The sequence below is a fragment of the Neltuma alba genome, unplaced genomic scaffold (assembly GCF_004799145.2).
Source record: "Neltuma alba isolate B1F8T4 unplaced genomic scaffold, ASM479914v2 tig00012083_pilon, whole genome shotgun sequence".
In the NCBI taxonomy this organism is placed as follows: domain Eukaryota; kingdom Viridiplantae; phylum Streptophyta; class Magnoliopsida; order Fabales; family Fabaceae; genus Neltuma; species Neltuma alba.
In genome coordinates this window covers 239484-309479 of record NW_021636642.1, presented here as the reverse complement: position 1 = coordinate 309479, position 69996 = coordinate 239484, and the positions used below count along the sequence as shown (strand labels likewise).

The 69996-nt window shown below is 34.6% G+C and overlaps 9 protein-coding genes across 12 annotated transcripts in view; 4 read left to right on the top strand and 5 right to left on the bottom strand.

Moving 5' to 3' along the window:
• Positions 1-12639: 12639 nt before the first annotated feature.
• LOC114722161 (uncharacterized) lies at positions 12640-21076 on the bottom strand. Of its 2 annotated transcripts, none has more exons than XM_028908117.1 (13): positions 20921-21076; positions 20119-20606; positions 18914-19239; positions 18679-18771; positions 18486-18576; positions 17722-17812; positions 17392-17498; positions 16631-16700; positions 15380-15483; positions 14503-14619; positions 13814-13890; positions 13494-13538; positions 12640-13392 (listed from the first exon to the last, which is right to left on the bottom strand). In XM_028908117.1, exons 2-13 carry the CDS (start codon positions 20461-20463, stop codon positions 12906-12908), a joined length of 1953 nt encoding a protein of 650 aa, XP_028763950.1. In that variant the 5' UTR covers positions 20464-20606; positions 20921-21076; the 3' UTR covers positions 12640-12905. The 2 variants fall into 2 exon arrangements, with proteins under 2 accessions (XP_028763950.1, XP_028763951.1); XM_028908118.1 differs by having other exon boundaries at positions 17392-17489.
• Positions 21077-23667: 2591 nt separating this feature from the next.
• On the top strand, positions 23668-26627 carry LOC114722133 (uncharacterized). Its single transcript, XM_028908072.1, has 2 exons — positions 23668-23852; positions 26088-26627. The coding sequence occupies exon 2, from the start codon at positions 26134-26136 to the stop codon at positions 26449-26451; it is 318 nt and encodes a 105-aa protein (XP_028763905.1). The 5' UTR covers positions 23668-23852; positions 26088-26133; the 3' UTR covers positions 26452-26627.
• A 1488-nt stretch (positions 26628-28115) lies between these two features.
• LOC114722131 (probable arabinosyltransferase ARAD1) lies at positions 28116-31456 on the top strand. Its single transcript, XM_028908069.1, has 3 exons — positions 28116-28933; positions 30140-30393; positions 30595-31456. The coding sequence occupies exons 1-3, from the start codon at positions 28297-28299 to the stop codon at positions 31144-31146; spliced, it is 1443 nt and encodes a 480-aa protein (XP_028763902.1). The 5' UTR covers positions 28116-28296; the 3' UTR covers positions 31147-31456.
• An 822-nt stretch (positions 31457-32278) lies between these two features.
• On the top strand, positions 32279-37139 carry LOC114722129 (BUD13 homolog). Of its 2 annotated transcripts, none has more exons than XM_028908066.1 (10): positions 32279-32398; positions 32911-33133; positions 33234-33701; positions 33959-34319; positions 35012-35079; positions 35179-35240; positions 36074-36177; positions 36465-36537; positions 36645-36825; positions 36945-37139. In XM_028908066.1, exons 2-10 carry the CDS (start codon positions 32935-32937, stop codon positions 37028-37030), a joined length of 1602 nt encoding a protein of 533 aa, XP_028763899.1. In that variant the 5' UTR covers positions 32279-32398; positions 32911-32934; the 3' UTR covers positions 37031-37139. The 2 variants fall into 2 exon arrangements, with proteins under 2 accessions (XP_028763899.1, XP_028763898.1); XM_028908065.1 differs by having other exon boundaries at positions 32281-32398; positions 33956-34319.
• Positions 37140-38697: 1558 nt separating this feature from the next.
• LOC114722154 (S-protein homolog 5-like) lies at positions 38698-39147 on the bottom strand. The gene has a single exon (XM_028908110.1). It carries the CDS (start codon positions 39145-39147, stop codon positions 38698-38700), a length of 450 nt encoding a protein of 149 aa, XP_028763943.1.
• Positions 39148-42672: 3525 nt separating this feature from the next.
• Positions 42673-43152, bottom strand: LOC114722153 (S-protein homolog 5-like). Its single transcript, XM_028908109.1, has one exon. It carries the CDS (start codon positions 43150-43152, stop codon positions 42673-42675), a length of 480 nt encoding a protein of 159 aa, XP_028763942.1.
• Positions 43153-44646: 1494 nt separating this feature from the next.
• Positions 44647-48090, top strand: LOC114722132 (uncharacterized). Of its 2 annotated transcripts, XM_028908071.1 has the most exons (7): positions 44647-44865; positions 45441-45573; positions 45696-45799; positions 46025-46196; positions 46285-46425; positions 46521-46741; positions 46784-48090. In XM_028908071.1, the coding sequence occupies exons 1-7, from the start codon at positions 44816-44818 to the stop codon at positions 47652-47654; spliced, it is 1692 nt and encodes a 563-aa protein (XP_028763904.1). In that variant the 5' UTR covers positions 44647-44815; the 3' UTR covers positions 47655-48090. The 2 variants fall into 2 exon arrangements, with proteins under 2 accessions (XP_028763904.1, XP_028763903.1); XM_028908070.1 differs by having other exon boundaries at positions 46521-48090.
• A 4062-nt stretch (positions 48091-52152) lies between these two features.
• On the bottom strand, positions 52153-58705 carry LOC114722169 (somatic embryogenesis receptor kinase 2). Its single transcript, XM_028908124.1, has 11 exons — positions 58225-58705; positions 57187-57319; positions 56975-57046; positions 55797-55940; positions 55116-55187; positions 54937-55008; positions 54740-54852; positions 54499-54630; positions 54076-54417; positions 53184-53578; positions 52153-52750 (listed from the first exon to the last, which is right to left on the bottom strand). The coding sequence occupies exons 1-11, from the start codon at positions 58307-58309 to the stop codon at positions 52436-52438; spliced, it is 1875 nt and encodes a 624-aa protein (XP_028763957.1). The 5' UTR covers positions 58310-58705; the 3' UTR covers positions 52153-52435.
• Positions 58706-65564: 6859 nt separating this feature from the next.
• Positions 65565-69996, bottom strand: part of LOC114722163 (exocyst complex component SEC6) — a 15565-nt gene continuing 11133 nt past the window's right edge. Inside the window, exons 18-26 of the mRNA XM_028908120.1 lie at positions 69607-69651; positions 69254-69332; positions 68687-68756; positions 67788-67875; positions 67586-67675; positions 67351-67467; positions 66701-66763; positions 66096-66241; positions 65565-65907 (exon numbers count right to left, since the gene is read on the bottom strand). Coding sequence (XP_028763953.1) covers positions 66110-66241; positions 66701-66763; positions 67351-67467; positions 67586-67675; positions 67788-67875; positions 68687-68756; positions 69254-69332; positions 69607-69651 — 684 coding nt within the window. The 3' untranslated portion in view covers positions 65565-65907; positions 66096-66109. The remainder of the gene's footprint in view (positions 65908-66095; positions 66242-66700; positions 66764-67350; positions 67468-67585; positions 67676-67787; positions 67876-68686; positions 68757-69253; positions 69333-69606; positions 69652-69996) is intronic.

Sequence of the window (69996 nt, the reverse complement as noted above, 5' to 3'; positions counted from 1 at the left end):
TACGAAAATGATTCAATGAACCTTGGAAAAATGAAATATGTTTATATTAAAGGAGGACAAAAATTAATGTGAAGGATTAATAGTTGAATAATTTGGAAGTTTGACTATAATTAACCAAAATAGCCAGAAAGCGATGATGAAGACGACAAAGAATATGGCTCATTATTAGTGGGGATTGCAGTATGCCATATGATCAGTCAGAATTAGTATAATATTAATTTTGGTGGAATCATGACCTGGTCGCACACTAATATAACCATTTAAGTTAATGACTTTAACACACTCTATTACATATATATAGTTGATTATAAGGCGCATGGTCAATTGAAATTTAATTTTTAAAATTACATAAAATTTAAAATAATCTATTTACGTAAGTGATTAACTTAAACCCGGACCGTTTTTTACAAGTAGCTTCCCAAAATAATCAGAAAACGGCTTCTTCTTCTTCTTTTCATATTCTGATTATCTTTAAAAGGACACAACTCCACAACATATATTTTTTTCAAAAAACAAGTGATTTTTCTCGACGAAAACAACCCAAATAAAAGAGCCCTTAAACACTGCTTAGGTAGTAGCCAGTGAGAAAGAAATTCAGTAACTCTATAATATTTAGATGGTGATCATGTGTGTGTGTATTTATAAGACTAGAAGTTAAGCCATCACATCTTATCGAAAAAAGAAATTAAGCCATCACATTTCCTCCAGGTTATTTATAAGGTAATAAAGCAGGAGAATATTTGACTCTCCATTCATCATAAAACTTCAACTAATTTTACTTCCCCCCCCCCTCTCAAACTTAAAATATATATTTTGGGTATATTTGTGGGTATGAAACAAAGACAAAAAACAGGGTAGAGAAATTATAAAAAAAAAAAAAAGACAAATGGAGAGAGAAATCAAAACAAGAAGTAATTGGGGGCGGGGGGCCAAGGCAAGCCATGAGAGGTTTGAAGCTTAGTATTGAGGAAAAGAGCATGTGGCTTTTGTCGTGCCCTTCATTTCTTTTTGTGAATTGTGAGGCCATATATGTCAATGATAATTATTCTAAAATGTCACTTGTGTTGACTAACAAGTCTCTCTCACTGTTCCATTTCTCCTCATTTATTATTGTGATCACTACTTGAAAATATCATATTGATTTTCCATCTCCATTTTCACACGCCATACAACTTATTGATAATAATATATCATAGGACCACGAAGAAGTAAAAAGTTCTTTAGGGAAAAAAAAGGGGTAACAATTAAGGTAGTGGAAGAGGAATATCGATTTTTAAACTAACACAGAATCTAACATTACCTTTATGTGCTGATTGCTTATTGATAAGGTTCTGGACATATATCGGAAAATAAAAGGAAGGGGGGTGTCATAGAAAAAGATCGAAAGAGAAAGATCAAACATGAGGAATAATAACTGAAATATTCCCAATCCTTTTCTTTGTCCTCCACAACCCTTTTCTTGTTCCATCTATCCATTAATTCCCTCACAAAACTTATCCAGGAACTTACTATTTAATTTCTTCCTTCTAATGGACATAGAGACTTCACTCATAAGAGTAAGCTTCGAATTTCCCCGGCAAAGCTAATCCAATTCGTAAAAAAATATAATATGCATGGTCGGTGTCTTTTTTATCCAAACAGCCATTTTTTTAAATGTTTAATGTTAGTATTAACTAATATATATTTGTGTTTGGATAAGACAATATAGCTTTTAATGATTCCCGATATTAAAAACTGTATGTAAATCTTCTCTCTCAAGAAAGTTTTCTTCCCATTCTAGATTATAGTTAACTTTTAACGACAAGAGTAAAGAGAGTTTTATATTCTCTAATTTATACCTTTCTTAACGTCGTCGGTTGTAACTTTTTTTCTTTTCTCAGTAAAGATCTTTCAACTTTATTTTTCCATCTCACACAGTATACTAGTACCTAATTCAAATCTCACGAAGACAAAAAATTATTCCCCTTGCTTTCTTTTCACTGGAAAAGTACACTTGTCGCTCGATAATGCAATAAAATCATTTGAAATTTGAACATTAACTTGTCTATATATGTAGCAATAGACTCTCATAATTTAAAGTTACACACATATATAATATCTCTTTATATATTTGTGTATATTCTCTTAAATCTTTAGGTAACAAGCTGAAAACCCTAATAATTTTCTCATTATCTTCGTCATTTAATTTTCTCAATCATATATATGCATCACGAACCATAATAGGGTAGGCAATATGCTTCCCTATCATGTGATATCACAGAGGAATCAGAAACATTCTGGTTTTGAATAATTGTGGTGGACACCACCAGTTTTTAGGGCGGTCCAAGATAATGGCCACAGTAGTACGCTTCACACTAAATACTTTTCCACCTTCAAACCGCAATGACACTGTACTGTCTCCGAACCTAATTAATCAGGAAGCATTCGTTCGTACCATTTTCATACTTACAAATAAAATGACGAGATACAAACAATTCATTGATCAATTATATCTGGATTTGATTAAAAATAACACCACTGATTTTAAATTAAAGTGCCAGTAATTCATATACTCCTCCGGTCCTTAATATAGGACCCATTTAACTAATTCGATTAGATTAAGGAAGTTAGGTAAGTTAGTTAATTATAAAAAAATCATTTTTCTTAATACCCCCTCTTTATCTTCTACTTGATTATGGTTGAGGGAGTATCTATAAGGGTAATTTAGAGAAAATTGATAAATATGAGAAATTGGTCTTATATTTAGGACCAAAACCAACTTAACAATTGGGTCCTATATTAAGGATCGGAGGAGTATATAGCTTAATATAATGAAGACATGAAGAAACTGGTGGATATTTTAGGCCAGCTTTTTGAAGCCGACATACGTGTGTGTGTGTGTGTGTGTGTTGGCTTTATATATTCATGTCTAGCCCGTAATTAGTTGTATCTTCGTGGCTTTATTCTTTATTAGGTTTTATCCCTGCATGATTGAACATGATTCTCCAGTTTAATATTCTTCCACACGTGCCAAATGAGGTTAGCTGAGCTCTGCTACTGATGGAAGTAACTCACGGTTTCCCATTCTGCTGAATCCACGTATTACAAGATCTTTTTTTAATTTCAATTTTTAATATACATTTTTAAGTTTTCATTCTATTTTATAAAAATATCTTTGAAGGAAAATAACATTATTAAGCTTCATCAGATCATTCAGATTAATTTGACAGGTCATATCGCAACTGACAAATTAAAATTGGAAGGATCTGATTTTTCTCCCCCACAAAGAGCTAAGACGTCATTTGGGATGATATAGACATGAGAAATTAAATGCAAGTTGATAGATTATTACAATCGAATCTAAAGATGTTAATTCGTTGAATAAGACATCAATAATAATATAACACTTACTTATGCCTTCTCTAGTTTCATTGTCTTAATAAATTCACAAATATAGATGAAAGATCAAATATACCCATGATCATCACAAGGGCTCATGGATTCACAGTTTGTCAGATAATAATAACACTATTTTATGCTTAAAACAATCTCATTATCACTACTTGAATGGCAGGAGTCCGTACTCCAACATATTTTACTACAAATAAGATACGAGACACACACACACACACATATATAGAGGGAGTACTTAATTTATAGGGTGTCTGTATACAAATATAGATAGCTTTTTAAGCAGGAAGACAAGATTTGGCATAGAAGATGAGAGAAGTATATGAAAGGCAAACCACACATGTCTTTTCAACAAGCAATTTGGCATTTGCATCCAAGTTCGGTTTCTGTAGCTTTATGTATGGTGGCCCCTACGATGAAATATATATTTCAACAAGTTCCAACTTCCGTACAGTGATATTCAGGTCCCCCAAAAAAAAAATTCCATACAGTGATATATGACTTGCTTGAAGCCATCTCTCCACACACAATAATTATACTTCCAGCGGTTATATATATAAATATAATTGGGTCATATTAGTGTTGGTGTGGTTGTTGCTACTAAAATTAATTAACTTGATGATGATATGTCAAGTTAAAAAGGTAAATAAAGCATATGTAATGTATACACACTTCTAGACATTCGTTATACTAAATTAATAGAAATCATTCAATTCATTTGGTAAATATATGATATAACATTGATTTGATTTTTCATCAGTTACTTCGAGGCTTTTTTTCTCTTGAATATAAATATTGATGTGTGGGCATATGTTTTTATTTTGCTTTTCGAAATTACCATAATATAGAATCTATATATTAGTATTCAGAAGATGCAGATCATATTGCAGTAGAAGATATATGCTTACAATTCACAAACTTTGAAGTTTCAAATGATCACAATCCAACTTGATTTCTTTTCACTCGCACTTGTTGAGTTGCCAACAAATAAGTCAACAAGTGACAAAAAAACCAGGAGACAAGTGCTTATACATATATGGATACACGCATACACATGTGTGTGTGTGTGTAAAAGAGAAAGAAATGCAAAAAGTAGCTTATATGACTCGGAAGTGAATCAGATCATGTCAATCCCAAGACTATTGGGGTTTGCATTATATTTTGCCCTCCACTAATTTATTAGTGGATTAGATGGTTTAACCCACTAGGATGAATCTGACGCCTTTGATTAATTAGCATATCTTTATTTGAACAACACATAACAAATACCAAAAAATTATTGGTAATTCAACATAATGATTATAGAGTTGGGGTTGGCGGACACTTCATTTGCAGCAGACTGAGAAAGCTATCTAGACTCAACTAAATAAGAGTAGTAACGTGTTGGTTCTCCATAGTAAAATATGAATACACAATAGAGAAAGCACTGCCGCGGATTTTAAAAAAAAAAATGTAATTGCTAAAAAGACTTGTATAAGAAGTGAGTAATATAGATTTTGTTATCACTTCTCATATTAAAACTTATTATTTGCATGCTGCTCTTTTTGGTAATTGTATTCTTTTTTATTGAAACCTCGTAAAAAAAACTACCCAGTTAAAAATGGATGTCAGCCAATTAGATGACGTCAATAGTCATTAAAAAGAGAAACTTAAATGGATACCAATGACTTGAAATTGGATTACATATTTTAAATTGTATTGGTCAATAGTAGTACTTCTTTTGGGGGAATTAAAATATGAAGACATGGTTGATTTCTGACTGGATTCATAATCGTCACAATGATGACCCCAATTAGCAGCTAAAACGCGTGGGCACACTTCCCTGGCAAACTTGTGACAAAATCATCATTAGTATACCACTAACCACAGCCGAAGCAAATAAAAATTATTCCTCAATCCTTAATATATATATTCTAATTATTGAGTCGATTTTGATTTTAAATATAAGATTTATTTTTCATATTTATAATTTTTTAAAATTATTCCTATAGATACTTTTTCAATTATAATCAAATAAAAAAAGGAGGAAGGGTATTAAAAAAAATGATTATGATATTTTAAAAAAACATGTCATATTTTTTAGTTTACCTAATTTTTTAATCTAATTAAATTAATTAAATAGAACTTATAATAAGGGTCGGAATATTAGAAAAAGAAAAAGGTAGAAAAGGGCGTCGAAAAGCAAATCTTTGTAAACTGTGGCGCGTGAGTATTAAGATTGATCGGGACCCACACGAGGAGCAAAGTCTTGGTAGGCCTGAGCGTTGCTTCTGAAGGGCCCGCCTCGGAAGAACTGTGGTTTGTCGGCTATGCACGTGTCACGATATCAGTGGTTGAGATTCTCCTAATAATTGAGAATGGACTTTTCCTCCCCTTCTTCCACGTCATTTTCGTATAATTTTCTCCGTTTTGACAGTTGACAAATAAATAATGGGGACCAAGTAGTGACTGATCTTCCACAGCTAGAGGTTTTATATGTGTTGCTATTGTAATGGACAAATGAATCTGCGAATTATGAGAATGACTTTCTAATTTTGTGTCATCCTCTATCCCCAGCAATATATGATACTCCTCCGATTCTAATTATAAGACCCAATTGATTTATTTGAGGAGATTAAGGAAGTAAGTTAAGTTAGTTATTTATAATAAATAAGTGTTGTCATTCCTAAAATATCCTTGCTAATTAAGTATATTGGCTAAAACTATCATTATTAGAAGGATTATCTTGGAAAAAAATGCATAAATATAAGAGACAAAATGGATTAGGTCTTATAATTAGGACCAAATAAAAAGTCAAATTGGGTCTTATAATAAGGACCGGAGGAGTATATTACTATATTATAGAAAAATTCATATACTTTTTTTTGCCCATAATTCATGTATTTACTTCAAAGTTATGAACATAAACATTCCTTTCTTAAGACATATTTTTAAATGCATGTGAGACTCACTACCTAACTAATAATGCAAATTACAATACTTTGTTGCCTAGTATAAAATCTAATTAGTTAGTTTTGGCAGATTAAAAATTTAAATAAATTTGTTAACATGACAAATGTGACTTGATCTTTTTAAGGTATTTTTACGTAACATTAGACTATATATCCATTTATAAGTTAGGTAAGTTAATTTTTAAAAAAAATTGAAAAATAACTTTCATAAAGTAAATTGAGATACTTAGAATTAAATTTAACTCCTAACAAACCTTTATATTAAATATTAACTAATTATGGTTGTGTTATGTCAGCATATAGGAGGCACGGAGTAATATTTGATGCACAACTAACAATGTCAGGATCCATAATATCTTGGCCTTCAACCAACTTTGATGCCTCTTAAATAAGATTAATATTTTGAAATTCTTTTTGGCAAAAAAATGGTTTGGATCTTATAAATAACATAAGGATATACAGCAAGAGGCATCTCCTAGATGAGGAATATTAAAATTTAAGTAAATCAATAGTATTAAATATTAAATAGTCATGAAAAAAAAGAAATCCTTTTTCTCTGAGGTATGAGATACAATGAGACGGTGAAATGAGGTGAAAACGGTTGGATGTTTTGAGAAAGAAAGGCCCCGCAATCGGAGCCTTTGATTCCCCCCACCCCACCCCCACGTGAATTTCTCTTTTTAATTCACATTTTTCCAATTTTATTCATTAAATTAATTAACCCTCACTTACCTGTCTTCTCTATATTTTTCCTTTCTCCCTTCCCATGTTCTTACAATATTTTCGTAAAAAAGAAAAAAAAGAAAAACTTGCACCAATATTGGGTTGTAGTGCATATATATATATATGTTCACCTAAAAGATCAACACCTAATATATCTTGTCTTTCTTTTTCTTCAACATATAATAATTAGTCATGTTCACCCCAATTGATACACATATCTATATGTATTTCCATGCTAGCATCATTAGGCTTCTATGTCCAAGAACATGTATTTTCTAGGGTCACATTTTTATTCTATATGTTTCCATCAATAAAGGTTTTCCTCTGCATATAGATATAGATATAGATATAGGTATAGGTAACTTTTATGATGGAGCATATCATATCAACTTGATGCTAGAGAACATGCCCTTATTAACTCTTTAATGTTCAATTCATGTGATCCCAAATTAATAGACAAGAAACACACCGTCTCTTCTACATTTATCCAAACACACACATTCGGATTCATATTATTACAAAAACTCGCAAACATTCTTAATTACAATGTTTTGCAAAATAATGGTTATTAAACTTTTATATATATACGCCGTTCTAATTTTATATCGTTCATTGGCCGCGAATATCTAAATTTATTCCCGAATTGGCAGTACGTAATATCAACTCGCAAAATTAACTTTAACTATATATAAGATTTTCGCTAGCTATATTTAATGTCATATTTGTTTCAATATCAAAACAGAAAATAGATTGAGATAAAAGAGAGACGTAAAGCAGACATGGCAAGAAAAGTATCTTTTATACAGTGGAAAATATGTGAATGAATCACCTTTACTGAAACAAAAAGTAGAATAACTCACAACCACAAAAGTAAAGATATTTTCTTTATTACGCTTCGAGTACAAAGTAACTATTTCTGTTCTCATAGAAATTTTGAACTCATTGATTTTGTTAAATTTATATTAGATTTATTAGTTCATTTCTGTTCGAGTTCCTCCGCTAGGACATTGTAAACAAATAATTGATACATCAAACTAAAAAAAAAAAAAAGGATTATGTACAGAAATTCACATGAATGAGAAGTACTTTAATTGGCATGTCCATTTCAATAATAAAATATCTTGCCGAATCAGTAGATGTTGAAGTGCTGATTATTGATTGTCTCATAGTATATCTTATAATTCCAATTTCCAAAAGCACTACCTCTCTTTTCAAACCCCCATTTTAAAAATCAAAGGATTTTGCCAAATGAGAAGCTACTAAAGTGTTAATTTATAATGATTTCGGCATCCACCGAAATAAAAAGCACCATCGCCTCTTGTCAAAAGGAAACTTGTTCAACAAATACAAAGTGGTTATCCACGTAATTGCAACATCAAAATGCATTTTCCCTCAAATTAAAAATCAAAGTCATTCGGGGTTATTTGCTCTCTCTTTAGACTTTGAAAGATATGTAAATTACAATTAAGGTCGACCTCTCATTTGTTCTGTACAGATCCCTTTCAATGTATTTCTACTTTATCATGAGTAGTCACTGTGATTTCAGAATTTGTAAGTCACAAAATTAATATGAAACTTTTAGGTATAAAACGCGTTTGCATGAGTCATACATATATATTCTTATCCGGTTTGGATTGATCGCTCCAACTTCTGGAAGACAGGAATAAGACATGAAGATCCATGACCGACCTCTAATTCACATTCATTTATTGTTTTCCGTTGCCACGCCAACATGCCCTAAAAAGCGGAAAAAAGAAACAACGGAAAAGACAGTTACCTAAGATTAAGGTCTCTCACTAAAACTCTCTCGAGAAAGCTCATGATGTAAGGGCAGCTTCATTGAATGCAGCATTGTTTTTGGGTGTTGATGACGGTTAGGGTTTGTACTGTTTCAAGATGATTCCCCAATCCACAAGTCATGGATTTCACCTTTTGCTTTATTAATTTGGATAAGTGGGATGGTTCGAACAGTGTTTCCTCTTTGGCCAACACTTCACTGGTCTCATTCTTCATGAGAAGATTTTTGACGATTTTAGAGATGTCCGGTTGGGACTGGATAATGTGGCCATTATCAATCTTTTCAAAGTCTGTGAATTCTGGTGGCACGTAATTAAGCTTAGGCATCAACAGTTACATCATGCACGGTCCTACATACTCCCAACGTTGCATTCTGTTCATACGTGGAACTATTATACCCTTTTCTTTTGAACCGTTCAATGATCTTATCAGGTGGCCTAGCTAGAATGTAATATTTGTCAAAGCTCATATCATTTTCTTTTGGCATATTTCCATGGTGCTCGCTTTGAGTTGATTAATTATTTAATCCCGTTAATTATGTGTCGATTAAATTATGCAAACTTTTCTCAAATTTTGTTAAAATCATTAAGACTTCATTTCTATTTTCAAAAGTTACCCTGACCTTCTTTAAGTCGTGCTGAAATTACGCGAGCACCCCATGTATTTTTTAAGGTGAGCTAAGCACCCTTTTGATTTTTAAAATATGCAGTGCGTAGTGTCTCTCTGAAAATAGAAGAGAAGTCTACATGATTTCGGAGAAATTAATTCACCGGAAGTATGTATTATATTACCTCTGGTTCTTAATATAAGATCTTATTTGACTTTTATTTTGGTTTTAAATATAAGACCTCAATCCACTTTATTTTTAATATTTATTCATTTTTTTCCTAAGATAGTCCTTCTAATAATAATAGTTCAAGTTAACACACTTGATTAGCAAGGATATTTTAGGAAAGACAACACTTATTTATTATAAATAACTAACTCAACTTATTTTTTTATTCTCTTCAAATTAGTCAACTAGCTCTTATAATTAGGATCGGGGGTAGTATTACATTTGATATCTCTGATCATCAAGGAGGTCAATGCAGGTAATTCAGGTTTAATTTCTATGAGAGATCCGCACAGTCTTAACAAAATACTAGAGTATTTCAAAGCAAGTTAATGTGCTTGTCAATTCCTCATATTAAGTGATTTAACAAGAGGCTCAACATACTTTTTTACAATTAAGTAGTACATCATTGAAAGTGGTGGAGCTCTAGCTTCAATCCGCGGGGTTCAAGTGTACGTTCGACTGTTAATGATCTTTTTTGGGGTCTGGAACTGATAATTCTTTTGGACTTTTCAATAGTTTGTTCTTTTGAAAAGTAGGGAGATAAATGATTGTGAAAATTATTGCTGGCCTGGAACAAAACAATTTCTTCAACTTCGAAAGGAAAAAAAAGAAGGACAAAGAGGTCTCAAGGAGGGTTTTTATTGAGATATTCATGTAATGCCAGCAGAATGGAAAAGTCATTTTCTTTTCGGATGGAAAACACTTTTTTCTGATGCGCCAAACGTACTGGAAAACCTTTGTATACTCGCAGCTCTGCGGATCTAATTAAACCTAAGATAATTAATAGCTGTCTCTGACTAATTACAAAGTCACAATCCCTCCGTCAATTTACGCTGTCTTTATATCTATCTATTTAGAAAAATTTGTATACCATATACTGAACATAAGTTAATTAATCATTAATGTCATGTGGAAGTGTGGAACATAATATATGGATACGAGACTGAAAAGATATTTTGCACGTACGTCAATCTCCAGCAATAAGGTTTTAATCAATGAGTCGCAATATTAAGTTGCTTAAAGTTAAAAGTTTTGAACTTTTGATAATAAATCTCGTAAAACATGGTAATAACTTTGGTTCTTGAAAATAGTAATAATTTTTGAGATCCTTGAATCCAAATTTAATGACACTTGAGTCCTCGACTATACTTGCCTCTGTAAAAAAAAATGCATGATGAAGATGTTACGTTGTGAATGATGATGTCCACACGCACAGGGGATACCTAATTGATCCACAGAGTTCTGATATGCTCTTATTCAATGACGTACAGGAGTTTGTTATTGACTCCTTTTCAAGCCGTAAGAAGGGCAGCTTTTTGTGAATCACGTTATGGAACTATCAGTAATGCTAATCTACTATTTGTTCCATTACTTTCTAGATCATCTTATTCAGTTTACTTGGTGATGACCTCTCCTTTTTATTCATTGTATTTAGGGTATTGATGACACTTCTTTAGTTGTCAACTTCACTTTGAAAATCATATAATTAAAAAGGGCACTATAAGAAGCAACCACACATGACAAAAAGTTATGATGTGTTGAAGATCCACCAAAGCCAAAACTGCAATTGGCAAATTATTAATTGCTAAGTACTTGGCAGATAACTACAACTGACTTTTGCTAGCTAGACCTCCCAGGAAATAAGCAATATGTGTGTGTGTGTGTGTACTTGGCAGATAACTACAATTGACTTTTGCTAGCTAGACCTCCCAGGAAATAAGCAGTGTGTGTGTGTGTGTAAAGCTACTTCATGAGAAAGAATCTTATTTTGATTGATGACATATCTTATTCTGCATATACGTTACAATAGAGAGTTCATTCTTCTCAAGCGTAAGGACCATAAAAAACACCGTAAATCTTTTGAGTTGTTTCGCAGGTACAAACAGTAAATTATCATTGGGTGAAAGTTGATCACGAGGCGCTTAAATAATTAGCTTATTCGTAGACGTTACTCATTGGGCTCTCAGAACGTAGAATTATGATATTACATGCAAATCTTGAACACATTTGCCAAAGATGAATGAAGGGTTTAAGTCAGCTGAGCTAGCAAACACATAAGTTTTGATTTGAGTTGATCTGATATATAATCAGTATATCGGCCTATATTGGACTCCACAGATAACATAAAAGTATAAAACCATATATGCCGGTTACTCAAATCTATGATGTATCTATTTCATCTCAATGCTCACCCTTTGGCCAGCCTTTGCTGGCAAATGCTCTTTAATTTGCCCATTGAAGAGGAATCTTTCTATTTATGAGAATGAATTGGTGGCCCCCTCCGTGTTTGCAGCCAAACAGTCGTTTTTATGTGTGCAAGGACAGACATACTGTGTATTAGAATGATCACTGGGCTTTATATAGTATCCTTTTTTTTTTTTGGGGGGGGGTACAATTTTCAGAGTATCCTCAAGTCAATTTAATTGTTCCGCAAAAATAAGTTTGAGGTTTGAATTATGAAACATTGCATTAAACGAGTAAACAAAACAAGTTGTGAACGCTCTTTCTCGATGGTTGACTCGAGATTAGTTGAAGGGTGATGGAAAGATGATGTGTCCTGCATTAGGCATAACAAAAGTTAAGAAGCTAATTACTCAAGAATTTTCTTCGGGATGCTCTTGGTTTAAACTCCTCTCTTGTGTTTTCTATTGGGAATGACTAATAGAAGGATGTACAAAATTTTGCGAGAAATTGGCTGATTTGGCCAGGCCTTATTTCAGCACCTCAAGTTCTTCAAACTTATGGACAAATCTCTCCATGGATTTTATTGGGCTTGGTTTGCCCAATATTACAGTCAGTCTGCTATTTTGGCAGCGAAGTTGCCCAGTTCATGGCCCTTAAACATCCATATTCAATAGTAAATATAAAGCTCATATGCTTCGCTACTGGAATACTCACTTAATGCCATTAAACTCACAATACTTTGGAGGCTACACAAATTAGTTCTATCTACGTATTAACAAAATTATTTTAGTAAGGAGAAACTTAGAACTATTATTACAGGATGATCACAAAATCTGCACAGATAAAGCCAAATAAGACTGAGTCACCTCAAAACAATCATTTAAACAACAATGTCAAAAGACTTGGGAGCATTCAACATTTCTCATAGCCTATATGAAAAGCATAGGGAAGCCCTCAGCTTGAAGAAGGCAGCATATTAATCAACATATGCCTCTTCAAAGGGGATCTCATACATACAATGAACTTCAAATAGTATCAACCCGATCGATCATATCCAGTGCCTTGAGACGGTCAATATCAAAGTTGATGACAGGAATAGAAGATAGCCTTCGTGTGAAGAATGTATTGTTCTTACTTTCACTGGTTGGGGAATGACTCCTACTCTTGCTTAGCCTGTGGTTTTTCCTCAGCCTAGTCTTGGCAGTGTCAAATTCCTGGCTCTTGCTAAGTCCTGGCGTTAGTTTCCTCTTGCTAACATCTCGAAGCATTTGTTGATCTTCAACTGTTAGCGGGGAAGTAGAGTAGGCTTCCTGCGAAATTAATTGCTCCCTCTTCTGACTAGGAGAATGAATTGGGGGTTTCATGGGAGACTTTATTCCTCCATTGCTAATTGCTGCTTGGCTGACTAGAAGATGAAGCCAGACAACAAGTTCAAGCATATAAGCTTCAGTTTTCGCCTTATTAGCGTGATGTAGTGTTTCAATTCGCAACAAGTAAGTCTGGCCTCCAGGTCTGAGGTTTGATTCTCACATATATAAAGTTTATTAGAAATCATAAGTACATAATGAATATAGCAGAAGATGAAGGACTTCAATCTATAGTTCTAAACTCACCCAGTATTTGCCCATTCTCCAACCCATCCAAAGCCATGATGAGCCCTGAAATAATCCAATATAAAGATAATTGAAAGATAGAACAGAGAATATAGCAGCCAGTGACATATGTCTAAAGCAGATCAAGCTTGCATCTAAGTATTAGAGTGTCCGCAAACACAGCAGTCTAATTCTGAATTTCTGTATTCATGGAATAATGAACTTAACTATTTACCAGCATAACAGGGAAGGAATTTTAAGTCTAGACAAACATACAAGTACAGTATCAAATGCAATGTTAGACAATCTAATAAATGCTGGTGAAGGGCTGGCAAGCTTACTTCGTTGTGTTGGTTGCAATAGGAACAAGCCATTGCAGGGTCTTTTCCATCTCAGCTTTAATTTGAGGAACTGTAAGCTGCAATAATGCTCCAATTATTTTAGATACGGATTTAAGATGTTGGCTAGCCAATAAATAGACTACAATGGATCCTAAGTTCAGTGTTACTGCTGGAGAAACTAATTCTAATAAACGAATTGAAATGTTTGCATGAATTTATAATAAGATATCTCATGATGGATCGTATGAATTCAAAAGATTATGATAAAAGGAAAGTCGATTATTTTGAAGAATTCATGACATGAAATTTCCAATGTGAATGTTAAAAATAAGTAATGTTTTGATACACTCCTTAATACATGATAATTCTTTTATGCATCTTGTTCAAGTAAAGTCAAAGTAGATAAATATATCAATTCTATTAGAGGTGCAGATGTAAGGGATCACTTAGTGATTACATTGGTTTCAAATAAAATGTTTGTGCGAATTTAATAGGGGCGTTGTGCGTGTGCCCAGCCGGATACATAATCTCTACTGATAAGAAATGGAACCTTCACAAAATGTATGTTAGATTTGATCTTTCGTTTTAAATATATAAAGGCAGCTATTAACTATTCTTGTATTTATAGCAAATATAACCGATTTTAACATACAGAATAAAAGAAAGTATGAAAGACAAGGGATATGCACCTCTTCTTTAGCCTGAAATGACTTTAACCTTGGGCGCAGTGCTGACTTTACATGAGGAGGCAGCCCTTGATACAAGGCATCCCTTAAATTAGGAGGCACAGAACTTGAACGAGAAGCCTGATCAATTCAAATGTCATCTCATGACTATCTTTAGAAAAGTTTCGCAATCATACTCTTAGGTGCAGCCCCACGTAAATCGGGACCATTTGCGCGCAAATAGCATCACATGTTCAATATGTGTGTGTGTGCGCGCGCCAACCAAAGAGAGATACATATTGCAATACCACTGTTGAGCATGCGTAGCATATTGTATGAGGGATCGAGGTTTAAACGAAAACTACTGAAGACTGATTGTATTGGATCAACTTCCGAAACTAATTGTTAACTCAAACAAACAAACAATCAGGAACTATAATCTCAAAGACATATTTTCTTTGATAAGAGAGAATTGTGACCAAGTCCTAAAGCTCACTTCTCTAATCTCACACTTGCATATGGATCTTTTAAAGGGAGCAGAACTCAGCAGTCAGCACTGAGGAATTGTCAGCTTACGCGAGAATCCCTCTCTTTCTTGCAAGATCTTGAAAAAGTTATATGGCACGCCATTGGTTGCAGAATGCAGATGGGGTTTAATCTTATGAAGGCTTCACTCTGACACTAGGAATTTAATTTAAAGCAAGGATTTTAACTTGAGCACTTATAATTTTCTCAAGAATTTTATCATTCGTTAGGAAGCAAGTATTACCACTCTAGTTCATTGCATGTTTGGTTGCTACTCTATTATCCAGAGAAATTGTAAGGATTTGGCTTTAAGAAGAGCCCCAAAAAAACGGAGAAAGAGAGAACTTGCAAGGCAAAAACACTATTTGGAACTCACAAGAATATCAATTTGAGAAATAATATTTGCATAATGCAATGAAAGACCAGCAGATCCCAACTTCTTGTGGTTGTCTTGAGAATCTTTCAGCTGCCCTTCAGTATCTGCAAAGTTAAACGGGGAAACAAATTTAAAGATATGTTCCGCTGAACATGGAATCTTATAGGGAAATAGAAGGCCTGAGGTTTATACAATAGCTCTAGGCTATAGGAAATTCAAGAGAATTTTTATTCAGAAAATGATTCAACACTCTCCTATACTCTCTGGCCAAGTAGCATTGTCAAAGGCAAAGCTAGTGTTCCTCCATTGCAGTGAGTAATCAGAATTTGCCCTCTCTCAACAACTTCCGCTGTCAAAGTTTTCTCCAGCTCTATAGAAAGCTCTATAGAAACAGTGCTGATATCATCCTTATATTGCTTTAACGTTGACACATGAAAGGGCAAATTCTAATATTATAGTATTCTGTTGGAGCTCAAAATTGCGAGCCACTCTTGCAAATCTCTTAATTTTCTTACGAAGGATCATAAAACCTTTCTTCCAGACTTCGGAAATGCTTAAAGACCTCCCAAGACTCCAGCAAATAGGCAATTCAAGAATAACAAATTGAGTGACAACAAACTCATCTCTTACTAATATTATCATTACTTGTAACGTGCGTCTTGCAAGGAATGAGAATTGACGAATTGTGTTGTGCATTAAAGTTAAAAAAGTTGGTCTTTATGACAAGGTTGGAGAGAGAGAAAATTCTGCAAACAAAAATCTATGATAATTTCGATAAATTTGACCAGATGCCAATCTAGTTTGCAGCATTGAAGCTCAAACAATATCACGGTAACACCAAAAATTTGAAACTTGTTGATGTTTGCTTTTACTAATAAACCAAAGGGTCCCAGCAGCCATTTAGTTGAACTTTATGTCCAGAATGTTCTTCACGACAGCAAAAACTTTCCTACCTCAATGAATAATATAATTTTTCTAAGAATGCACGCCAGGTGCTAAAGAGCTTATGATAAATAAAAGCCAGGGTGGCAACTAGATGTTTCTTCTGTCCCTCATTCATGGAACTGAAGAAAACGGAGAAACGGGCACACACATATCCCTGTAAGATTTGACGATTTTTTTTTATTGGTTTTCAAGGGGCTAACACAACTCTCCTTCCTTCTCCAAGCTTGGAATCGGCTATAAAATATAGGCAGAGAAATAGGCACACACATAGGCATAATTAATATTTTGCAAATCTTGAAAGCATACCAGCAATACCAAATGCTTCATGTATCCTCAAACGTAGAAAATGAACTATGTCGACAAGATTCTCCATCACCTGTACGTACAACAATCAGAGTATATGCTTCATATCATGTAAAACATGCAAAAGATTTTGTAGCTGGAAAGTATATAATATTAATGATACCAAAGAAATCCATGCCATTAAGATTTGATGGCTTTTACATTGACTGTTTGAGGGCCTAGTACAACCCTCCTCCTTTATTTAGGCTTGGGACCAACTATAAAACACATTAATGACACTAAAGAAAAACAGAGGAATAATAATTCCAAGAGCTCAGGGAGGACATCAATTATGTTGAGGAGCTAGCTTGTAGTGAAACAAGCTGATGTACCTCTGGTGGAAAAGAATAGAGAAAAAGGGAAGACAGGAGGAAGACATAGAAGAAAAGGTTGAAAACGGGAAGGGGGAAAAGTAGACGGAGAAGGAGATGGGGGCGGGGGCGCCAGTCTGAAACTTCATTGATGATCCATCCAAGTGCTAACCCTATTGCAACTGCTAGGGGCTTTATGAAGAGTCAAAGAGATAAGGAGATAAACTAGGCCAAAACAAAACAAAAGGATAACTGAATACATAGAAAACCACAGGATAGTTAAAGATTTATTTGAATGAAAAATAGTAATTAGAATATTATTTCCTTGGGGTAAATTGGGTCTCCCACAATTTACCCTCACTAACACTCAAAAGATTGATCCATAAATAGCCCCAAAAAAAAATATCTTCTTACCTCTTCCAAAATCTTGGACCATAGTGATTTCTTCTTCAAATTTCTGACATGCTTCTTTTGACTCTGCAGTTCTGCACTTAAAATTGCAAGGCTCTTTCCTACACAGCCTAAAAACAAGAGTACTTGTAGGAGGTAGAAAAGTGATGTTGGACCAATAGCAAGAATAATGAAAAGAAGAGAGAAGGAGGAGGGAGATTTAGAAGAACAGAAAGTGATAGACGTATGACAAGGCATGTTAATTTTATTCATAATCAATAAAAAAAGGCTTGGCCAATTTATAATGACATAATGGAATAAACACCTTATGAGGAAACCTGGGCATGTATTTACCTTTTTGTGCGGCACTAGAATTGTCCTCTTCTTGAAGCTTGTGCTGATAATGATCAAACCTGTCTAAGGCATGCAATTCGTGATACAATTCCTGCATCTCAAGAAAAGGTTTGAATTCTTTAAATCAGAGAAACAAAATTCTCAGTGTAAAGATGGAATAGGAATCCTCAAGCTATTTTATGCGTGGTAAATAATATTTTATAGGATTAGGATAGAACTAAAATTTTTTGTTCTTTAGTTTTATTTTAAATAGTATTGACTAAATGATCTTCATTAGAATCAGATTTTTTCTCTTTTCCTTTAAAATTATTCGGAATTATCTTCAGCCTAGTTGTAATAGGGTTAGCTTAGCCTATGTTTTAATAATTTAGTTTTCAAATTCTCTGCATGTTTCCTTCTCTTGCTTTATTTCTTCTTCTGCCTCCCCCTCCTTCCTGAGTGGAATTTACTCAACTTATTGCTCGCCTAGAGAATATGAAAATATAGAGGTGCCCCGGTATTCAAAATATGCAGATTTTGAGACTTATGCAGAAGCTTTCTGGTAAAATCAGAAACTAAATTGAATGAGAAAAACAGAAAATTTCTAACTAATCACCAAAGGGGGAAAAAAACTCCCAATTTTGCACAATGATAAAAAGTAATTGCTTGCCCTACCATATGCACCATATATAAAATTCAAATAAAAAATATTTAGAATTATGAGATCACACCCAAATTTAAGACAGACAGGCACATGGACTGCCCTTGATGATCAGTATACTCACAGCTGTATGCTGAACCAACGTCATAAGTTGTTGCATCACTATCTCAGCATCCTCTTTTGATAGTCTCTGTGGTGCAAGCTCTGAACGTAACCTATACATCCATAGAGTTGGAGCATATCATGACTCTGAAGTTCATATTCGATGTCACCAGAAAAAGTTCCAAGATTAGACAATATTGATTCAACACAATTACTTCTCAAAATAGCGATCCAGGTTGTGCCACTGGCGATCTTTACAATGATTTCCAAAACGCACCACTTCATCGGAAAATATTTTCAACTCTTCTCTGCCACAACAGCACAAGATAGCAGCATGTGGTAACACTAATTAGGTCCATGAGATGTTTCAAGATATAAGACCCCAGTCATGGGCAGAATGCTGGCAAGAGCAAGACAACGAAACTTCATGAAAATATTGATGATAATCACCTCTTGTCTTCTGCGGCAATTCTCAGCAGTTCATTCTTATCCCTGGATATTAAATTTTGTACTGCGACAGATGGTAGTACGACATCTTTTAAATGCGCAATGCTCTCTTTTGAAAGAGATTGCATCAGGTTGGCCCCCCTGACAATTGTGTTTGCAACTTCAAAGGCCAAAATTGAAATTTTATTTTTTTTCGTTTTCACTCCCGATGTAAAACCATTGTTCAGGTTTAAATTTGTCACACTACTACCTAGTGTGTCTAAAACATCTACTGCCTTGCCAAGCCCAGCAGTACTAGCTCTGCCCAAAAGTGAACTCACTTCTGAGACCTGTAAAACAAAAAATAAAAGGTAGACAAAGACAATGAAGTTGAGCTGCTAAAAGCACAACAGATAAAAACTATAATACAAAATTATAGGACATTAGAATGATGGGTAAAAGGGAATTAGAGGAGGTGAACTGAATCAACGGTCATAACTGTCCAACGTCAATTGCGAAGGCTGTTATATCTGTTACTGATAGATTCTTAACTACCCTTGGCTAATTCCCGCCTTCCTAAAATGGTATTAACCCACAAGGCTTTCGGGGATATCAAACTGTCTCATAAAAATTGGGACGTTAAATATTTCTGTCAAATATATCTAGCATTGCATTATCATTCTGTCCATGTACACTGAACATCAAGAGAAATTGCACATCGCCACAAAGTCATGACTGACTATCCTTACTCCTCCTTCGAGGCAGCGGAGCATACCCAGTGCTTGCATAAAGGCAAAGAGCTTATTCCAAAGCTTCCAAGCCACATAACAGCATAAAAACAAATAAATGCTGGCCTCCAAAGATCAAAGCACATCGCATAATCGTCTAGATGTAAAGTCTTTTCTGGCCATGCACTAAGACTGCTACCTTAGAGTGAGCCTTCACCTTCGAAATCAGCTATAGAAATCCAATTTTTGACTGAAGGTATTATAAATCAAATAAAATGATAGAGGATCTAAAGGCGACTTACCAGAAGAATCCAAATACCAGAGTGTCCAAGTCGAACAATCCAAAAACGGGCACTTTATTAAGGAATAACAAGTTGACTTCGTAAATAATGGTTAGTTACCAGTTAATCTCATATTCAAAATTTGGCCATATAACGGTCGTGTCTATTAAGCAGGTCTTTTCCATATGAACTGACAAATTGGTTTCATGTTTTTATTTACCTTAGTGACAGCAGCAACCTGCCTGGACTTGGTTGATTTAGACTTGTGTGACGAGACTCTAGAGAGATGAGGAATTCCAGCATTGATGTCTTCTGCACTTGGTCCCTCCAAAATTTTCTGCCCAGGATACGAAAATGATTGCCGGACCTGCTTCTCTATGTCATCATCAACGGGAGGCAGAGTTGAATGGCTATTTAATTTTCCCGGAACTCCATGACAATGATCGGCCATTTCAGACTCACTATTGGAATGACCATCGGCATGTCTCGAGCTTTCACTCGGAGCGTCATCTAATGCAACACAGTCTATCGTGAACTTCCTCGACGTTGTGCAAAAACCACCCATATTATTTATGTAGTACTCTCTACGCAATGTCCATGAACTACTCCGACATGTAAACTTTACTTTCTTTTAAGTCGGAAGTTTAGAAGACGAGCGATTTCGAGTGTCCCGATCCTGATCAACTTTGCAGCTCCGGTCCATCTACTCTGTTAAAGGTCCAAAATTCTAGATTTTAAAAAACAGAAGTCCCCACATATTATGTGATCAAACACGACAAGCATGAGAAAGGGAAGAAACAAGCCAAACCACGTTCAAAATAATGATAAAAGCATCGGTGAAGTAGAGAAATAAAAATTCCCAAGAGCTTATTTCACTAACAAATAAAGAACCACGTCAGTTCCTTTTAGCTACAAACCGAGAAAAAGGGAAGAGGGGGGGGGGGAAAGGAACCAAGCGAACACTAAGAACCACATATAATAAGTAAAGAGGAGCACATCGACTTTATCAGATAAACAGTTACCGGAAGCGTGGAGCGTGCGCCATTCTTACAGCTCCAAGAGAGAAGCAGCAACTGATGACAGGGTATAGGAATGAGTGATAGTGGCTGGGTCAAGGGACCGACAAGAAGTAATTGCAGTGAAGGAGCATAATAGAAAGACAGAAATCCACGCGAAAGCACAGTGAAGAAAGATTGAAGAAGAAGGTGCACTGGAGTCAGCAGTGCTAGGAAGACTCGTGGTCAAAAGTCAAGGGCCGCCTTTTAGCAACGCGCTTGTTTGTTTGATCATCCTAAAAATTGAATTTCGCTTTTTTTTTTTCCATTTTTGTACAAGCAAGTAATAGCCTCGCTGGTCAACAAAAAACAAGTAATAGCCTCCAGTAGTTAATTTCGTTATTTCCGCGTTCCCGCACGACTTGGAAAACGCCCGCACGATAGTCGCAAAAATCTTCATGCAAAACCTCTTCGCTCGGTTAGGCGCATTCAATAATGTTGGACCCACACAGAGGCATCCTAGAGCCCAAATTGTCTCAGTAGCTAAAAGCCTAAACCAAAGCCCAATGAAGCCAGCCTGGTAAAAGAAAGCCCAATATCGGCGGGAATGTTACGTCACCCCTTCATATTATTTTACCTCACATTTAATGTCCTACACACTAACAAGAGTTAGTTCAGTCAGTAAAAATTCGGCTTATAACTTACAAGACTGTGAGTTTGAATCCCGCTACTAATGTGACGACTTTGTTAGTGGGTAATGTATAAGTATTTCTGTAAGCGCTAACTCGCATAAACCTTTTCTTTAAAAAAAAAAATGATCAAGGATTAGGGGGTACACGTACGTCCTCCGTCTCCCTTCTTTCTCCGGCCAGCTCATGGGGCCAACAAATCCACTTTCGCTGACTGCTCGTTTCGTGTGTCCTGGGACTTCTTGCCTAATCCTCTTAAAATTTATATAAAAAATGAAAAAGTTATTTTCCCCTTAAAATTTTTCCCCATCTAGTTCCCCCTCCCACACGCATATAATGTTAATTTACAAATATTTACCGTAACACATGAAATGAGAATATTACGACAACGCACCTCTGGTGGAGACATGCGTGAAAGCCGGCAACTGCAGCTTTAAGTTATTCTTCCATATTATTTCTTGTTATGGAATAACAATTAGTATAAGTTTTTGGGGCACAGGTTGTTATATTTCCTTTCGTATTCTTGTATTCTTTTCACTCCGGAAAATATCAGAATAAAACGTTATTTTTACTTCCTTTTCACGTGTCATGTAATAAGAGTTAATTGGGTAAATCTCACCCATTTATGTATATAAAACTTGAAAGCATGCACTGCTATGGATTTTACAAAAAATGCAGAGAGCAAAGTACATATAGAACTGTGTGTGGCAATTTTTGGTTCCATTAAAAGGTGCTTAGCTTATAATTGGACAATTTTTGGGACCTCGTGGTTTTCTTCTGACCTTTTTCCTGTGATTTCCAGTACTGCTTGCGTTGTTTGAGACTGTGTTTATTGGGATATTTTGGCAGTGCGACCTCGGAACATTCTATATTTCTAAATCTATCTATGCAGAGTATTATATTCAGACTATGTTTTAGCATTGTCTGTGTTTACTGTCCATCTGTTTGTGAGATCAGAACACAAACTTCCGTGGCAGTTCATTAGTAACCTGCCACAAAAGTTCTGCTCTTGGTGCGGAGTTGAAAGTCTGATGACTCTTTTTAGACATTTGAGGTGTTTAATAGCTCACAGATGTGCGGATTCTTCTCATTCACAAACTCTTCTCTTTCTCTCTCACACGCACAAAGATATGAAAAACATGATAAATGATGGTAGAAAAGAATCAAGACGCCGGAAGAAACATTATCTTGAGCTGTTGTTTTTCAGGGCAAATATATTTCTTAAGCTGTGTGTAAAAAATTGATCATAAATTTAATTGGCTTGAAGAAACTGAAGACCACCCGTTACGTTTATGCGCAGCCTCTTTGTCTGCTGCCTGGTGAAGCACTGTGTTGCCAGGCCGGGTTGCTTGGCTCAAAATTTCGAAGGAAAACCTCCACTTCATCTTTGTTATTTTGCTCTGCGTTTCTTCGTTTCCTCATCTTCTTTCAGTTTATTCAATCTGCAAGACGTTCCACTTCTCGGCAGAGAAAGAAACCAGTAGCTCTGCACTTCTGCTTGTTCAAGCAATGTCAGCTCCCTGGAGAGAACGGATATGTCATATGAAAAATAATATAAATGGGACTCGAATCAAGCGGCCCAAATTATTAATTTGCACAAAAAAAAAAGAGAGTAAATATGCAGTTTTTGAACAACCGTAAAAGAGATATTGGACAGTTAAATCAACGTGGATGCTCCCATAACCTTTTTTTTTTTTTTACCAGAAGATTATTGAGTGTTTAATGTGATGTGAATCAAATTTATACTTCCAAACTTCAACCTTGACCGCTCGACATCTTCAAAATTTACCTTTTAATAGTAATTGTTTATTTTTTCAAAGTAAAGATTAAAACAGATTTTGAATTTGAGATAGCCAAAAACAAAAGGAAAAATAATTTTTGTAACACGGGATCCTAAAAAATATTTGTTTTTTATCATTGAGTTCTCTTTTTCAAGGGGACAAAAAAGGTATGGACTTCTCTTTCATGTCACTGTTTAACACTCCCTAATTAACATTCTCCGTGTATTTGACCTTTTATCGGCAGTATTTTTCCACTTCAATCATAATCAATATCATATTATCACTTCCATTTTTTTGGTAAACACGAATCCGGATATTCATTATTGGAGAACGCAAGGTCCACGCAAATTCCCACTTCGGTTCCTCGTTTCTCTTCCCCTTCCGAGCTCATCAAATCGCGCAGCGTGACTTGACCTTCTCTTTTTGCTCTGAGTCTGAGATTCTTCTTCGGGCTCAGTGCGCCGCTCACAAGCTAAATAGAGTATCCCGGTTTGTATATCTTTCTTTCTTTGCTATGCTTTGTTTTTTTGGAATTTTACTCTTTTCGATTTTTCTGTTTAATTCTTTTTCGTCCGTGCATGTAGAAATATGCCTGAGTCAATGGAAACCCATCTGCAAATTTCTTTTTAATCGAACGAATTTAGCTTAGATCCGTAATGAATGACGATTCTATAATCCTGGGTTTGTCGATTTTGTGTTTCTTTCCGAAGTATTTGGATTTTGAGACCTGAATTTTGTTAGAACTTTTTTTTTTCCTTTGGGAATTCAGTTCCCGGGGATTCGAATTGAACTGTCCCCCAGTTTTTAGTTTAGGTATTAAGATGGAAGCAAATGTGATGCTAATGTAGACTTAAGAGCTGATGTAGTTTTGCGTATTTTCCATTTTGTTTGAGAAGCGAAAGGCAGTTGTCAGCGTTTTGTTTTGGATGGATTCCAAACCGCTGGAGTTTAATTTGATATGGCTTTAAATTGACCATTTGCTTGCTACTGAACCTGGTTGGAAACTTTTAGATTTTGTTATTCTTCCGTTAATTTTCATCCATATTCCTCATTCTTTCTCTGTTAGAAGGTCCTATGTTTTGAATACAATGTCAACCTGATATCTTCAAGACAAAACAACAGTTATGTTATATGATGTCAATAAAGATCGTCCTCTTATCCAGATTAGATGATCCTCTGTTAGCTATCCACTTGCCATGGTCCAAACCCATATAAACCAGTCTGCAAACTGTTGTGCAGATTGGGTTCAAAACTGAACTGACCTGTGCACGCCCTTAAACTTCTCTGGTTGGGAGAAATTGATAGGGCAGATTAACGACTTATGTTTTAGTTTGACAAGTCTGCCTTTCGTTGTTTCACTGTCTCTAAATATTCTTCTAGGAAGACCAAGCCCGAGGGCCCAACTTTGTTACGCTTTTTGACTTAACATAATCAAATACGCCATTATATGAGGGCAAATATTGATGATAATATTAGGCATTTTATTCAGTGCTTCCTTTTTCAGTAGCAAGTTGTTATGATCTGTGCTTTTGTCTAGGGCAAGGGAATCGCTTATCTTGCTCATCAGGCCTGAAACAAATAGGGTCTCATTACTGATCTACTGAAAAAGAACAGGGGGAAACATACGGGGAGGACTTTTTTCACTTCAAAATAAGCTCAGAAGTTGCATTGTTTTTTATTGTTGCAAGTTACAAAATGTCTTTTTAGAAACTAGAAGCGTGTGGTTTTGATGTGATGCTAATAAAAAAACCTGGTAAGGTTGAGATCCTCTCCTTCCAGTATTTCATGCACGGCTGTGTTGCTGTGGGTACGAAGAATGGAATGAGATTAATAAAAAAGTGGAATTTAAAATGACATTCGTACCCCTGGATGAAAAAGTAATAATAAAGATGAATAATGATTACAAAAGTATTATAGATTGCGTATTTGCAGAATTATAAATTGCTTTTCAAGAGGGATCCCAAATGAGACATGGATCAGCTTATTTGCATTGTCCTTGTGTACCTTTTTCCCCATAAAAGAAGAGATGATAAAAGAGTGGAGGATATTACATTATATGATGCCAATGAGAATGGAGGATATTACATTATATGATGCCAATGAAGGACAAAGTGCATAACATGATTTGTCAGGGTTTGATTATTATGGTTTCTTGTAATGAAGGGTATATAACTAAGGATGCCAATACTCAATGCACATGAAAGGAGTTTTGGGTATTCACTGCTATGAGCGTTGAGTTACATATTGCTCAGGGTTGGCTGCTTCAGTTATTCTTCATACTTATTTATCTGATAATAAACCCTAGACAATCAGCTGAAGCTATGAGAATAGTGTTGGATTTTGGTATAGAAGTATGCCTTATATATACAGCTAGATGTTGTGTCCATGTTTTATATTGAGTTTAAAGTGAGTCACATTATTCATAGAATGATATGGCTTCCTATGGATTTTACATATGTTGATATTTATTATTCTCCTTTGATTTCTGATATTTATAGTTCAGAAATTTCACTGCTTTAAATTTCTGATATTTATTTCGACCAATTGAATCGCTTAAATTCATAATTGATCTTATAATTGATTGTGTGAGGGATCTATAATTGATTTTTGCATTCATATACTTTTTCTCTATGCTTTACCAAATGCACTATAAGCATTCATTTTTATCAATGTTGAGGACTGGGATTACTATTTTGATTTCATTGTTCTTCTATGAACATGCAGTAATATATTTAACACGAATTGCAGCCGGAGAGTGTGAGAGCCGAAGATGAGTCTGGCATGCCTTGTGTGCCAGAGTGTGGAAAGTCCATCACCATCACACTCTTTCAGGAGTTACTCCGTCTCAAGTGCAGAAAATGAAGGAAGATGTTATGCTATTTCCAACTGCTTAACCAGGAAATCATCTTTTCCATCTCATACAATGAACACATTTATTGCATCATCATCATCATCTAAAGTTGCCCCGCATCCTGGTGTTTTAAGTAATGAAGAGATGCCGGGCACTCCCCGGCTTGTACGAAGTCGTGCAGTGAGGAGGGACCTTGTCAGGGACTGGAATTTCGATCAAGTTTTATTAGAAGGCTAGACTGTTAATATTGGATAGAAGAAACCTTAAAGGACTCTTCTTGTGGGATAGAGTAAGTAGAGCATGATATTTGCTACCTTGCCTCTGATTATGTTATGTTGCAGTTGAACTCTCTTGGATTTCCTGCACTTGTAACTTTCAAGAAATTAATGCAACATTTTGTTCCTGTTTGTTCATCTGGCACTTTTTGTAGTTCACAATTTTATTTCGAGGTTTAAATTTCTTTTCTGCAAAGTTAATAAGTTATATTACTTCATTTTATTTTCTTCCCTTTTTGTAAAGCATGTTTGATATGTTATTCTTTTTTAAAGAAATATATTAAACGAGGATAATTCGATTTCAAGGATTAAATAACCTTAACTCTGTGTTCAATGAATAAAAACTCTCCTCAATTATTTTCTTCAATAGAATTAATAAGAAATATGGGGGATTTTAGACTTTTATGCTTTTTCTGTTTGAGCTGAATCAAAGACTTTTCTGCCTACAACAATTTACCAATAGAAAGTCGACTCGTTGGCCAATGACCACAAAAGTTTGCAATTCAAACTTCTTTAAATTATTAGATTTTTTTAATGACAACTGAAGTTATACATTATTATATTTTTGTTATAATTCAGAGTATTATTAAGTCATTTTGGATATGAGATAATTTTTATCTGACCGAGAGTGTTAAGGTTAAAACTGTCTCAATAAGCATGTTTCTCAAAATTTGAACTTGTATTTCCTTTTTACAAGGTGAGATTACTTATCATCCTAATCAACAGTTTTTTGATACTTGTACATTATTATTAATTAAGAATCAATGAGATTCCAGGAGGAAAAAACTAAAAAGAGACTAAACACAAAAAAAAACCCATTTTCCCTAAACCAATTATGAAGAAATTTGATGGTTATCTTAAATATAACAACCTAACTTCACTTTGTTTTTTATATTTATCTATTTTTTAATGTATTTTTTGTAATAGTTGTACATGTTAAATATTTCATCACATAAAATTTCTAACTAATACACATTATTAATAAGGATATTTTAAAAAAGACAATATTTATATAAATAACTAACTTAACTAATTTTTTAAATTACTCAAATTAGTTAATTAGTTCTTATACTACCTTCGGTTTTTAATATAAGATCTTATTTTAGTCCTAAATATAAACCTAATCCACTTTGTCTCTCATATTTATATATTTTTTCCTAATGTAGTCCTTCTAATAATGGTAATTCTAGCCAATATACTTGATTAGTAAGGATATTTTAGGAAAGACAACACCTATTTATTACAAATAACTAAATTAACTTCTTTCTTTAATCTCCTCAAATTAGTCAACTAGCTTTTATAATTAGGACGGAGGTAATATTAAGTAAAGAAGAAGTATCATTTATCTTCCTTAAATTGCAAAGAACTTTTTAGTTCTACCGTAAGATTTCAAGTATTTTTATAATCTTCAAAAGTTCAAATATTAGAAAGTTATAAACCAATGTTCAAGTGACGAGCATTTTTGGAGTTATAATTACTAAATTTTATATTTCCTAAAGTAAATTTTTTTTCCTCGTACTACAGTTTTTGGCCTTTACTCGAATTAATATGAAGTGAACTCTTCTGTCAATAAGAAAATATAATAAAAAGAAAATAACCCATCCAAACAGATCCTAAGCGTTTGTCGTGAAGGGAAAAGTGGCCAAAGGCACGGAAGGCCGTATCGGGTTCACGCTGCCAGTGTTATCGTGTTCCGAGAGCTGAGCGCCCAAGTAAACTTGCCTGTAGATTAAATTTCGGAAACTGCAGTTTCTTGATTTGAACTTTGAAACTACTGTTAGAGGTAGGATTGGGGAAGGAAAAAGCGATGCCTCCAAAGAACAGCGCCACCACCTCCTCCTCCTCTATTTCTACGCTCTTCCTAGTATTCGTCGTCCTTTGCATTCTTTCACTGACCCTCTTCATCTTCAGCACATCAAACCATTCCGATTCCTCTGTTTCTTCACTTTCTTGCATGAACGCGCTTCAATCTACAGCTGGTTTCATCAACGTCTATGTTGCAGACCTTCCCAGATCCCTGAATTATGGCCTTCTTGACAAATATTGGGTCTTCGATGCAGATTCTAGGCTCGGCAGCGACGCAGACCGTGAGATTCGGTCAAACAATTTGGCACAAGGCCAAAAATTTCCACCATATCCAGAGAATCCATTGATAAAGCAGTACAGTGCGGAGTACTGGATCACAGGGGATTTGATGACTCCCCAAGAACAACGAACTCGGTCGTTTGCAAGACGGGTCTTTGATGTCAAAGAGGCTGATGTGATTTTTGTGCCGTTCTTCGCGACGCTGAGTGCAGAAATGCAACTGGGTATGGCGAAAGGGCAGTTCAGGAAGAAAGTTGAAAATGAGGATTACCAGAGGCAGAAGGAGGTGATTGAGTTTCTTAAGAATACAGAAGCTTGGAACCGGTCTGGTGGGCGAGATCACGTCTTTGTTCTCACTGGTGTGCTCCACTTTACATTTCTTTTAGCTTAGTTTCCATAGATGCAGTGCTTATATTTTGGCTACTTGTTTCCATAATAATGATGGTAATGGGAACAATTCTGTAATTTTACGCATATAAGTAGACCTAATTACTTTCTTATCGTTGAATATTATCTCTCTAATAATCTCATCACCAAATAATTTTCCTTTACCATCTACAATCTTTTGCTTATGATCAATAGAGGAGCAATTTGAGATAATGTTGGATCGCTTAAATTTTGCGGTACCACACTTTGCTAATAAATGCTCATCGCTGATCGGTGCTGGAATTCTGACTCTCACTTGGCTTGGGAATTTATAAAGTTTTTTTTTTTTTTGGTTACCCTCAAATTTTATTTGGATGCCCTATGAAAATATTTGGATAATCGAATCAACAGTAGCTAGACGTTTTGCCTCTGGCACTGCGCACTTGGCAGGCATACTTTAATTGCTAAGAATATCATGATGAGCTGTTAGGCATGTATAAAACTTCAAAGATCTCCCACATAAAAGGGCTTGTGAGATCCGAAAATGCTTAGGGATCTCTCACTGTCTTATCCTTGTTCTGCTTCCTTTTGTGCATGAAACTTCCGATGAAATAGGAATGGCTAATTAGATTACACGGGTTCTAATTAAACATTTTCTTGACCCACTGAGTTCTTAAACGCTCGATTGTGGGCTCATGTCTAACGTGCTCTGTTCTTGGTTTACAATAGTGTCGTTTCCTATTGATCACACACACACAGGGGGGGGGGGATGTGGGACTTGGTTTTTTTACTCTTGTTTTTGTTTTGAGATGCTATAAGTTTATATGTTGGTCACCATCATATTATGTACTGTCAGTGTGATTATTGTGCTTATGTTAAACTTTTAAGAATTTTTTCTCAACCTCTTATACCTAAGAGATTTTGTATGCATCCATAGTTATTCTTGTTTGCAAGGCCTAAATTATCCCAATCTCATCTTTTTCGTGAATGTATGCATGTTATAAAAATTGGATGCGTTGACACTTTACCTCCCAGTTGTTCAGATTTGCATAGATGGCCATGATTGGGAACAATCAGGCAGTCAGAGATATAGAAAGACGAAAAATAAGAGAAGCAAATTTCACTGCATGCTGTTGCCATCTTATAATTTAGTCTTTGAATTGTCAGGTTTTGTTTAAAACTGAAGCATTCTTTGGCAGACCCAGTTGCTATGTGGCATGTCAAAGATGAGATTGCCCCGGCTGTTCTTCTTGTGGTAGATTTTGGTGGTTGGTACAGGCTTGACTCCAAATCATCAAACTGTAGCTTACCAGATGCTGTTCCACACACCCAAGTTTCATTAATTAAAGACGTGATTGTTCCATACACCCATCTCCTTCCCAGGTTGCATTTGTCTGAAAACCAGGAGCGCCACAATCTTCTGTATTTCAAAGGGGCTAAACATAGGCACCGGGTAGGTGTTGCATTTCTAGTCACTCTTAAGCTTTTGTGGATCACATTTTTCAACTTTCAGTTAAGCATCTTCCAAGATATACAGCTGAATTCTGTCACTGTTGCCTCTTCCTTTTTAAGGGATTAGGTAGTTTTCTGATTTTGGAATTTCAATGCCATTCGTGTTCCATGCCTAGTCCTTGACCAATTATTCTACTTGCAGGGAGGCCTAGTTAGAGAGAAGCTATGGGATCTCTTGGTTAGTGAGCCAGGTGTTATAATGGAGGAAGGATTTCCTAATGCCACTGGGAAAGAGCAGTCAATAAGAGGGATGAGGACATCGGAGTTTTGCCTACACCCTGCTGGAGACACACCTACATCATGCCGGCTATTTGACGCCATACAAAGTCTTTGTATACCTGTTATTGTCAGTGATAATATTGAGCTCCCATTTGAAGGGATGGTGAATTATTCAGAATTCTCTGTTTTTGTAGCAGTCAATGATGCACTGAGACCAAGCTGGCTTGTAGATCATCTAAAAATTTTTTCTCGAGAGCAGAAAGAAAGTTTCCGTCGAAATATGGCTCGAGTACAACCCATCTTTGACTATGATAATGGTCATCCAGATGGTATTGGACCAGTGCCCCTGGATGGTGCTGTGAACCACATATGGAGGAAAGTTCACCAAAAGTTACCCATGATTCGAGAAGCCATTGTTCGTGAGAGAAGAAAACCACCTGATGTTTCAGTTCTCCGCCGTTGCCATTGTAGTTGAATTCAGTTGGTCGTCTATCCAAATCCTCAACATTTTAAAAAGTGAATGCATATAGTGCATCAAGAGAAAAATAGAGAAAAAATTACGGATGTGGAGATAAGACTTGGATCTTACCTTAGTTGCATTTTTTGTTATATAGTCTCCCAACATATGAACATATGAACGCTGATGATCAGATTTGATTATGTCTCTCTACTTTGACCGGTTTCTGGTCCTGCAGAGTTGTTGGGAAGATCATGAGACGCTTGTATGAATGGTATAGCAGAGACTTCTTAGCCAAATTATGCTAATATTTCAGAGAATTTTTAAATTTTTATTTTTATTTTTATTTTTTTAGAACATTTAGATCATGTGAGCTCGCTAGAGGACGCTGGAGGCAGAGCATGTCTCACCGCTCAAGTTGCACTTACAAATTATCTATGACTATTAGTGAAGTCCTCATTTGGACAACATAATTTGAAGCTGTGTTTTTGTGCAATACAGGTGAACTTTTTAAATGAATAAGTGTAATAGTTTGATAGATTTCTATTGAGATTTTAAATTTTAATAATAACTTGTTGCCAAAATAGTATTAAAAAGATTTATTCTGAATAGAATGAATAGCATACAAGTTTTTTTCTTTAGAAAAAAAGTATATTCTCAAGATAAGAAAAAAAGACAATAGATTTGAAGGTTTTTATTTTTATTAATTAACATTTCAATATTTGAATTTAAAACATTAAAATTAGTTAAAGTGTATTTTTAATCTTTTAACTTTGTATAAGGTATTAATTTGGTCTTTTAACTTAAAAAAATATATTTTAAATTATTTAATATTAAAATTGTTAATCTTAAATGATAATTTTTATAATAATTATAATTGTTGTGAAAATTAAATTTAATGTTTGTTTGAGAATATTTTATATAAAATATTTTATATATTTTATACAAGTCTCCGTAGAAATTGTAAGTAAACCTGTGAATTTAAAAACCTACCGTCAAGATTGTTAATATGCCCGCATTACAACCAAGTTGTAAGGATATTATCAAAATTATCAAAGTTTTGGAGCTTACTCGTAAATAAGTTTCTTATGTGGGACTGTTCATAATTTTCCCGGAAAATTCTTCTCTTAACTGCTGCTGTAACCTCTTGCGCGCCTTCGCTGGAGATCCTCTCCCCATAGCCGCCAGGTTCGCCGACAGAGCTCGTCGCCGCCGTCGCTGTCCTCCTAGTTCTCGCTGTCGTCGTCTTACAACACACCAATCCCTTCAGGTTTAGCCGTTTTCCTTCTGTTCTGTGTTTTCAGATTTCATATATCCTTTTGCATTCAAAAACCTAACAAAAAAATTAGTCCTCGAATTTTTAAGTATTTTATCCAAAAGATAAAGATGCTTCTACTAGACATAAATTCTCCATTAACGGGTTCTTTCTTCATAAGCCCATCCTACTGAGCCCTTGTTGTTACTGGAGAATTAATGGGACGCATATCAGGGCTCGGAAGCTTTCTATTCAGTATCATTGTTGGTTTGGACTTACATAGTGTTCATGTTGATTTGAAGATTGAACTTCGAAGTATTAAGGGTCATATGTTGTTGGAAGCTCTTGGCTAAATTTGAACTTTGTGATCTTTATCAGATTTACAATCTGCTTTTGTAGGCTCAACAATAATTTTTAGTGGCCTTTAATTTTGTCTAGATTTATGATATTTGCATGCTATTGAGAATATTTCCTTTTTTAGCATGGAATGTCTAACAGAACTTAACAACATGGATTTACATTTAAAGGCCATACGATAGGCTACCTTGACAATGGGGTCCAATTCCTTGAAAGAATATCTGAAAAGGTATGAAAGTAACCCAGAAGAAGGAACAACAAACGCAAAGAAGAAAAAGAAGCAAAAGAAGAAGAAACCTCAAACACAAGCAACTGGATTAGTTGTGGTGGATGAAGATCCCGTATGGCAGAAACCAGTAGATCTTGGAGAAGAAAATAGTGACAATTCATCAGGTAAATGACAAATGTTGATATGTATTCATGTAAGACAATTTATAATGGTTTTATTAATTTTTTTAAAAAAAAAGTTACTCTATTCTGTTGGTTTGCCTAGATGAGGAGAAGCCAGTAGTAGATGAAGACATTGAAGTTAAACGTATGAGGAGGCTTGAACAGCTGAGAGCCAGGCGTCATTATCATGCTATATCTGAGGATGGAAGTGGTTGGGTTTCACTTTCTCCTAAGTATGCCAATTCTAATAACATCAACAATGACATGTCTCCACCCCATAAAGGGAAGATTCGGAATGGCACTCCTTCACCAGAACCTGAATTGAATCTATTGACTTCTAATGTAGAAGATACTGATTTATCCCCTCCTCGTCAACATTCAAGACGCTATGACACTCCGTCACCTGAACACGCCTCACAACTTGCACATAACCAGGCCAAGGATTCTGATTTATCTCCCCCTCGTAAACAGAGGGCTCACAGTGTTACACTTTCCCCAGCTCGTAAGTTTAGGCCATCAGATGCTACAATTGAAGATGCTGATTTATCACCTCCTCGGCAACGGCGCAAAGGTAAACTGTATGCCGTCCCTTGAACCTAATGTTGTGGAATTTTGGGACAAAAAATGTATTTCTCATTTCTCTAATCTCATATGTGCTTAGTATGGGAGTTTATCCAGCAAAAATTTCAATAAATGCTTACAATAAATGTAAATATTCCCTAACAAATGCAATAAAGTCTGATTTCCCACAAATATTATCTTGACGATGCTCTCATTTGAATGCTGACATTTTCCTTTATTGATGTCCTCATTGTCAAACGTCAGAAGATTATGGGAAAAGAGGCCTGGAGACTGCTGAATTGCATGACATATCTCCACCTCGACGAGGTCATCATGATTCTCTCTATCAAGTCAGTTCACATAAATCATTGGAGTTGGACCTTTCACCTCCAAGGAAAAGAAGGAATATTGGAGGACGGGGTTTATCTGATCGCTCTCCCAGTCATCCTCGTAGTCCTCCTGCGAGAGTCATTTCACATCCATCTTTGTCTCCTGATCTTTCTCCACCAAGAAAAAAGCAAAAAGAAGTAGATTTTCCATCTTCTATGAAGAATCAGAAAACAGGCTTAATTTCTGGTCGAGATGTTAGGGAAGAAATTGACAAAAAGAAGAAAGATGATTGGCTGAGGTAATTGTTATTGGCTAATTTTTCTGTCCATTCTTTATTATATATATCCTATGAATTAATATGAAATATGGTGCGTTGTCCATACCTCTTGGGTTAAAACTAGGGCCTATAATTTGATACAATGAAGCTTTTTAATTTGGTTATGGCAGTACGGATGGTGCAAAATTTCTTTTAGATTTTGACATAAGAAGCGTGGCAGCTTCAGCAACAAAGAACGTTAGTTATTCAGGGTTCTTTTATGCTGTGTTTAGTGCATGTGATAACTTGTTCGATATTGCTTTTAGAACAGGCATGTTTTCATTCCGTTTCAGCGTGTGGTTACTTTGAAATTATTTTATTGGATTATGATTCTAAATTTGTGGATATATACTGTTGTCATGAAGTAACCTGCCAAAAACAAAATAACTTGTTGCTTCTGTTTCCTTAGCTTTTTGGCTGCTTTGAACTTAGTTCTCTGCATCATCTGGTATACCTGTACTTATATGCCGTACATCCATGCTTGAATTACTGATCTATGTTGTTTAAGAATTGTCAGTGTCTCTACCCTGTGGCCCTGTTTAATGATTATTAAGAATTTAATATATCAGAGTTTATGAGAAGTTGAATTTACCGTTCACCCATTCCACTTGGTAATCATTTCAACAAGAATATCTTGTATTACCCGAGAAACTGATAACAAATTCTTGCTACAGATTTAAACAGATGGATCCGAACATCAGCGGGCGTGGTGCTGAACCTGTGTATCGTGATAAAATAAAAGGTATGAAAAGTCAATCTTCATCTGATTTTTTGTGTTGAAATTATCTAATTTGCCTTTGTGTTAAATATGCTTATATGTAAATTATGTTCAACTCTGCAGGAGAACGCATTTCAAAGGAGGAATACATGAAGTCAAAACAAAAAATTAAAGAAAAGCCAAAGGTATTTTTGGTGCACCACAATCGCTTGCAACATAATCGTGTTTTTCTGGTTATAACCTTTTTATAAATGCACTGTGTACTGGGTACTGTGTCTTGGAACACTTGCCAATTGGTTTCCAATTTAGAAAACCATATGTCTAACTGCTCAAAGAACCATTTCTATCTGAATGCAATCAGTCTAAATAGCAAGATCAGCTCCAAATCATATTGCCCTAGTATACCCAGTGTAAGAACAAATGATCGCAAGTCTCAGAAAGTCGATAGTTCAGTTGAATCTGGTGATTATGCTTATTGAGAACCTGAGCAGACTTGTGCCGTTCCAGATGAACAGAATGAGTTGATGCAGAATTTTCATTTTCCCCAGGCATGTCATAATTAGAAGTCCAGAAATCTTAGAACAGAATAATAACCCCTTGGTGATAGCTTTGTATCGATTTATGTTCTATCCTTATTTGGAGCAAGATAAAGCGTAAATTGAGCAGTTTGCTCAATCCAACTTCATCAATTTCTGGATTATTCCTAGGCCATCTACACTTACTACTAAAATGAGTAATTTGATTAGTACTCCTGCCATCATAAATTATCAATGGTTAATTTACTATTGGTAGAAATGCTCTTCTACGCCCATGATGGCCCATAATCGAGCGTGTTATTTGTCCCATCTGAACATACAATGCCTTAGAATAGTGTGTTAACAACAGTTTGTGTAATTTTATGTGTTTCATGCGATAGCCTAAGGTGAAATTCTACTTCAATGGATCATTGATCTTATTTATCTTTTTCCTTTGAAAAAAAAATGCGTAGCTTAATTCTTAGCTGCCTTGTGACTTCTAGGAGATGGAAATAGAATGGGGTAAGGGTTTGGCTCAAAAACGGGAAGCTGATGCTAGACTTCAGGAACTAGAACTTGAGAAGGACAGGCCATTTGCACGTACAAGGTAATGTAATAAATATCTAAGGACTATTGTTTGTCATATTAGGTGTTTTTTTTGGAACCTGAAACCTATTACTTATTTATTTTTCCGTATAATCATCCTTCAGTGGTGGTCTTATTCATCTTCCAGCATTTTTTTCCAAATGAAATGATTGACACCTCATTGCCCCTCCCTTTATGAACAATTAATGAGTGTTCAATTTATTTGTGTTTTTGGCATAATATATTTGAAAGAATAAATTCCCTTGTCTCTTTTTCTCCATGAGAGTTTAAAGCTGTGTTTTCTGCCAGAGATGATCCGGAGCTTGACTCAGTGCTGAAGGACAGAGTAAGATGGGGCGATCCTATGGCACATTTGGTGAAGGTAATGTAATAAATCTGAGGCTGACCAATATGGTGTTGGAATTCATGTCATTCTAACATCTTGTATTTACGTTGACATGTTTCTCTTGTGGAAATTGTTTTTCTCAGAAGAAATATCCGGCGCCTGTTATTCCGGACCTGGGGGACAATGATAGAATGAGGGATTCAGGTTTCATCGTTCCTCAGGACATTCCAGATCACAGCTGGTTGAAAAGAGGTTTGGATGCTGCGCCTAATCGGTATGGGATCAGGCCAGGACGACACTGGGATGGTGTTGATCGTAGTAATGGTAGGTTTACAATTTCGTCTCATTCTAGTGACGTCTTCTATTTTCTCTCACAAATGATTTGGAATGCTTTTAGTTGTATTGATCTTAAAATGATTGACGTGGCTGTATTGTTGTGGTAGGATTTGAGAAGGAGCTGTTCAAGAGAATGAATGAGAAGCGATCCAGGGACAAAGAAGCTTACCTCTGGTCCGTGTCTGATATGTGATATGTAACTTGTGCATTCAAGAAAATTTTGTACTCGTCTTGATTAAAAAGGAAAAATGTAGTTGTCTCCCATATGAAATCGAGTAAATTGCAGAATTTTTTTTTCTTTCCAGAATCTCACACCCTTTATCGATTTTTTTAAACTCAAACGTTTTAGATAAAAACAGAATTGCGTATTTGTTTTCAAATAGTAATTTTTTTTACGTTTTAAAATATATGTAAATATCTGTTGAAGACAGAGAGGAGTATCCATGTAATAATTTTAGTAAAACAATTAAGATATTTGTTTAGTTTGCTCAATTTTTAAGATAAAGTCTTCATGTGATATTTTTTTCATTTTAGTGTTTTGAAAAAAGATTAAGAAAATTTGCATAACTATACTTTTGTTTTTTAATTGCGGGAAACTTTACAATTATGAAGGTTATCAAAAAATTCCAATGAAAAGGAGACATGAAAATTGAAGTTTGAAAAAAGTAAAAGAAAAGAAAATGTGAAAGTTAAATAAACGTGCCTGTGCGAACACAAACGATAGGAAAGTTCTGAAAGTGAAATCAAGTACGATGAACTTTATGGCATCATTTTTTGAGCGATGACTGATAAGAAACGTCTCAAAAGGATTAAGGGAATTAATTTCTTACAGAAACTTTATGCTCCGTTCAGATGAAAAAAAAATGAAAAAAAAATGAAAAGAGAGACAAACGAAAAGAAGAGAAAACTAATAAAAAAATATTATCTTTTTTGCTGTTTGGATAGAGAAGAGAAAATATGAAAGAAAGAAAATTAGCAAATATATGAATGATTAAAATACCTTTATTCTTAAATATATCATGTTATAAATCAAATTAAATATCATAATAAAAAAATCATATTAACGTTAATATCATTAAATAATTTAAAAATCAAATTATTTGATAAAAATTTATTATCATGTGATTATATTTTAAAAACCAAATAATTTAGTAAAAAAAATTATTTTTAAAGGTAAAAATAAAAAAGTGGGCAATCCTTTTTAAATCAAACATTATAAAATGAAATAAATAAATTACGTATTATTTAAGATTATTAATAAATAGTAAAAATTTAATGTAAAAGTTGAAAGAGATGAAGAAAATGAAGAAATTATATACATATTAATTTGTGCAAATTTCCTACATTCATTAACTGTGAAAGAATGGAGTTCATGTGTAGCTTTTGTTTTTTGCCACAGTATAATGAGATAATTTTGTTGAATTATGAAGTAGTTATAAGTAAAATTAAAAAGAAAAAGTTACATTAAAGGTGGAATATGATATTATTGGACTATATTTAAAGAGAATATATGAGGAATGTGAGCTTTCTTCTTATTTTCTCCTTATATATAGAGAGAAAATAAGGTGGGCAAAAATAAGGTGGACCCTATACCCTATTTTCTCTCCTACTTTTCTTTCCTCTCATTTTTTCCTTTCATCGAAACAGAAAAAACTTATTTTTTTCCTTTTTCCTCCTTTGTTTTCTTTCCATCCAAACATGAAGTTAGAGTTATTATAACTTCAAAAACGTGAAGCATTCAGTAACCAAACCAAGAACATAAAAAATTCAAAGCCTTGAGGTTGACACAAATGGAGAAAGATGTAAAGCTAAGAATGTTAATATATTATATTATATTATGGTTCCTCATGGAAACAAAATCTAGGGTTTAGGCCAGCGATACATGAGATCCCACTTGTTAGTCTCAGCATCAAACCAGTACCAACCATCAGTTCTGATACTCCATTTGCAGTCTGTGCACTTGTTATCGTCTCTGGTTGCTCTGTACACATCGAAGCTTCCCTTCACATGGTTGCCCCACCACATGTCGCAGTAGAACAAAGTTATCGCTGCGAACGCGTTGCTTCTGAACTCCCATTCAAAAGTGCTGTGAAACGACAGGTTGTGTATTCCCAAATCATCGTCTTTGGATTTGCAGTGTATGTTCAAAACGCGGCCCTCCCCCAGGTCGTTCGTGATTCTCACATGCCTCTTTGGAATTAAAGAAATCTTCTCAGAATAACTTGGTGCCCCTTTTGACACCACAAAGAGTAGTGATGATGATGCCATGAGAAGCAAAAGAGAAAGTGCTGCTGAATATTGCCTCGCCATTATTGTCTCCTCAAGGAGATGCTAAAATTAGAGTTGATGATATAACGATTGTTCTCAACAATCCCATTGAGGAAGGAATGAGAGATTTTGACTTTTGGTAGAGGAGGAAATATTAAAAGCTACAAGTAATTAATGACTTAAATATAAAGATAAGGTTCATTTTGAATCCCTTTTATTCTGGGCATTAATAGCATTTAAAACTGTATCATTCATGCTTGCTAGGAAGATAGTATTGAAGTACTACCATTTATTTTAAGCTGCTAAAGTCGTTTAATTTTATACAGAGTCTAAGTTTGACTTTTTAATTTTATAAAGTATGTTTTTAGTCATTGAACTGTAAATTTGTCAACAAAAAATGTTAACATTGAGGTCTTAAATAAAACATTCTCAAATACTAATATGTTAAGTTTAATTTTCAAAACAATCATGATTATTAAAAATAATCATTTCAATCTAACGATTTTATAGTTAAAAAAACTAAAAATATACTCTATCTGTCCTTTTTTATAAACAACAATTGTTATCCCGTCTCTAAATATAAGCAACATTTACAAGTTGTCTTAAATTTTGTAGCAAATTTCCTATTTTACCCACATTAATTACTTATTATAATACTCAATATATTTATTATCATATTTTTCAAATCATCATCTCTCTCCATCACATATTCTCTTTCTTTCATAATTCTCTCTATTATAATAATTTTCTTCTTCTCTTTCTTACACTCTCTCCCCCCATAAATAAGGGTATTTTAAAAAAAATAATTTCTAATTTCTATATATTTATTTTCTTTAACTACTCTTTGGTCCTATTTATAGGGCAGAGAGAGAATTTTTCGGGTTTATTTATAAGTCACTTCATTAAATTTTTACCATGAATGTACTATATTGTTATTCATTTATTATAGTATAGATAGTTATTTCTTTTGAAATGTGTATATATTAAATAAGGGTAAAATTGAAAAGTTGCTATATTTTAACGAAGAGTTGATATAGTTTAAGGTTTTTCTTGGTATATGTGAAATACGTTAGAAGTGCCTTATAAATAGGACAAGATGAGTAACCTTTTGATCTAGGTAATAGAGTCCAAGATTGCTTATAAAAAGGAACGGAGGGAATACTTTTTAAATTTAAATAAATTAAATTGAAACCTTGAATATATACAGTTAAAGGAGAAAATGTATACTTTAACATTTATTTTATGAATCTAATGAAGGAAAAAAAAGAAAAGAAAAAATTTATAGATACCTATACTTTTCTTTTATTTTTAATTTGGTACTTATGTGTTTTTCTCTCCTAGTTAAAAAAAAAAAAAGAGAGGAAAAATGGATTTTGGTTATGAACTAATACAAACCAGTACAAAAAATTCGCATAAAATGATCAAAATTATATGAAAATATCCTCGGTTGACCTTGTGTTGATTGATTGCCTTGAGATATGGATGACATAAAGAAAGGAGAAACAAATTTAATTACATTTATATCAGTTGCTTATAGATTCTAGAAGACTACAATCTACATAGAACAAAGTTAACACCAGGGGTCCTTTGGTATGAGAAAATGGAGAGGAGAGGAGATGAGGGAGAAAAATTTTATTGAGGTCCACTTAAAAAATTGAAGAATTTGGATTAAAAGATTTTAACTTTTTTTTTACATTTTTATCTTACATATTTTTTTTATCAGAATTTTATAACCATACTAGTAATGGAGAAAGTAGATGCTAGCTACGAATGTTAATATATTATATATGGTCCCTCATGGATACAAAAATCTAGGGTTTAGGCCAACGTAACGATGCATGAGATTCCAGTTGTTACTCTCAGCATCAAACCAGTACCAACCATCACTTCCATTTGCAGTCTCTGCACTTGGAATCATCTCTGGCTGCTTTGTACACATCGAAGCTTCCCTTCACCAACACGTGCTTGTAGCAATATAATGTAACAACGTTATCTTTACAAACGCATTTAGTTTTGCTTCGTGAAGGAGATATTATGCCCAAATCATCAGTTTATGATACAAGGATTACTCTCAACAGCCGCGTATTAATATATACTACCTCCGACCTTTAATGTAAATGTTAGTTTACTAATTTGAGTAACTTAATTAAGAAAGTTTGTTAAGTTAATTATTTGTAATGAATAGGTTTTGTTTTTCCTAGAATATCCCTGCTAATTATGTATATTAGTTAGAACTATTATTTGTTGAAATCTTTAATATGTACAACTATTATAAGGACTACTTTATAAAAAATTAGATAAATATGAGAGACAAAATAAATTAGAGTCTTATATTTAGAACTAAATTAAAAGTTAAAGTAGCTTTTATATTAAGAATTGGAGGTAATATTGGGAAATGAGAAATCATGTTGTCATATATGCTTATCATTATTTTATTTAATGCTATGTATATAAGATAATACTTTATAGAATAAAGTTCATACTACATCACTAAGTAAAATTAATTAAGTAAGTGATTCACAATATTTAATTTGAAACGCCACTCGTTGGAAGGAAAAAAGAAAGAAAAGAAAAGCTACTCAATATAGATCGTATATCTATTGCCTCGATTATATTGGAGATTCAATTTCTGATTGCTTTGATGACCTATCTACAAATTTATTATTGAGAGATATGCTGTTTGACATTCAATAACAAGGGAAAAAAAAAGATAAGAAATATGACTCAAAAACAAAATAGATAAATTTATTATATAACTAAACAAATTATTAAATTATCATAAAAGCATTAGTTTTATAGCCGCCGGCACATAAAATACATTGTCATTTATTCAAATCTAAGGAGACAATATTGTAGAAATTGAATTATACTTTCTTTTTTGTTGTATTGGTCTTAAAAATGATTGACGTAATAAGCTGTTTTGCGATTTTTATTTTATTTTAGTGTTTTGAAAAAAGAGTAAGAAAATTTCCATAACTATAATTTATTTGCACGATATGATGCTGCGCATCCTAAATGTGGATTGTCGTACATTTTTATTTTTCTATTGCGTTAGACTTTGCATGTATAAAGTTATCCAAAAATTCCAATGAAAAGTTGAAAACGAAAACATGAAAGTTGAAGAGTGCCAAAAAAACAACAAAGAAAGAAAAGAAAAAACGTGCAAGTTAAATAATAATTAAGTTATAATACACTACACACAATAAAAAATTGTAGAAAAATAAAATCGTGATATTACTACTTACGTACTTTATGGCATTATTTTTTGGGTGATGACTGATATGAAACATAGAAATAGAATTAAGGGAATTAATTTCCTTAAAGAAATTTTAGTGTTGCCAAGACTTTTAAAAATAAAACGTAAAACATTCAATGACTGAACCAAGAAAGAACACCGAATTCAAAGCCTTGAGGTTGACACAAATGGAGAAAGAAGATGTAAAGCTAAGAAATGGAACATATATATATATATATAATCTAATAATCTAATAATATTATTATAGTGACAAAAGACTTATTAATATATTATATATTATGGTCCCTCAACCTCAAGGATACAAAAGCTAGCTAGGGTTTAGGCCATTGATACATGAGATGCCAGTGGCCACTGCCAGAATCAAACCAGTACCAACCATCAGTTCTGATACTCCATTTGCAGTCCGTACACTTGTCATCGTCTCTGGTTGCTCTGTACACATCGTAACTTCCCGTCACATTGTTGCCCCACCACATGTAGCAATAGAACAACGTGTTCCTTATAAGCGCGTTGGTCTTGAACTTCCATTGATATGTGCTGTGAAACGACAGGTAGTGTACTCCCAGATCGTCGTCTTTGGATTTGCAGTGAATCCTCAAAACGCGACCCTTCCCCAGATCGTTTGTGATCGTCACATGCCTCTTCGGCAGCAAAGAGATGTTTTCTGAAGAAGTTGCCGGGCCTTCTGCGTCTTCCTCGAATGACTCCGCAAAGATTATTATCAGTGATGATGATGCCATGAGAAGCAAAAGAGAAAGAGATGCTGCTGATGAACAATGTTGCTTCACCATTGTGTTCTGCGAAGGACATTATTCTCAAATCAGAATTTATGATAGGAGATCAAGCTAGAATGAGAGATTTTGGTAAACAAGGAATATTATTGTAACAGCTCATTAGAGTAGTTAATTACATTGACTTCAAGATAAGGGTCATTTTGAATCGCTTTGATTTTGGATATTAACATGGTGAATGTTAAATTTACACTAATCAGTTAGGCAGAAGGTAAATTGATGAAGAACAAATTAAATAATACGTAAAAATGGGGGGGGAAAATCATGTTTGTCATACGTTTACCATTATTTATTTAATTGTATTCTATGTATGCAAGATTACCTTTGATGAAAATTCCTCATAGGACTCGTATTATTAAAAAATGAAATAAAATTCTTCGTGAGATTTCACCAGAGAGAATATGGCGGAAGAATCACAGTTCAAGGCTCCTTGTAGAAAACTTTTATATTGAAAAGGACTAAAAATTTGAAATTTTTCTAAAAGACCATTGATCATGACATGCTTTTAAATTAGTCCGGGTATTAACGAATTGATTACAAAGAAATTTTTAAATCCATATTTCTTGAAGTTTTCAAATTGATTATGAATCCGAGGAAAACAGATTTTGATTATCTACGTACTAATACAAACCATGAAAGAAAATTTTCGCATAAAATGGTCAAGTTTTTTATATGAAAATATATCCTCTGTTGATCTTTGTGCTTATTGATTGCCTTGAGATATCGACGAAAGTAAATTCTTTATGAGCGAAAAAGGCAAGTCCATGATTTTATGAAGGGGAAAAAAAGTGTTCTTGAAGAAAGAAGAAACAAATTTAACATTTATGAACAGTATCCATTGCTTCTAAAACATTATTACAAATAATAAACTTGATACTCCGTAAAACGAAGTAAATGATTCGCAATATTTGAAAAGCTACTCAATTTTCTGATTGCTTTCATCACATCTACAAATTTACTGCTAAGAGATAATTTGACATTCAACACCCAAAAAAAAAAATACCATATAAATTAAAAAAAATAAAAATGTTAACTTTATAGAAAATAAGTGTATAATGGGTGTCTGGGTGTATAATATTTGTAGACAATATTTCTCCTCCATCATAATAAAAAAAAAATAGCTGGCAAAATACATAAATAAATACTTTAAAAATAATAATAATAAGACAAGAAGCATAACGGACAAGAGCGGTAGGAATAACAGAAAAATGAATCCAAACGAGAAACAACCAGTCAGCTTCGGCGTAACCTACTCTTCCTCCTTTTTGGCCCCACACAAATCCTCTCCTGAGTCCCGACTTGGACTCCCGCGTTCTTCACTACGTATCATCCACTCGCACTCATAAATATATAATCTATCAACTGGATTTTCCAGATCAATCAATCCTTCCTCGTTAAGAAACAACCAGTCAGCCAGCAGGTCTGTGGCTCCCCGTTATAATTTCGTCCTCATCTCTTTTCCCATGCCGTTCCTCATCTTCGATATCGCCTCACCAAGTTTTTTCTGTTTTCCTTCCCATTTCTTATTCAAACTTGGCTCATATTGGGAATTCTGAATTGCCCAGTTGTCTGCAACGTCGTAAATTCTGCGTAGTGTTTTGATTTTGATCCCCCGTTCTGTTTTTATGCGATTCGGGACACTGGATTGATAGGACGCTGGACGATGTCGATTCTCGGGTCCTTCTTCAACAGGGGTTTTATGGCTTCCAAATGGTAATTCATATCTCCTGGATTTATTTTGTTTGTCGATAACTCATGTCTGGTCCCAATCCAAGTTTTTGTCTGGCTTTTGTTTTCCTATTTTGCATATATTCTCGTAGTCATTTGGAATGCATGAATACGATATCCTCGAATTCTTTTTAAAAGGAAGGACTTTTTTTCTTGCGGCAGGAAGGACTTGTATCTAGATCCTTTGTTAATAAAAATCGGAAATTATTACGCGAGCTTACCCTGTTGAGCTAATATTGGATTATTGGTCATTTAACCTGAACTATTCTTGATAAGCCCTCATCTATCTTCCATTATGAGCTTTTCCTGTCCCAGATCTTCTACTGAAAATTGCAGGTGTTTCCTTTTTTGGGTTCCAGTTTGATTGTGTTTGTATCTGAATCAAGGGGATAGTGTATTTTATTCATTTCTTGATATCCACGTCTCATTCGATCAACTGGACATGAGTTCATTCTGCTTTCAATGTTGTTTTTTCTTCTTCTTTTTGGTTTTTTGTTCATCCGTTGTCTAATTTTTCTCTCAAAGTGATTATATTTTTCCCGCAATGTTGACGCTCTCAGCAAAACCCTGCTGAAGCTGACAATTCCACGTATAAAGTTATTAAGAAACAGAAGAGAGATTCAGTTAAAGCAGATGCGCCGTGACATAGCCAAGCTCCTTGAGACTGGTCAAGAGGCTACTGCTCGAGTCAGGGTATAACTGATTCTCATGAAATATTATTTAGCTTTTTTACAGAACTTTAAACCCTCAGCCCATAGAAAAGTCTCTTCAGTGAACTACTTTTAGAGCTATTGTTGATGAGATGACCTTTGCAGGTAGAACATATTATCAGAGAGGAGAACATGATGGCTGCCCAAGAGATCATTGAGTTATTTTGTGAACTTATCGTGGTCCGCCTTCCAATAATTGAATCACAAAGGTATCATAGAAAAGAAAAGCTTCACTCATTCTTTAGTTTTGTGAAATCTCAATGATTTCATTAGTAGTGATTCCTCCATGGAACATAGTTTGCGGGGTTAATCGTCAGGTTCCATAAATCTGTATCGAACTGCTGGTGCTATGCTTATTATCGATGTTTATCCATTCATATTAAGAGTCGATCAAAATTTTCTAAGTATTCGTCCAAATCCTCAATACTGCACAGGGAATGCCCTCTAGATTTGAAGGAAGCAATATCTAGCATATGTTTTGCTGCTCCAAGATGTGCTGATCTGCCAGAGTTGCTGCAGGTGCAACTACTATTTGCATCTAAATATGGAAAGGAATTTGTATCAGCGGCAACTGAGCTCATGCCAGATTGCGGGGTTAATCGCCAGGTTCCATAAATTTTCAATTTTTGTGTGCATGTCAAGAAGACTAATTGCTATTTCTTTCTGTGACATACTAAATTTGATGCAACCGCAGTTAATAGAGCTTCTATCTGTTCATGCTCCATCGCCAGCAAAGAAACTGAATCTTCTCAAAGCAATTGCAGCTGAGCATGAGATAGATTGGGATCCAGCTGCTTCAGAAGCTGAGCTCTTCAAAAAACAAGAAGACTTACTGGTATGTAATTGGCAGTAATGGCTAGCCAAGAGAACATAATTTGTAATCATGATAATGGCAATTTCGATTATCTTTATATGTCCTTTTCTTTTCAGAATGGCCCAACACAAATTTCTAGCGAATTTAAATTGATCCTCCCTGATGAAAAGCACAATGAAGCATCCTACTCTGCTACCAACCAACCCAACCAAGAGCATCCTGAAGTTCCTCAAGCACCAATCCTCTCGAACGTAAATATTGCCACAGCTCCAGAAATGGCCACTCCTCCGTGTTTTCCACATCATGAAGCTGAATATCTCTCATCAAGTCATTCTGGAGTTACTGAAGATGTAAAGCAGGAGCAAGTTGAAGAAAGATCAATCATACATAAAGATGAACCTCAAACCTCTGGTAGAACGGACAATAAGCAGTTTGTGCCATTTATCTCTCCTCCGTTAGCATCAATGGGATCATTTTCCACAAGGCAGAGTGATTCACCTCCCTCGCTTGAAAAGAAGTCTGAGGCCGATGCAAATTTGCAGGATGTGTTGGATGCGGCTCATGCTGCTGCTGAAACTGCTGAATGTGCAGCAGCTGCAGCTCGGTCAGCAGCTAGTCTTGCAGAAATCCGTATTAACGGGCTTACCAAGAAATGCAGTGAGCACGAAGTAGGTAGTACCTCTGAGAATCCATTCCATTCTGGTAGTTCTCAAGAGTCTGTAACAACAGAAAGGGGACTTTTCAATGAGCAAAATACCTTTAATGACTATGATGGCAACTTTGTGAATGAACTGGAATCTCATCAGGATCATCATGCAGCTAAGTCAGCAGCGAGTTTTGAACAAGTCCACATTAGCGATCTTACGAAGAAAAATAACTTATGTGAACCAGATGATGCCTCTGAGAATCCATTCTATACAAACAGCGCAGATCGATCTGCAGTAGACGGGAGGCATTTCGCTGAGAAAAATACTGCAGGTGACCATGAGATGGAAACCCATCGGGCTAATAATGCCTCCACAGGACCTCAATCATCAGGTTCTCCTTCATACGACACTATCAAGGCAGATTCTAACTCTTCACTTCCCAATTATGAAACACTAGATGACAAATCATCTACTAGTCTCCGGGTTAGGAATTTACCTTCGATGGAAGATGATTTATATTCTTCGTACCCCAATCTATTTACCTTTCCGAACTCAAATAAGGGACCTCAGACTGGTTCAGATGCTCATCATTCCAATTCATGACCTGTGACGCAGAGTTTTGGCTTCAAATTCTTACACTACATGCTGTGGCTTCCTCTGCATCAGTGAACGCTCATCGAGCATTCAGTTGCTGCGGTTTAGAATCCTTTTTCCCCTTTCGGGACACCAAAGTTGTTTGATGGTGGTTAAGGCTACAACAAATGCAAAGAACCAACATTGTATAGGAAATAAGGAATTTCAAATTCCGTAGTTTCATGGGCAGCGCATGATCTTTGCTTTTCTTCTGGTAAAAGATAGACGGAGAATGCTAAATGGGTAAGTATTTACAAGTTCTTGTGTAAGTATTGTAATCTTGTAGATTGGGGATTTCCAGTTGTATCATTTTACTGGTAATTCTGGACATCTTTGAAGACATGTTTCTATATTTAAATTTCGGCCAAAACAAAAGTTCTATATAAAAAAATCCTTTAGAAGCGCATGCAAATGTCAAAAATGCAATCTCTATTGCCTGATTTGAGAGTTGTAGTTAAAAATTTAAAAATTAATATGAAACTGAGAGTTTCTTTATGCACATAGAACAGACTTTTTTAATACACATAAAACTGAGACTTTTTCAAACACTGTAAATAGAAAAATGTCAAACTACGCATAATTTAACATAAAGCTTTCTTTAAAATTGAATATCGCGATCTACCTTAAAAAAAAAAATTCCACAAGAACAAATAGAAATAGAATCCCCTTGTGGCTTTTGCGGGTGTACATTCCCCTTCTCGCTACGTTCTCCATTTCCTTTTCGGCAAATTAATCAAGGGAAAATGACATTAAAATACCACTTGAATTCCAAAAAGACACATAAGGGACCTGAATAAGCAAAATGACAAAGAAGGCATCAGGTACCAATCTGGAATTTTGATTTTTGGCCTAAAGACTGAATTGCCCTTATTGTGTTCGCCTCCTCCCAGTGAAAGCAATTCCCCCCACTCGGCAAAAGAGAAACTGCTCCCACTTGGCGAAACCAATCCATCCCCTCGGTGAAACTAATCCCTCCCCTCAGTGAAACCGAATCCCTCTACTCGATGAAACCAATCCCTCCACTCCACGAAACCGAACCCCCTCCAGTTGACGAAACTAAATCCTTCGCATCACCATTCTGTAGAGATTGTTGATTTGGTGGGTTTTGGTTGTGGGAAAGAGGATTTGTAGTGAGAGAGGGAGTGAACCGAAGCGGAAAGATGAAGCGGAAATCAGAAAACTGGCAAGCAATTACGTAACGTAACTGCTGTCATATGCCTGCTGGTTTTCGATAAATCCCATTACGTGAATGGTAAATTTCACTATACATGTAGTTAATTATGAATTTTACAAAATACATATTGTGATTTATAACTTTTGTAGTGAAAGTGACTACTTTGTTAATGGGTTTTGCAACCTGTTTTCAGGAGATAAACAACTTGTTTGTAAAAACTAATAAAAGTGACAACTTTTGTAGTCACGTTGAATTAACTGGTTGCAAAAGCCATTTAAGAAGTGGTCATTTTCACTATAAAAGTTGTAAATATCACTGTGTGTTTTGTAAAATTCAGCGTCAAATTTTATTGATTTTTAGAAACAAGTTGCTCATCCCCTGAAAAGAGGTTGCAAAACTCATTTAAGAAGTGGTCATTTTCACTATAAAAGTTGTAAATATCACTGTGTGTTTTGTAAAATTCAGCGTCAAATTTTATTGATTTTTAGAAACAAGTTGCTCATCCCCTGAAAAGAGGTTGCAAAACTCATTTAAGAAGTGGTAATTTTCACTACAAAAGTTGTAAATATCACTGTGTGTTTTGTAAAATTCAGCATAGAATTTTATTGATTTTTAGAAACAAGTTGCTCATCCCCTGAAAAGAGGTTGCAAAACTCATTTAAGAAATGGTAATTTTCACTACGAAAGTTGTAAATCTCACTATGTGTTTTGTCAAATTTAGTAGGAAATTTTATTAGTTTTTAGAAACAAGCTGCCCATCCCCTGAAAACAAGTTACAAAACCCATTGAATAAGTGGTCATTTTTACTACGGAAGTTGTAAATCCCACTATACGTTTTGTCAAATTTAGCGTGAAATTTTATTAGTTTTTACAAACAAGTTGTTTATCTCCTGAAAACAGGTTGCAAAACCCATTAACAAAGTAGTCACTTTCACTACAAAAGTTGTAAATCACAATATGTATTTTGTAAAATTCATAATTAACTACATGTATAGTGAAATTTACCATTCACGTAATGGGATTTACCAAAAACCAGCAGGCATATGACAGCAGTTACGTTACGTAATTGCTTGCTGATTTCCGCTTCGGTTCACTCCCTCTCTCACTACAAATCCTCTTTCCCACAACCAAAATCAACAATCTCTACAGAATGATGATGCGAAGGAGTAAGATAATAGCATTTCTAACATTCTTCTTTCCTTCTTCCCGCATTTCATCAGCGTCGGTCTTCCTCTCTCCTTTCTCTCACTGCATCGGTCTTCCTCTCTCCTTTCTCTCACTTTCAGCTTTCGGTCTTCCCGCATTCATCAGGGCATTTTGGTCTTTTGGCCGAAAATATGAATTCCAGGTTGGTACCCAGTGCCTTATTTGTCATTTTGCTTATTCAGGTCCCTTATCTGTCTTTTTAGAATTTAAGTGGTATTTTATTGTCATTTTCCCATTAATCAAAGTCGTTTGAAAATAAAACTTCTTTTCACATATTTATTTTATATTTTATAAATTATGGTTAAAAAATTACTTATAAATCATTCTAAAAGAACTTTATTTTTTGATAATTATCTTATAAATTATGATTAAAAAATTATTTATAAATTATTTAAAAAGCCCATTCTCTCATTTCCTACTTGGAGGAACTACAAAAGACTGTCACATCCTGTCAGCACTACGACCTGCTCAGTAACGAATAACGATGACCATATGTGTTGTCCTATACTTCCATGCTAATCTTAATCGATGACATGGTAGAGCCGGGAAAACGGGCCGAGCCCGTTTAAGCCCGTTTAAGTCGAGGGCCGAGCTTGTATTTTGGAGTCTTGAAAGGGAAGTCGGGCTTAAAAGGGCCAGCCCTGTAGGGCTGAAAAATAAACGGGCCGGCCCGTTTAGGCCCGTCAAATTTTTTTTTAATTTCTGTCTTTTTTTCTCAACTTAAAAAAGAAAACCCTAACATTTTAAACATATCATACTCTTAGTTTTACTTATCTTGGCAGCTCACATAGATAGCATTCACAAAAAAAAAAAAAAAAGAATCACTATAGTTGTGCAAAAAATAACCAAAAAAAAATGAAAATTACAAAATTTAAAACTAGGTATATTCACAAAAATATATTGTTAAATAAGTTGTCAAAACCTATTAAAATACTGTATGTGTAATTTTTACAGTCTTTATTTGTCATTCTCCCATATTTTTTATACTTGAAATATAATTGATCAAAAAATCTTTTAAACTAAAATAAAGATTTATATCATTTTTATAGTAGAAACAAATTTAGAACTAAGGATGATGGACTCTTTTCTTTTTTATCGATATGACAAATGATTATTCTTCATGTATACTATGTTTGTTAGTTAAACTTTTTTGTTAATTATTTATAATCAAACTAGATCATCCGCATTGTAATTATCTACTGAACTTAGTGCTTATTTAGTTGTTTATGTGTGTCCTCTATTTAGTTTGTTTATTCAATAGACTTTATTATACTGTAATATATGTTTAAACATGATAATGTTTATATTTGTGACTCAATTTTATTTATATTTATACCTTTTATTAGTAATTTTATTGTTTCATTTTTATTATTTTGATAAAATATACAAAAAAAATAAAAAAAATTTCATTTTAGTTAAAAAGGCCAAAAGCCCGCGGGCTAGCCCGAGCCCGTCATCTCACGGGCCGGGCTTGAAAAAATGACTTATTTCTGGAACTCGGACTTAAACGGGCCGGCCCGTTTAAGCCCGACCCTACAGAGCCGGGCCGGCCCGTTTAAGCCCGACCCTACAGGGCCGGGCCGGCCCGTTTTCTCAGTACTTGGAATCATCCTCTTCTTTCCCCTATTTCTCGCCAGCCCTTGGAATAACGATAAATAGCACCATTCGAGACGTCATTAACCCACACTGATAAATTCCACTAAATAATAAAATAAAATATAAAAAAAAATATAAATTTCACTAAATGATAAAAAAAATTAAGATGTATTTAACATCCCAAAATATTTGTTCAGATACATCCAGCATCCTGAAATATTTTTTAAATGCGTTTAGCACCATGAAGTATTTGTTTGCCTTGACACTAGATACATCAAAAATATTTTTAAATGCTAGGCACATCTAAAAAAAATTAAAATACTGAATACACCAAAAAATACTTCATAGTGCTTAACGCACTTAAAAAAATATTTTAAAATATTAGATACACTACAAAATACTTTATGATGCTGAATGCACTAATAAAAATATTTCGGGTACTGCATGCGCCTTAATTGAATATAGAATTGTGGATCGAGCAAGTCTACAAAATTCAAGATGAAGTTGTCATTGTTTCATTTGATGTAAACATCATTGTCAAACTGCAGATGATACAGATGGCAACTCATGATAAAGCTAACCCCTATGCACAAATGTAAATGAATACAATGCACTGGACTTACAAGAGGCATAATCAGGATGTGATACTCAAAAGGAACCAAAGGGAGGGTCGAAGGTAAAAAAAGAGAGCTTCTATGGTTAAAAGAAGGGAAAAAAAAGAAAAGAAAAGGGGATAAATAATGCTTTCTTTCTTTACTTTTCTACTGTGCTAATGTCACCTTGGACCAGAGAGCTCAACTGCATGTAGATTTTCTGTTGAGTCAACAAGCCAATCAGAACCAGGATGAGGGGCTAGCTCCACTTCCTGGCGGTACACTTCCACCTTTTGCCACTCATCCCATCGTTCTGCCAAGCCATCACCTTCAAGCATTCTCACGACTTCTGACATCTTAGGCCGGTCCAAAGGGGAACCTTGCGTGCACAGCAGTGCAACCTGAATTAGCTGTTCGACCTCAGCTTCAACGTAATTGTTTTGTAGATCAGGATCAACCAGCATTTCCAGCTTCTTCTCTTTCAGAAGCCCTTTGACCTAAGAACATATTCAAGAGTATGAGATTTGGAGGTGAAATGCCAAAAGGAAGCTTTAGGCAAGCATAGAAATTGGGCACAGCCACTCAGCCAAAACCGCGATGAAAAGACTGAAATAACACGGGTGCGAACTGCAAACTGACATATGGACTTTTACACAACTCATCACCAAATTACTTTCTGCTTTAAAAAAAAGAATAAAAGAAAGGGTTCCTCCATATGCCAGCCATCATTGGGTATAGCAAAAAAATAATAATAATAATAAAAAAAGGTACTCCCTCAGGTCCTTAATATAAGATTTTACAAACTAAATCTTATATTAAGAACTAGAGGTAGTGCATTTTACAAGTTATTGCAGGACGTAGTCACATAGAATTAAACAGCAAAGGTAGATTGCGGTTGAACAAGAGGATACACTTTTATGGTAAACATACCCAATCAAGCAACATAACATCATCATCATTTGCAAGCCGGGCAAGGTCGAAGGCTCTTTGTCCAGTAATCAACTCCAAAAGCATGATGCCATACCCAAAAACATCAGTTTTCTCAGAAGATTTCCCAGTAGAAAGGTACTCTGGAGCTATATGCCCAATTGTGCCCCGAACAGCAGTTGTGACATGGGTATCCTTGTAGTCCATAAGTTTTGCCAGCCCAAAGTCGCCAACAACAGCCTCAAACTCCTCATCCAACAATATGTTCGCAGCTTTCACATCCCGATGGATAATCTTGGGATCACAATGATCGTGCAAATAGGAAAGACCCCTGGCAGAACCCAATGCTATTCGCTTCCTTGTTGGCCAGTCCAGGGGAGGTTGATGTGCTGGGCGCTCTGGAGTAATGCAAATACGAAATCACAAGGCGAATAGAAAAAAACTAGGGAAAGCATCTCATCTATGAGGATCAAAAACCAATTATATGCTGAAAAATGATAGGCAGGCTAACCCTGAATCATGATAATTCAAATTTAAAAAAATCATTGAATATATTCAATTTAAAACGGACATGGAAGCAGAAAGCAGAGGCATCCATAAATAATGAGGGGAATAGTAATTCTAACATTGCCGTCCTCTCCCCAACCATTATAGATAAAGGAGATGCTAACCTCACTTTGTTGTACAGGTTAGCATCATCTGCGTCCTTCCATTGGACCAAAAGACAATTTTAGAAAACACAAATGCAATGTCATGTAATCAAAGCTAATAGCATTGCCATTAGAAGGTAAAATGCGCTTGCATTAATCATGCCTTGGTACATTCTATTCAATGATTAACAACCAATCAAGCATACTGACTTTAAAAATATAGGTAAACAATGCCAAACATCTACCTCTTAAGCATGACGCAACACTCCCATTAGCCATGTATGGATAAACAAGCAGCCTTTCAGTTGGTGTCATACAGAATCCTCGCAAACGAAGAAGATTTCGATGTACAGCCATGCTGATCATCTCTACTTCAGTCTGAAATTGAAGCTCCCCACCAGGTGTCCGCTCCTCTTTCAGTCTTTTCACAGCAACTAATGAACCATCAGCCAGGCGTCCCTTGTATACTTTACCAAATCCACCCCTTCCCAGAATGTTCTTATTGCTAAAACTATCTGTTGCAACTTGCAGTTCTCTGAGTGAGAACCTTTTGAGCTGCCCAAGATGAACTTCAGGATCCTCTTCAGCTGCAAATATACTTCAAGTCAGAATCTATCTTACCAGCTTGGTCCAACAAATCTAGTACTCATTCAGATGGGAATGCTAACCAGGCACATCAAAGAAAAATTCTTGTGGTTTCCTCCGACTCCACCATGCAAATGCAATGGCAGGAGCAGCAAATAGCAAAGCAGCACCAGCAGCAACTCCTCCAGCAATTGCCCCAGTGGCACTATTACCTCCTGTGATTGGTTATTCAGAAGAGCAATTGCAACAGAGAAATTGCCAAACTTGAAAAGAAAAGTGCCATCTAAATTCTGAGATTGACATCAGAAACAGCAGAAAGATTACCCGGGGCAGAAATTGGGGTTGGTGGGACAAAAGGGGGCGGAGGAGAAAATGGAGGAGAACCAGGACAAGGGTGCCCAGTGACTGGCCCACAAAGACCCATGTTGTTAGCAAAACTGTAGAAAGCAAAGAAACACAATCAGAAAACATTGCAACCAGGATTAGTGCAGGTAAGAGTAGCACTTGTCTCAGTGAGAAACCTGATAGGAGTGAATAATGAGAAGGAACCATTATCCGGAACCACTCCAGAGAGACGGTTGTTAGATAAATCCCTGCAATTTCATGTTAAATAAATTGAGAACAAAATAGAAGCGGGGCACATGCAATTTAAATTAAAGTCATGAAGTAGCAACATATGTTAAAGTAAACTAGCACTCACAGCACTTGGAGAGATGAAATATTGGTCAATGTCATGGGAATGGGACCTGACAGGCTGTTGTTATTAAGCCGGCTATCCTTAGACAGACATACCAATGAAACAGCATTAAAATCTATATTGATAGCCAAGAAAAAAAAAAAAAGACGTGCAAATTGACAGGCACAGGCATGGTATTATTGAACAAATAAATGAAGGCAAGTCTCACCAAACAAAATGAAGAAGGTAAAGTGATTTTGGACAAGGGGAAAGAAGTTACAAATGTCCCTTCCATATTTAAGCTAGTGTGCCCAATCCAAATTTAAATAGATCATTAGAAAAGGACATGAAGCTCTCGTTTATAGTAAATAGTTATTTTTCTATCAGGATGGTCCAATAAATTCCTTTTGTTTGGTTCCAACTTCAAAGTGTAAATGCTAAAAAGCACATTTGAAGGTTTATGTATTTGGCATCGGCAACATAGTACACAGAATTTTGCATCAAATGAGATTTTCTTTGGGTAAAATTGAAAGTTAATTTCTAATTAGTACATTTTTTGGTGAAATAATTCTTATATATTTTTTCTTATAACTCTTTACAATTGTTTTTTATCCCTGCATCAGCTAATCAACCCTTCACAGCATATATATTTAAAAAAAATTGCAACAAAAAAAAAAGGTTAATGCCAACAATAACTACACTTACAGGAATCGCAACTTTGACAACTTGCCCAAAGAATCTGGGATAGGACCAGTGAAACTGTTTAAGTACAGATCCAAGCTCACCAAGCTAGTAAGATTCCCCAAGTCACTTGGAATTGGGCCAGTTATATTATTGCTGTAGAGTTCCCTGTTATTAAACTCAAATTAATATGTATATCAAATAAATATGTTAATATCAGATATCAAGATCGATATTTATTTTAATTAATTAATATATGTGTTAAATGGTGTTCTGTAAGCCTTTTATTTCCAGGTCTTGCGCTTATGACATTAAGCCATTAATGGGTTTTGCTTCAACATCCAATTGTTCCTTACAGGTGTAATAATTTATCTCTCAACCCATATAAGATTAGGACTAACACCCAATTCTAATAGGGTACGTTACATGAGGTTCTTAAACAGCAGGCATGATAAACCCCCTGTTTGAGCGAGTAGAAATCGTAATCTTCAATACGCTCCACCATAAACCCCATGCTTTCATACAACACAAGCCCATAACTCAAGATCAATAATAAGAGAATGATGTCTGCATTAGAGTATAATGTGCAGCTGACCAAACAAAGGATGCAGCAGAACGAGAACAACTCTATCAACTTATAAATTGGGCCTTCCTACTCTCATCAATCACACACCAAAGGACATTTCTCATAAATCATAATTTCCTCAACCAACGGGGATGTTAATTCAAGGGCAAAAGATAACACATCATAGTAAAACATGAAAAGGTCCACTTTTCAACGATTAGAGCCTTTATGAGCTTCAAAAAACCCATAGAAAAGTTGTACTCACAATTGTAGAAACCAGCCCAAAGAAGGGGCAATTAGAGAAATCAGCACTATTCTCTCTGTTTTTTTTTTGGGGGGGGGGGGGGGACCAGTACCATTTGCGAGTTGCAAAAGAGGGATCAGGAACATTCTCCAAACCCGTCTAGCCACCACCTTTCTTACTCAGGGGAAATATATATATATATATCGTACATCATACTCAAGCCCCAAAACTCAAATCTATAGAAACGGGATGAAGAAAGCCCCATTACTTGAGATGGTCTTTATTTTGAAGCCTATTTGTCCCCACCTCATTGCCTCAAGACAACACAAAATTAATGACAAAATGACGAGGCTCAAGAAGATTGAAACATCAAAAGATAAGGGCGTAACATACAAGTACTGCAAATTCTTGAGCTGGCCAAGTTGTGGAACAAGTTGACCAGATAAATCAGCATTTCCTAGATCCCTGACATTAGAAATAGCAAAGATGGGGAGGGGGAGAACAGAAAAGGCAGTGTTAGAAAAGCTATGAGAATAAATTGTATGAGAATTTGCATATGAAATAAGCATCTATATGTGATAAATATTTAGAAGCAGACAGCTTACACTCTTATTACACTATTATCATTGTTGCATGTTACATGAAACCATGTGCAAGGATTGACAAGCGTAGGGTCCCAACTTTGTAAAACATTGTTAGGGTCCTGTAAATTTGTCCTTAGGCTGTGTAAAGCGTCACCTGCACACAGATGTGAAATTAAACAATCAGGTGGGGTAAAAATCATGATACAACTCAGTGTCAATACAACATAGACATCTTCGATTACTAGGATGCAAGATGATAGGAGTAGAATATAACACTATGATTTACATGTATCAAAGCCACATTTGTTAGAAATTGCAAGTAATAAACACATAGCAGCATGTTGAATAACTCATTCAAGCACAAAAATAAGTTGTCCAGTGGCTGAACTACATGAGACAGGTCGCTAAGATCTTTTCTCATCTAACCTATTAGAAATGTTAACCCCAAAAAAATTCTATTGCAATAAGTAGCCCTGGTATAGTGAGACATCGCGCATGACAGAACTAAATTGAATCGGGAATATCTCAAAAACGCAATTGAACGACCAACATTGTTACTATTCCATGTGTGACCCATTCATTGCCGATTTCGCAGTGCGCAAAGAAAGACAATACTCAGAACATTTAAGACAGACTAGGCAGAAATGCATTGTCTTCATCAAATGTTTTTACAGACAACACCATCTATTGCAATGGAAACCTTACGTCACTTCTCAGAGATGGGATATCTTTCAGGATTCCTTGAGCTAAGAGATCACTACAAGTTATCCGTTCTAAATTTTATTCTATAACGCTCGGTAAAGAAAATTGAGAAGTTCAAAGAAGTACCAAAAGTTAAGAATTACAATAAGAAATATTGCTTCTAGCTAGCGTAAGTCCTGCGGATGGATCCAGATGCCCGAGGGAAAGGGCCTCATTTGCCCAAATAATCACAATCAAAGAAGTAACAAGCAAATGCTCGAACAAATTTTAAGAAAGAGCATTTTATTTTACAGCAATGACGAAAAACAATAGCATGTCACACGTGAATGAGATAAAAGCCAGCAACTTCTGACAAACCTTCCGTGTTTGCAGAAATCAACCACAATGGATGAAATAGCAAGACCCACCAGATGAAAGCAGAAGCCCAGGCCTTCCTATCCATTTAAGTGAGTAGCCAGAAATCAATGATCCAAATAATATCTGACACCCCAGTACCCGGTCACAATCCCCTTCTCTTCCCCCAACCCAACCAAGATTGTCCAAAACCCTAGCTCCCAAATCTCATATGAAACTCCCTCAAGTTTCCACCATTACCACGCAGAAGCATCCCCGCCACAGCATCAGAACCAAACGCCAATATCAACAAAATCAAGCTCTAGTGAGTTAACACAGGTAGCCAAACATGGAACTCTTTTCAAGAAAATATCCACAGCATTTCTTCACTTTTCCTTGAGTAAAAAACTTTAACTTCTCACTTCTTCGCAGGCTTAAGAACACAAACACTCTTTTCTCAGCCAGTCTGAGTCAGGCAGTGTGAGATTGTTATCTTCTTTTGAGTGAGGCGTGCACAGGCAGTGGAGAGAGAGAGTGACCGGGTGTGGGTGAGAGAGAGGCTGAGAGAGACAGGGAGAGGGGAGGAAGCTGCCCCAACGGTGCTGACCGCTGCCCGAAGCCAGTCAAAACGCCTTCGCGCTATAACGTGGATAGTGACGTGACTCTTCTTCAGGAAAAGGGCCAAACCAAAACTCCGTTTCTCGGGTCAAAATGGAAGGGGGCTCTGCTGGGTCCCATGCCTCCTGATTGCCACATAAGATGCTTCCAATATTTATTTAATGCATTAATAAATGAATGATGATCATTATTATTATTATTATTATTATGGGCACTACTGCCTTTTGGGAGTGGTATTTATTTCGTGAACAGAAGATGATAATATATGAGAATATTGTTGGGTTCGCCACATTTAGTGATTTTGCTATGATGGGGCATTTATAGTTATAGAGCCCTTGGTTTAATAAAGGAGCTCATTTTGTTTGTCAAAATCGATTAGTTGCTGGTTTGGTATAAGCAAGCATAATTTCTTTTAGGTAAACTTCAATTTTTATATGTTTGGCAAGAAATTAGGTGTTTCTTGAAATTGAGGCTGCATGCCAATGACTTCACGAATTTGGATAAACCATTTTGAATTGAACCACCACTTTGTTTTCTTTCGCATTTATGGTTCAAAATGTAATTGCCCTGCAAATCATTAATTTGAAAAATACTTTTCTAATTCCATTCATGGGGCATATAGAAATTATTTTCATTTTTGACATAATTTATTTCATTAAATTTATTATATACAAGTATAATTTTACTTCTAATTTATTATTTTTATTATTTTAGACTTCTCATTAAAAATACATATATTAAATAGGGACAAAGCTAAAAAAAAGTTATTAAATTTTAGCGTACGTTAATGTTATTATTATTCCTGAAAATTTGATTTAATTTTGTTTGTAATCTTTCTAATTTCAAATCATTGATTTTAACCCATCTGGTTTGGTAAAGACTTAATTTGAGTTTAAATAAATGAAAACAAATCAAAACTTATCAAAAGTATAAGAACCATCTATTAAACTCAAACAAAAAGAACTGTGAAACTATAAAAACTAAAACTAATAATTTGAAACTATAAAAATTAAAAAGTGACAATAATATTAACTCTAAATTTTAAGATAGTATTAGTGAGATATATTTTGTGCCATGTCATCCCTTCGCTTCTTTTAGTTTTATCCAAAGGTCCAAAAAAGAAATAAAAAATTAATGATATCAAATTATATCTACGTAGCTTTGTCATTTGGAAAAATAATGATTAACAATTTGACTGTGGAGTAAAACCAGGAAATTAAGTCAAAGCCTCGAAGGCATGCTTGAGTAATATATTGCACTCATTATTACCGCAAGTATTTTTGTACAGCTTATATGCCCTTTATAAAAAGGCTTGATCATTAAAGTTCATCTTTTAGTTTTACCTCTCCACTACAAAATCACGACGCTTTGGAGATTCATCTAAAATACTAAAAGCAAGCTTGCCACCCATAAAAACTTTGATCACGAGAGTTTATAATGTAAATACTCATGATATAATTATAAAAAAAATGTTTTTATTTTTTTAATTTAATACGAAACAATTAGAACTTATTAGTCTTAATTTTTTATTCGCAATCACAACATCACACCACATCTTTAATTTCTTAAAATAAAAATGAATTTGTATTCTCATTTTTTAAACTTATTCTTATTAGATAACTTTGAATCATCTCAATTAATTTCCTGCATAATATAGCCTAATACAGTGGGTTGCAAGAGCAAGCAATTCGGTTGCACTCTTACCGTCTCTTATCAAAATTAAATCTATAAATATCATATAATCTTTAAAAGTGCTAACGAGCACAAGTAATTCCATTTTTTCTTGCAAAGAAAAACTTATGGGGAGAAAGTTCTTGGCCATTGCAAAATGTGTTACATCCTCCCTAGCCAAATAACTGTCTTATTTAATTCTAATAAGACGAACCACAAAACGAAAGACATGAAAATTTGTAGTAAATTAGTTTATACCTCCGGTCATAACTATAAAAATTAGTTGGCAGTTTTAAATATAATACTACAATCTACGTTCTCTTCTAAATTTATAATGTGTTGTTAAAAATATCCCTATTGATTTTAAGGTACTTTCACCTAAATGTAATTTCAATATACGTGATTGAATAATGGTAATTTAAGAAAGTCAACACATATTTATCACAAATAACTAAATTAACTATAATTTTCTTAATCTTCCCAAATTAGTTATCTAGCTCTTATATTAAGGAGTGTGAGTAGTAGTATATAACTTTTAATGCATAAGATGCGTAAATTAGACTGTATTAATGAATAATGAATTATGCATCAAGGACAGATTCACATCCCAAGTGGGTCTTCATGGCAAGGTATAATTAAAGGCGTCATTCTTTCATGAAAACATGAATTAAAGAATATGGTATTGTAAAAGTACGACGTCCATTAAAAATATATATTAGCAAGTTGACATATACTTTAAACTTTTTTAACCAGGAGAAAATTCAGCATTAACATCGCTTTTTCATAGATGAACACCCGAATTAAAGATGGTATTATTATTATTGAAACAAAAGAAGGGTCAATTCAAAACTGAATAAAAATTATACGATTCTTAATTTCTTATTTTAATCCAAATGATTCGGCATTATTAGCTTCTTTAACACCTACTTTTTCTTCCGTTTAATTTCCAAACGGAAGAATTCTCTGTGTGAATTTTAATCAACACATCAATACAATTTATATAACAAGTTATGATGAATAATACAAATTATTCTTAAAATTTCATGCGATTGAAGGGGCAAAAAAAAAAAAAAAGGGCCATGTATGGTTGCCAGATAAAGCCTAAAATTAAGCAGGGGATGATGATATGTGATATTGGGTTAGTGTGGAAGAAGTTTCAATTTGTGGTGAGTCAAATTAGCGGAAAGTTAGGGCATGTAACACTGTACACTTTAATTATTTTCACCTTATCCTATCTAAATGTTGTTGACTATTATTTGTGGCTTATAAACAAGTTTCTTACGTGAAGCCTTGCTTTTATGCGTATAGCTGAGTTTTTTTTTTTTTTTTTAAAAAAGTGTCATGAAAATTGAAATGATATTTCATATGGCAAAATGAGCTTTTTAGGGGTAAAGATTAAACAAAGAGGTCAAAGTGGGGTCACTCGTCACTGCACCTAATTATAAAGCATCAATGACTACTCACTCGCATCAAAATGCATTCACTTTCTCCATTATTCAATTATATGTTTTTATAAATTTGAGTTATATTTGATATAAAAACTAATTTGATTTCTGATTCGATCCTAAATATAAAATCTCAATCCATTTTTTTTATCTGATATTTATTTATTTATTTTCTTCTAAGATAATTTTTGTAGCAGTTACACGTGTTGAATGTTCTATTAAATGTTAAAACTAATACATTTAATCAATAATGGCATTTTAAGAGAGACAACACCTATTTATTACAAATAGCTAACTTAACAAAATTTCTTAATATACTCAAATTATTTAATTAATTTTTATATTAAGAATCAGATGTAGTACATGTTAAATTTGAAAATAAAACTCATTTGAAGGAGGATGAAATTTTTTAAAAGAAATTCCGAATCCGGTTGGCAAATTTAACAATTCCTTGATTCGTCCACTAATTGAATTGATGTTTGAGAATATTAGGTATTATACCACACCACACCACTCCACTCCTCACCTTTTTCTTTTTTCCATCCCAAAAGTCATTTCTCGTTTTTCTTTCAAAGCCATTTTCATTAACAACCAGTCACCACCCCCTATCAACAGTTGGAGCTCTGTTGACGGCGACGGTTTTATTGTCATAATTTTGTTTTGTTGTGAATAATTAACAGGGATTTATAAATTGTTAGACCGAACCTGTTAACTTACAATCTTGTTAAGCAACAGTTATTTCCACAACAAAGTAGTTATTTACCGCAATCATTTAGGAATTGGCATGAATAAATTAACTATTTAATTTGAACATTATTTACATAATTTGTGTATTTACATTTTAAAAGATAGTAGATAAATAAAAAAGAAAAGAAAAGAAATTTGTTGAGACAGCACAAATGGTGCCTCCAGGTTTAGGAGGCAAGGATTGAATTGATAATGCTGAAAAGGACACATTCTCACTTGTTTGTGCCCAAAACCATCCAAATGTACAAACCCATTCAATTTGGACGTATATAGATACTTGATTTGTGACTTGGGAGAGAGCTACTTTCCCACGTGTGTATTTTCTAAAATATTTTTCTTGGACATTAAAAAAAAAAGAAGGAAAACTTAACAATCATCAAATATTGGTGGGGGGCCCCACCGTCCATTGAAAAAGTGAATCGCCTTTCTCCATTTCAGGTGGGGCCAACCCCCCATGTCTTGTTCATACCTGCCCACTTTGGTATACTGGGCATGTGAAATCTACCGACGACGATAAAGTGATATAAATATGTAAAAATAATTTTATTTGAGAGTTTTTCAAACAAGCACTGAAAAATTAATCAACTTAATCAGAAGTCTCAAATTTAAACCAAAACATGTAAGTGTTATATATTTGATGGTAGAATATGCTGCATGAAAGGATCCTACCTAATTTAAGTGAATAGGAATAAATCATTTCTCCAAAGCAGAGTCACAAAGTTTGCCGTGTCAAGAACTACTCGTAATTCATTTTAAGATAGAGTATCAACAAGCTTTGGGCTAACATATTGCATTAAGTTCAATTAGCATATAAGCCAGTTAACTAATTTGAAGAGATTAAGGAAGTAAGTTCAGTTAGTTATTTGTCATAAATAGGTGTTGTTTTTTTTAAAATATCCCTGCTAATCAAGTATATTGACTAGAACTTTTATTTGAAAAATATATATATATAAATATGAGAGACAAAGTAGATTGGGGTCTTATATTTAGAACCAAAATAAAAGTCAAATAAGATCTCATATTAAGGACCGGAGGTAGTATATTGCTTAACTTTAGCACGTTATTTTTAGGTATTATGACTTAATCTTGTTACTTTTAGTATTTTAATGCATCTTGATCCTCATAAAAAGAAAGAATATGAATAAATCGTTGTGAGAATAAAAGAATTAGTTGGTTTACAAAAATGATTTAAATTTTAAAAATTATTTTTCTTCCTATCCTATCACATTATATGCTTAATTTATGCCTTCATAAATCCTCCAGTTAAAAGTGAAATAAGCCAAGAATAAATATTTATCGAATCATAATATTTACAAGCCTTGAATGCATGGGTTCTTCCAAGTTCTGTGCAATTTTCTTTACTCTTTCAGTATGTCTCCACATATTTTATTGTCTTCTATATGAATTTTTTTTAAATTTTGTCAAGGATAAAAAAATGTTACTCTACCATCTAATTCATACATCAATGGTTTGGTAGTATATTTCTGGTCAAAAAAAAGAAAAGAAAAAGGCAGCATATTTATTTCCGCTAAAAATCTTCGGCCCATAAGCCCCGTCTTGCTCAGTCGTCCAATCGTGGCCCATCTCTTTTATTAAGCCCATTCAGGGCCATAACACGCGTCACTTTCTTGTAAAGACTATAACCTAGTGTTCACCACATGCATATATTTTTTTTGGATAAAATTATCAATGATATTAAGATGTAAGTAATTACCTAAACATAGACACATTAAAAAAAAAACATAAAATGACAATACACATTAGACACCTACTAATAGAAAAGATCACACAGCAAAACATGTAAACCACATACGTGCATGTATAATTATAAATGGGGAGATTAAACCTTGGTATAAAAAATGAAGTTATTTAAATATAATAATTTCTGTAACATTGAACGTGATTTGAATGCCCTATTTGCATTTGTGCATTCTTTGATTTAAAGTAGTTTAATTGCATATATTTTCATTTAGGTTTTGATTTCTGCATAATATGTGAGAAAACATATTTACTACCTCCGGTCTTAAATATAAGAGCTAGTTGACTAATTTGAAAAGATTAAAGAATTAAATTAAGTTAGTTATTTGTAATAAATAGATGTCGTCTTTCCTAAAATATCCTTATTAATCAAGTGTATTGAGTATAACTATTATCATTAGAAAAACTATTTTAAACAAAAATGAATAAATATGAGAGGCAGTGGATTGGAGTTTTATATTTAGAACTAAAATAAAAGTCAAACGAAATCTTATATTAAGAACCGGAGATAGTAATTTACAAGAAATAAAAAAGCAAACCCCAATTAGATATATCAAATATATAACGAGTCAAATTATTCATAAACAATTAATAATATTACTTATTACTCAATTAATGAATAATGATTATAGTGATGGGATCCGACTATTGCTCCCGCCTTGCTGAGCTTGCCATTCTTCAAACTTCACTTTTTAATTTGTGTCTTTCGGAATGGGTAACATATGGAAAATTTTCTCCTCTTCGTCACTACGTGAATGCCATCCCTAAGTGTTTTTTTTTTTTAATTAAAAGAACAGGCATTACTGACCTGAGATTACCTGAGATTATAAACGGGATAAAACCGACAACCTCCCATTTTTCCATTTACAGAAGAGTGTTACAGGAGAGTGTCAGGGCCTTTGGATTACAAGGCTTTCGGTATGCTTAAGTGTAATTTAGCTGCTCAACTTCATCAGACCTCTCGCGTCTGTCACAACATTATAATTATAACGATGTTGTAATTCTTCAAAACAATTTATCCCTAATTTCCATCCTTTTTTTCCCCTCCAACTATTAATTGTTTAAATCAATCTTCTACTTTCAACTAATATAAAATGTAAAAGCTCTTCTGATACACAAAAAAAATCCATACGAATGAATAGTGTTATTGCTCAAATTTCAGGTAATACCCAAGAATCAAGATCACACCCAGTTATTAGGAAAACAAAAGCACTAGAAGACCACAAGAATAAAACAAACACAGCGGATTGACTGACTTCATTCAAACAATTGGTAACACGCTTCTCAGTGGAAAATCTCTGTAATCTAAAGATTTCTAAACATCAAACCAACAGAATTGACTACTGGGCATTGAAGTTACTCTACAACGAACCGAATTCGGTCTAAGTGCTACTTTTTTAGATCTCTACAATTCCAAAGGTTGGCTTTTGTCTGCCCGCCTGATCCATGTCTTCATTTGGTAATTGGCCTGCATTAAATTCAGGCGTGATTTGTAGGGCTGTACAGCAGCCAAAAGCAACTGCTTTGAAATCAATTTCAACATTGAGATAAAGTAAAACTGAGAACGACAACTGGTACAAAAAGCTAGCACGAAGTGACCCCCATGAGATAGCAGAGCAGAACAGAACAATTGAAATAAGAAGGAAGAAATCGTACTTCATTTAAGCGATTTAAGTGAGTTTACGCCAGATTGATTTTGATGATGCATTTAAGCACTTCACTCGTGGGAAAACAAAGCCAGTCTTGGGAGGTCTTCCATCAATAAGGGAATTTTCATATATCTCCCTGCACTCTTGTATGACCTGGTTAACAAAGATAATTACATATCATAAGAACTTGAGAACCACAAAATTTCTCCTGAATAATGACCGATTGCAATTTTTCTTTTTCGACATTGTCCTATTTCTTCCAATTACAAGGTTGGGACAACTAGTCTCCTTTAAATGATAAAAACACCATGGGACCCAGAAAATAAGTTCAATATGCTGTAAAGAAGTCCGTACAAGAAATGTTCCCTCCAGAATGCACCCAAGGCTTGTAGAATGGCAAGGACTACGCTTAATAGTTGTTAGTTGATACTACGTAGATTCACCATGCATTTTCTCTTCTGATAAAAAATAAATTTCCATGAAGGCATACCTTATTATTTACATCCATAGAATTGAACACAGAATTACCGCTAAGTAATACATTCATATTCCCTGCTTTAGAAGATATTTTGAGTTCAATGTCAAGCAAAATAATCATTGAATTTTATTTACCTCCTTGGCATCCTTACGAGGAATGCCTTCTCGAAGACCAACAAGCTTCTCTACAACTTCAGCCTATAATAGCAGAGAAAACTAGTTAATCAACCGGGACTACTGGAGGTTTAAAATTTCATGAGCTCTGAGACATTTTCTTAAAAATTTAATAAATAAAATTTTTTTCTGATAGGAAAAATGGAAGAATAATATAATAAATGAGAAAATTTACTATAGCAAATTGATCATGTGTTGGTTTTTATTATATGTTTTGGTCAACCTTTTCCATATTTTAATTTTTGGTCTAATTCTGTTCTTTATTTTGAATATCTGTTGCTGGTTAATATCCCAAGATTCTAGGGCATTTAGGAGGCAGATCCTTCGTAAAAATCACAAGGATTCATTGAAGATTAATGGGCCGAAGTCATATGCTGTTTTTTCCCTTATTTTCCCGCTTTAAGAGTCTAAACTTCTGCTAATGTTTGTGTCCGTTTCCTTTCATTGTTGAATGGTTGAATCTTTTGTGGCCAACATTCTCCTATAAATTGCAATACACTGCTCAAAATAAAATGAGAAATTTCAGAGTAAAAGCCCTAGAATACTTTTATTTGCATTCATAGATTAATCAACTATAGTTGAAACCAGGATCATATCGAGGATAATAATACCGGGCAGTCTGGTTGGTGTTCAAGAATATTTGTATAGATGAGTGTGAAGGTATCCAAACTCTCTGCTGAAGCAAGTTCCCTTAAGTCGCTGAGAATCCTCAATCTGCTTTCAACTTTCTAATCCAATAGCAATGACATTACAATAAGAAGCTTCAGAATAGTATACCTAGACTAACAGCACAATTTGCACATTAAGAACGACTATATTTAGAAGCATAAGATGAAGAGCACTTACAGAAACGCTTATATATTCCCTAAAAAAATCCATGATAACCTCTTCATCTAGCCTCATCCTTTCAATTGTTTCTTCTTTAATATAGTTTTTCTGCAATCCAATGATCGGGGAGACAATGACGTCATATAGATGGTAAGTTGTTATGAAGTGCACAGTTGAAGGCCAGATATCAAAAAGATTATTAGTAATTTGAATTAGGAACCTGCGTTAGAAGATGATCAATATAAACGACCACTGTTTCCTCAAGGCAGGCTTCAACAAATCTTCTAAAAGATCTTTCTTCAATGTACCTTAAAGTAAAAGCCATAACTGGTAAAATTTCCAGAACATACTAGACATTCAACACTCAAAGAATGATGCTGCATGAACCATTAAAACTGTAAACTCCAAAGAACATCAATTGGTGATCACATAGTTCTACAGCCCCTTTTCTTTCGCAATAGTAAATTTCATTAGTTAATGGTTAGGAATGAAACCAGGTTGCTGTAATGTGTAATGAACATCTCAGGGTGAGAAATATCCTTTCCTCCCCTCCAGTTTAATGCATTACACTTCCAAGGAAACAAAGGAATACCCCTTTCCTAAACCCTTACATATATGACCCCAGTTTGATTTGAAGCCCCTTGCCCTTGGGGGCAGAGGTCACTCTTTGTTGATTTTCTCTCTCCCCTCCCTTCAAAAAAGAAAACATGAGGACATATTCAATCCAAATTACATTTCAAGATTCCCACTGCACGATCAAGAATTTTTTTTCTCTCCTTTATTTAAGAAAGACAACTCATGATCCATAAAGATGCAGACATGAACTCAAGCATTCATTAGGGAATCAAAATGTTGCACGATGGAATTCAAGGAGCTACTACAAGCCATAAGACCTTTAATTCTAGTTGTCATAAGAAACTATATGGGGATTGTCTACTAAAATAAAGAATTCGAGGTCTGGTGGTTCAAAAAAATCGGTTCTTGGTTCTTTCTTCACAGCTTAAATATTTAGGTCGACTGGATTGTTGACTGAAACAAAAGAATACCAATGGTGGAAATATTTTGGCATAAGTGGAACGATGAACAAATTAAGATACTGAGACATGGAAATAAACTTACATTTTAACATCAGTAAAATAATCACCAAATGTTGCAACCAAGTACTCAGTTACTTGCCCCTCGCTCCACTCTGGCATATGCAAAAAAGAAGGCAACATTTCTAGTTAAAACAATTAGCTGAGTTACAAGAACATGTGCTTGCAAAGATAGGATAGAAAACATGGTAACTTGTTTGTAAAAAATTTAAATGTAACATTGTTACATGCAACATGTAAAGACATCCTATAAAGAAACCCATACCCTGATATCAGTAGGTATATAGCAAGCGATAGAAAGGGAACTTGGAATTGATTACAAATTAAGCCCTTGCAGCAGCCTTTTCCAATGATATCTTAAAGTTCAAGATAATGGCATTTTTTATACCCAATAATTATTAAGAGAATAAGAATACAGAGCTGAAGGACCAGGAAACACCCCTAAAGCGCAAAGAAACGGAGAGGGTATAGATGTCTGGTTTTATCAGATATTCCATTGGACCTTCTCTACAACATAGGACTATTACATTAATTACATTAAATATTATAAGAACAATAAAAGGTCAGTAGCTAATGGGTAAAGGTACTCAACCTGTCTGGTATAGCTTCACTAACAACTCCTGAACACCGGGATCTTCAAAAATCACACACACAGTTTGATGCACAGCTTCCTATAATCAAAAAATTTATATTATAACAGTTTAACCTTTTCCATATAACTGATTTCATCAAACTAAGAACCCAGACAATTAAGATAAACATGTTATCAATCTGTCAAACTGACTAAGAACAGACAAGAACATATATTATAATTTAAGGAAATCACATATTGAACTAATAATCATAAAATCCATCATGCTGAATTCAGCTGATTAAAATGATGAGGATTCAATGAACATCCACAGAGAAAGTATTAGACTAACACATTTGTAGACATTCTTATACCTTAGCAACATCTAGAAACCCCTTGCAGGTGTCTTCAAAATTAACCTGTAATGAAATGGCAAATCTGAAGATATCAAACAAGAAAAAAAATGAAAAACTTCACTACATCCGATATCAAGCTCAACAAACACACAGATTGCTTTTCTTTTCATATAAAAGAACCTATTTAAAGGGGAAAGAGTAAATACATGAGAGGAGGATGAAGTATCCACGGAATTGAAACAAGAACAGAAAAGAATAGAGCGACTTTCTTAAAAACACTAGAATGGAACACCAGAGGCCACAAAAGTTATTCCATTCCATTCCACAAAAGTAATCCTTGTGAAAAGAGCATTCCTTACTGACCACATGTTCCAAATCACAGCAAATTTAGAGGTGAGGATTAAACAA

What these genes read in the sequence shown, in the direction of transcription:
- LOC114722161 (XM_028908117.1), bottom strand. Translation starts at nt 20,463, where the DNA reads ATGGGTGGTTTTTGCACAACGTCGAGGAAGTTCACGATAGACTGTGTT. An exon ending in CTGGATCGCTATTTTGAGAA is followed by an intron (nt 18,577 to 18,678) that starts GTAATTGTGTTG and finishes ATGGATGTATAG; the next exon opens with GTTACGTTCAGAGCTTGCAC. An exon ending in CATTTCAGGCTAAAGAAGAG is followed by an intron (nt 13,891 to 14,502) that starts GTGCATATCCCT and finishes GCATTATTGCAG; the next exon opens with CTTACAGTTCCTCAAATTAA.
- LOC114722133 (XM_028908072.1), top strand. Translation starts at nt 26,134, where the DNA reads ATGAGTCTGGCATGCCTTGTGTGCCAGAGTGTGGAAAGTCCATCACCA.
- LOC114722131 (XM_028908069.1), top strand. Translation starts at nt 28,297, where the DNA reads ATGCCTCCAAAGAACAGCGCCACCACCTCCTCCTCCTCTATTTCTACG. An exon ending in TCACGTCTTTGTTCTCACTG is followed by an intron (nt 28,934 to 30,139) that starts GTGTGCTCCACT and finishes ATTCTTTGGCAG; the next exon opens with ACCCAGTTGCTATGTGGCAT. An exon ending in GGGCTAAACATAGGCACCGG is followed by an intron (nt 30,394 to 30,594) that starts GTAGGTGTTGCA and finishes TTCTACTTGCAG; the next exon opens with GGAGGCCTAGTTAGAGAGAA.
- LOC114722129 (XM_028908065.1), top strand. Translation starts at nt 32,935, where the DNA reads ATGGGGTCCAATTCCTTGAAAGAATATCTGAAAAGGTATGAAAGTAAC. An exon ending in GTATCGTGATAAAATAAAAG is followed by an intron (nt 35,080 to 35,178) that starts GTATGAAAAGTC and finishes TCAACTCTGCAG; the next exon opens with GAGAACGCATTTCAAAGGAG. An exon ending in CTATGGCACATTTGGTGAAG is followed by an intron (nt 36,538 to 36,644) that starts GTAATGTAATAA and finishes TGTTTTTCTCAG; the next exon opens with AAGAAATATCCGGCGCCTGT.
- LOC114722154 (XM_028908110.1), bottom strand. Translation starts at nt 39,147, where the DNA reads ATGGCGAGGCAATATTCAGCAGCACTTTCTCTTTTGCTTCTCATGGCA.
- LOC114722153 (XM_028908109.1), bottom strand. Translation starts at nt 43,152, where the DNA reads ATGGTGAAGCAACATTGTTCATCAGCAGCATCTCTTTCTCTTTTGCTT.
- LOC114722132 (XM_028908070.1), top strand. Translation starts at nt 44,816, where the DNA reads ATGTCGATTCTCGGGTCCTTCTTCAACAGGGGTTTTATGGCTTCCAAA. An exon ending in GGTTTTATGGCTTCCAAATG is followed by an intron (nt 44,866 to 45,440) that starts GTAATTCATATC and finishes TGACGCTCTCAG; the next exon opens with CAAAACCCTGCTGAAGCTGA. An exon ending in ATTGCGGGGTTAATCGCCAG is followed by an intron (nt 46,197 to 46,284) that starts GTTCCATAAATT and finishes ATGCAACCGCAG; the next exon opens with TTAATAGAGCTTCTATCTGT.
- LOC114722169 (XM_028908124.1), bottom strand. Translation starts at nt 58,309, where the DNA reads ATGGATAGGAAGGCCTGGGCTTCTGCTTTCATCTGGTGGGTCTTGCTA. An exon ending in GATTTCTGCAAACACGGAAG is followed by an intron (nt 57,320 to 58,224) that starts GTTTGTCAGAAG and finishes ATCTGTGTGCAG; the next exon opens with GTGACGCTTTACACAGCCTA. An exon ending in TGTTGCGTCATGCTTAAGAG is followed by an intron (nt 53,579 to 54,075) that starts GTAGATGTTTGG and finishes GCATTACTCCAG; the next exon opens with AGCGCCCAGCACATCAACCT.